The sequence below is a fragment of the Maniola hyperantus genome, chromosome 6 (assembly GCF_902806685.2).
Source record: "Maniola hyperantus chromosome 6, iAphHyp1.2, whole genome shotgun sequence".
Lineage (NCBI taxonomy): Eukaryota > Metazoa > Arthropoda > Insecta > Lepidoptera > Nymphalidae > Maniola > Maniola hyperantus.
The window spans coordinates 11883003-11955091 of NC_048541.1; the positions used below are offsets into that span (position 1 = coordinate 11883003).

At 36.6% G+C, this 72089-nt stretch overlaps 1 protein-coding gene across 1 annotated transcript; it reads left to right on the forward strand.

The window, feature by feature from the left end:
- Positions 1-17662: 17662 nt before the first annotated feature.
- Tsp2A (tetraspanin 2A) lies at positions 17663-35632 on the forward strand. The gene is made up of 5 exons (XM_034969505.2): positions 17663-18014; positions 32419-32616; positions 33328-33504; positions 34485-34670; positions 35055-35632. Exons 1-5 carry the CDS (start codon positions 17907-17909, stop codon positions 35133-35135), a joined length of 750 nt encoding a protein of 249 aa, XP_034825396.1. The 5' UTR covers positions 17663-17906; the 3' UTR covers positions 35136-35632.
- Positions 35633-72089: the final 36457 nt, after the last annotated feature.

A 72089-nucleotide genomic window follows, 5' to 3' on the forward strand; every position in this document is an offset into this window, starting at 1 on the left:
TCACCTAATAAACCTTAAATTTAATAAACCTACTCACGATTATAACGTCATGTTGCATACTTACGTGATTCGTCGCGTTATATACCTACTGTAGATTATTTAGTTAATAGGTATCTTCGTTGCAGCTAGGCACCGAGGACAAACCTCTGTGGTTTTTTCGGTGTTTTTAGTTTAAGCTTTTATTTGTATGTATTTTTATTTGATAATAAATTAAAAAAAAAAAAAAAAAAAACATACAATGCATTATTGCAACAAGAATAGCACAAATTCAGCCGATCACAACAATTGAGATTGTAATACTGATTGATGCAGGTTTTACGCAATCGCCCTACAGATTCTTTTATAGACTGTCACACGCATTCGATGTTTGTAGTTACCTACCTACTTTGTAGTATGATCCTTGTGATAAAAATACCTACCTACTATGATTTGAATTCAAAACCGTCGCATTTCGTGCAGACTTGTTGGGATTTATAAATATGTTTCTGTCCATAATACTCTGAAACCATAAAAATCCGTGCGCGTGCTTGTTAAAATACACGTGTTGAGTGGGTTCATAACAACTGTCACGTTGAGTTGAAGCTCGCTCAATGTTTATTAACACGGTATGACGTAATATAACGCAAATATATTAAGCGTGTCAAGATATTTTGTGGCTACGCACGGCACGGCTGACTATCAATCGATATGATTTTAAATTCATCACCGCCATCTCCATCATGGATCTCCTCTAAGAATAAGAATGGTAAATTAAAACTACTTGACTATTCATAAGTACTTGTAAAAAGTTTACATGAATAAATAAACATTCTATTCTATTCTATTCTATTCTAAGAAGGGATTAGACCATAATCTGCAACGCTGCAGAAGCAGGAAAGGTTTTCATACACCCTTTCGAGGGAAGCCGGGGCCGAGTTTCAAATAAAAAAACCGGCCAAGTGCGAGTTAGACTCGCGCACTGAGGGTTCCGTATTACGATTGTATTTTATCGACCTTTTGGATGATAAATCAAAAACTATTATGCCTAAAAATAAATAAAAATCTGTTTTAGAGTGTACAAATAAAGCTCTTTCATATGATACCCCACTTGGTATAATAATCTTACTTTGAAAGTTGAAAATCGCAATATTTGTTCATGAACACACTTTAATTTTTTTTCTTGTGATGTAACCACAAATTCACAGTTTTCAGATTTTTCTCCTAATGTCTGATATAAGACCTACCTACCTCCCGAATTTCCTGATTCTAAGACAACGGGAAGTACCCTCTAGGTTTCTTGACAGACCGACAGACAGACAGACAACAAAGTGTAATAAGGGTTCCGTTTTTCCTTTTGAGGTACGGAACCCTAAAAAAATATTCTGCTCACAAAATAACCACGAAGTAGGTATATACAACTTATTTATTACCTACCTGAATACTGAATGGTATTCAGGTAGGTAATAAATTCATTCATAATCAATTCATTTAGACGAAACTGTAACAAACGTGAAATGAGCAGTCTTGATAGTGTTGCGCAAGTTTTTCATTAACATTCTATTCATATTCAAATCGGCTACGGCAGGCTTTATCGCAAAATATGTTCCTGGATTCAAATCACGTTCCTCGCACCTCTTTGCAAAGCCACCGTGCGCAATGAGATAGCCAAACTCTTGATTATCTGCATTCTACATAAACTAACTTCGTACGAACTCATCACGCATGTTCTATGTGGATCATTCGTTAGTTATGAAGCAACATATTAATAATATACCCATTCATTGAGATTTGTTTGTTGTTAACTAGCAATCCGCCACCGCATCGCAGGAGTAGCTGATCAATGATCATGCTACAGTCAGATAACTTCTGGTAGATAAACGGGGGTTGGTCATGTGACAAAATTTACACTTCATATGAACCCTTTTTCTATGATTGTCAGTTAAGCTCTAAAGTCAATAGGGACTGGGTTGTACCGTACATTGTTGACCTGTATTATTAGTAGGTAGATTGGCACAGACCTTTGAAAACATTAAGTATGGAAAACTCTGCGGCAGGCATCGATATAAATGACAAGATATGCCCAAACGCACAAAATTTTTCACGGTTTTGGAACCAAATAAATAAGCGCCCCCTCTTAGATACTAATGAACGACCCGTTTGTAATCCAGACGTCACTGAGATTGCATTGGTGCTAAAGCACCAATGAGTCGGTGCCATTTTGTTTGTTCAATCAAATGGCCCTGTCCATACGAAGTAATATAGGTATAAGTCAATGGCGGCAGGTTTCCTCATGATATTTTTCATCACTGATAAAGTGTGTTATTTTAATTGCTAGTACATAACTCCTACATAACAATAGTACATAACAAGGTGGACGGACGACATAAGACGAGGCGCAGGGAGCCGCTGGATCCAGGCGGTGCAAGACCGTGGCGTGTGGAAGTCCCTACAAGACAGTAGCGTGCAGGTCATAGAGGCATAAATGCACTGCTTACCCCAGTTGTAAGCTCAATGCATATTTTTTATTATGACCTGCCAGTAAACAGGTTCCTACCTAACTAATGCCTACCCTGGCTTCAAACCCTGTGCACGCCACTGCTACAAGAGATCTATGTCCAGCAGTGGACGTCTATTGGTTGATGATGATGATGATGACATAACTCTAGTAAGTAATAATATAGTAGGTAATAATAATATTATTACATTTGTAAAACAGCAAAATATATTTGGCACAGAAGATACTGAATTTCAAATGTAGAGAGCACCGTAACCTGTTTTCGTGGAAACTGTTTTGCATGCTGACTTCGCATTGTGACTACACTACGAGTAAGCGGCCAAGTTGCAAGAGAATTATGACTTCTATGTAATTTGTGCCTATTCGATAGAGAAATATACATACCAAGTACCTACACTTGGTACACATAATCGTCGTCGTCACGCCTCGGTCTTGCGCTGCTTAAATCCAGCGGCGTCTGAGATTGTCAAACTAGAGGATGTTCTGCCAACACTGCGCTTTTCAGAGCGAGTTCGCTTTTCCAGCACCTTGGGAATCTAATGTCTATCGGTTGTATGTGCCCTACAGTCCATTGCCACTTCAGCTTCGCAAACCGTTGAGCTATGTCGGCTGCTTTGATTATTCCATAGCTCGATCCTTGTTTGACTACAAAACAGATCTCAGCGGGACTTGTGCCCTTGGCTCTACCTGCGCACATCACCATGTTGCAACTTCAGGTTGGACTACTTGTTTTCACTTGATGATGCTCTCTTCAGATATAAATAAATAAATAAATAAATAAAAATCTTTTTTATTCAAATAAACTTTCACAAGTGCTTTCGAATCGTCGGATACATCTACCACTGGTTCGGAATGCCTTTCCTACCGAGAAGAACCAGCAAGAAACTCGGCGGTTGCTCTTTACAAATATTTGAAATACAAGATTATGGCATGTATAAAAAAGTATTTGGAGTCCTGTGCGTTGCTGGAACGAGCTGCAGGTCAAATCCACTCCAAAACTTTGACTATATCTATGCAAAAACTCACGTCGTTGATCCGTTGCTCCGTTGTGGCGTGATTGAAAGTCAAACAAACACACTTTCACATTTTATAATATTAGTAGTAAGTGCAGTAGAGTAGAACTCTAAAGATTCAGGCTAATACATCTTTTAGGGCATGGACAAACTTAATTAAGCTAATTACCTACCTTTGTGTTCAAATTAACTCAAGTCGCAGTGTTCGGTATCGTTTTTGCCCATCCGTCCCTCTCCTGTCCAAATCCATTACACGAACGCATTTTCTAAGGTACAATAGGGGATCTCAAAAGGGACCCTACGTCGTCTTTTTCCGTTCCGTAGTAAATTAATAAGGAACCTTCACAAAAAAACCAAGTTTAACTTAAACTTTATTAAGCTTCAAAGGTGTCTGGTAAGGGGTTGCCACGATAGTTACTAAGTGTCTTTGTGTTGTTGCTTATTAAATTAATTTACAAGTAAGTACAATGAACTGCCGCCATTCTGAGCGTCACCCGAGAGTCCTTGGTTTCCCTAAAGCAAAGACACTTAGAGAACCATCAGAGAGGGTTAGGACGTGTCTACACTATTAGCAATCCATCTAACACTATAGTAACTATAGTGTTAGATGGATTGCTAATACTCATAATCTACTATAGTATAGTAGATTATGAGTAACTATACTAACGTGTTTCTATTTCGAGCTTTTATTACGTCTTGTCGACCAGAATACACAGGTTCATTCCATTTAGCCAAAAGTTCCGAACAATCTTACAAAAACAATTAAGTAAGAAAAAGACGAAAAAACGGAGGATGGGCCTGGTAGACGCCTATTTCTTCCGCGCGATATTCCCCATTGTCTCTTAGAAAAAGTATTGCAGAAATGGAATTAGATGGACGAAGGGACGGATGGGTTAAACAGATACCGTGCGCGGACTTGAGCAAAGATGAAGATAAAGCTAATTAGCGAAATGAATTATCATTATAATGGGCGGTTCGCTTGTTTAGATTTTCCTGTCAACCATTTTTTTTACTGGGCTCTTCTATCCCATTTACTTTGACAATAGGAATTGGGACGAGATTAACTAAAAACATTTTATTTATTTCTCAATAGTTATGCAGATAAGAGGGCTGCTACAGGGAGAGCTATATGCTTTGTTGAAACAGGATAGATATAACATAATGGGAGATAGAAATAAATGTAGTAGATATGTTAAATTACTGAAAATAAAGCTTAAATAAAATAAAAAATCTTCAGTCAGCTTACAGGTGATATTTGAATTTTCATAAAAAGTAAACTTTAAACTACAACTCAACTTGATTTTTATCCTAAATTAAGGGGGCATTTATTTCACTTTTGTAATTTTACATAATGTTAGTACACATAGGGCGCTGTTCATTGATTTTACATTGATTTTCATAATATGTGTAGTTTCTTTAATATATTTTCAGATAGTAGGTGCATCAGGGCTTTAGAACATACCTACTACTACAACGTTTGTAAGTAAAGGTTGACGTCCTCGTATTTTACAATCATCCATTGTAAGGCAATGCATCCAAGGGAATAATCCCGAAAACACGATGCGGAGATTTCGTTCGGAAATTCGAGCATAGGGAACTTCACCGAGGAGATTTGTGTTCAGGAATTGAGTGAAGGCTATTGTTGCGCACTGACTGGAGGCGGATCGCGTCGATACTTGATATTTTGTGGCTTTATCGGCATTTGCTGGAAAAGCTTTCAACGGTTTAGTTTGTCGGAGCAGACAGCCATTGTACTATTTTGAGTAGATGGGTATCTATGTGAGTAGATAAATGTAGACTTCATTCCTTATATTGTTTTAGTCGCATTCTTTAGTTCTAAACTCTATAGGGTAGGGTCTTAGTTACCTTTGGTACAGCCTTTTTACTTAACCCATTAATTTTATTACATCTTGCATACGTTTCATTCAATGCAATTATTATAATAGCCGTCTTATCTCAGCTTTACACAGGTTAAAATAAACTTTTTGTTTTTTTTATTGCACGTAATTAACAAACGAATGTACATAGACGAAAACAATGCCTAGAGGTATTTCAAAACCTTTTTTATGAGAAACTGTGTGTAAAAGTTTCTACCAATTTCCAATTATTAACATTTTCCTATTTACCATTTAACAAAACAATTACTGAACTATCAAAGAGACAGACCGGGAGAGCTTACTTTATTTTATGAAAGTGATTTATTTTAGCACTTGTAAAGCAACCATCTGCTCATTTTCGTAGCTATCTTATTTTTCTTTTCCAAAATGATCTTGTTTCAGAAAATGTCTGATAGGATAGAATTTAGACGAGGTTCAAACTATTGTAGTACAAGTAGTACGTGTAGGCTTGAGAGAGCAAATCGGTGTTTAGGATATTTCTGAGTATGTAGCGAGGTTTGTGGTCTATAGGACATAGGCGTTTATGTCAGTAGAGAGTCACTAGTTTAAAGTACAATGCGACGCACAGCAGCAGTGCCGATTTCAAACCGTAACTGCCCTTAAAGTTTAAAAGTTCACGGGTAGCCACCCGTGAACTTTTCAGGTTGTCCAGGGGATTGCCACGATACTGTTTTTGGCAATGCATGACGTGATTTCTAATACTATTGCGAAGAAAAAGGTAAAAAATTAGACTTTATACTTGGACATAAGATTTTTTACACCTTTGTTAGGTACGTGTTTCCTCCCAAAGCCATCCATTATTCAAACTTCGTAGTCGCTCATCGTTTCTCCCTGTGTTGAGGACAATTTTACGCAGAGAAACTTTCAGCTAAAACTAAAATAACGAAAGTTTGGCATTCGCTGGCTCTTATAGTCTATTAGTATTGTTGCGTCAGTCGCTTCGGAGACCTACGGAAGTCTACCTTAAGTGTATGACAATTTTTATTCACCAATAATAATTGTTAAGATCATCTATTTATTCAGTCTTTATAAAGACACTAGCTGGTGCCTGCGACTTCGTGCGCGTGGATTGAGATTTTTAAAAATCCTGTGGGAAATTTTTGATTTTTACGGATAAAAAGTAGCCTATGTCACTCTCCAGGCCTTAAACTATATCCATGCAAAAAAAGGTCGATCCTTTGCTCCGTTGCGAAATGATTGAAGGACAAACCAACAAACAAACACACTTTCGCATTTATAATAAGAGCACTGAGGAACTGATAAAAAGGGTACTGATTTTAAGACACTTTCTGAAGAAACAAAAAAACTGTTGCATGAGGCTCCACGCCTACAGCAATGTTAAGCTTGAGTAAAGAAGGTATTTTATTTCGATACATTTAGTATTTACATTGATAAATATTCGAGAACATTTCAGCCAACAGTACTGGGAAACTGAACACAATAGCTCGTTTGTGACAACTGTCTTCCGCCATTCAATTAAAGTAAATGGATTTGCTGAAACACGATTAAAGTTTGCAATCAGCGGCGTAAACAGTACTGTGCCGTTCCTGAGAGCGACAACGACGAATTTATGTGAACTTGATAGGATTAAAGGATTTAAGTAATTGCCTGGCTAAATTTTATGTTTGAACGGGAGAGGTGTAAGTTATTCTTGCACAAATAGACCGAGAAACTGATCATTTTGCTAAAATACGATTAAAGTTTGTGATCAGTGGCATAAACAGTACCTAAGTAGGTTCCTGAGTGCGACAACGACGAATTTATGTGAACTTAATAGGATTAAAGGATTTAAGCCATTGCCTGGCATATATTTTATGTTTAAACAGGAGAGGCGTAAGTTATTCTTGCACAAATAGACAGAGGAACTGATCGTTTTGCTGAAATACGATTAAAGTTTGCGATCAGTGGCGTAAACATTACCTAAGTAGGTAAGTACCTACTGTGCTGTTCCTGAGAGCGGCAACGACGAATTTTATATGTGAACTTGATAGGATTAAACGGTTTAAACCATTGCCTGGCATGGCATTAACTGTTTAAACACGAGAAGTGTAAGTAATTCTAACACAAAATAGACATGTGACATGGATATGTGACAATAAGACATGGACAGATGAACTAATAGTTTTGCTGGACACGATTTAAAATTTACTATCAGCGGAGGCTAGAAAGTTGAACCTACCTACTGATAATTATTGCGCTTTGATATGACACTTACCTTGTTCATATAACATGATCCGCGTACAGTATATTGTGTACTAGATATAGATGATGCCGATAATATTATTCATCTGCGTCAATTTTGTTTTTTAGAAATCCCGGATAAAATGTAGTCAATAGACACTCTCTAGGTCTTTAACTACCTACCTATATCCATAAAAAAAAATTGTCGATTGATCGATGGAACATCGATGTTGAAGGCGTAATTGAAGGACAAACAAACACTATAGCATTATCGCATACGTTTAGAAAACCTCTCCGTAGCTATATAAGAATGTGTATCTAACAGTGCATGTTATTTAAGTATTATTCAAATATCTATTTCTTTTCTTATATTCGTTTCTTAATAATTATAAATTTTAATACTGTCTGAATTTAAACCATCATCATTTTAGCACTATAATTAAAACCGCCTTCGCATTTAATAAACTTAATGGAACCGGGACACAATGTAAAATTCATGGGTGCTAAAACATTCTTTTTATAGCGGACACCTTTCAAGAAAATAACAGCTATTCGAAAACAAAAGCCCCGGCGCTCTCGTCAACAAAACAGCGAATGTTCTCTCCAACCTCTAAGTAGGCGCAGGCCTTTTCAATCTCAACGTGTAGAGGCGAAGAGTAAACAAAAGTCTACGTTCTAGAGGTGCGCTGAGGTTTTTACTCGGTATTCGACATTTTTGTCAGTTTTCATAACATGAAAAAGGCGAGATAGCTATGTGATCCAGTGCAACGTGATTTGACAGATATCTGTAAAGTTAATTGATATCATAGGCACTTCTTCGACATTTTTTGTCTAAATGCATGTAGGCATATGTAATAATGTGTGTGTAATTTTTATTGATTATTTATTTTATTTAGAAATCTTTATTGCACACACATGCAAGAAAAGGGTAAAACATTGCTAAAGCAATCTCTTACAGACAACTTTTACTAAAATCAAAGTCAAATTCAATTAATATTTTATTCAAAATAGGTAATAAATTACACTTTTTGATGGTCGTTTATTGGATTTGTAAAATCATAATAGTGGTGATAATTTTTACGCGAACTTAAAACTAATGCTACGAGGGTTCCAAACGCACCCTGGTCTGAGAAGAGCCCACAACAAATTCAGCCGGATTTTTTTATAATTATTATTAGTTTTTTATTAGTAATGGTTGTTTATCATTGTTTATAATAAAAGAAGTAGGTAATGAGAGAAGAATGTATAACTCCGATAACATTAATTTAATTGACGCTTGTCAATACTATCGTTCGCGCCATCGATAATATTGTGGTTACAAAAATATACCTACCTATCTAAAATATTTTACACAGCGCATCACTATTACCTAGTACCTACTTTCGGAAAAACGAAACTTTTCTTATTATTTAAGAGCCCCGAATGTTTAATGCATGAACAACGATTTATCGAGAGCGAATAATGTGAAGTATAATTTCAGTGATTGCGTTTCTGCACTCAGCATTTTATTTATTTTGTTTCAAAGTGGAATTCTCTTCATGCAAATTGCATAATGCATATAAAAGCAGTACATAATAAATATATTATGTTTTTTATTGAATTATTTAGTGCGTATGCTACTTTCAGAGAACGCTTTTGAATTATAGATGCATTTATTTTATCATTTTTGTTTTTACTTTGTAACCAGTTCATCTATACAAACCTTTTATTTGATAATAATGTTTTGTACCTACAATTCAAGTATTTAAAGTGTTCGTTTAGTGTAAAAAATCGGCCAAGTGCGAGTCAGACACGCGCACTGAGGGTTCCGTAAGTACTCCAGTCGTATTTTTTTGGCATTTTGCTCAATAAATCAGAAACTGTTATGCGTAAAAATAAATAAAAATCTGTCTTAGAATGTACAGGTAAAGCCCTTTCATATAATACCGCATATGGTATAGTTATCTTACTTTAAAAGTTGAAAATACTAAATATTTGTTCATAAACACATTTTAATTTATTTTTTGTGACGAAACGACAAACTTACGGTTTTCAGATTTGCCCTCTTATGTGTGCTATGAGACCTGGCTACCTACCAAATTTCATGATTCTAGGTCGACGGGTTTATAAACCTATAGGTTTCTTGACAGACACGACAGGCAGATAGACAGACATACAACGAAGTGATCCAATAAGGGTTCTTTTTTTTCTTTTGAGGCACGGAACCCTAAACAACAGTCACCACTTCTTTCCACCTAAAGAAGGCTCCAGCGGCTATCGAATTTAAATTGTCATCAAACAAAAATTGGTTGTTTGCGTTAGTAGTTAAGTGGTAGCCCAAGTTTATCAAAGACGAAATAAATTGTGTAAAAAGTAAAAAGTAAAAATACTAGCGCGCCAAAAATTAGTAGTTACCACCACTATTATACCTAACAGCTAACTAACGTCAGGCCATTTCTTAGTTTGTAGGAGAGAATAAAAATCCAACAATGTATTTTCCTCGTAAACTCAGGCATACTTTCACATTTGATACCAAAAACAGACAATTTAGAGTGCTGATATTATAGAAAAATCCAGTAAGCGAAGAATCCTGCTGGCTGCGAGCGAGACGTGCCTTGATTAATGGAATACTTAGATCTCTTGCATCTTCAGGAAAAACAACGTGTTATTTCATTGAAGTGACGCACAGGAATAACTTGGTAGTATATATTTTTACAACATGGTACTATAGTAAAAAGCTTGAGGAAACCTGCATGCCTGAGAGTTCTCCATAACATTCTCAAAGGTGTGTGAATTTTAACAATCTGCACATGGCCAGCGTGGTAGAGGCCAAAACCCTTCTCTCAACAAACGAAGTAAATGCAAGGGTTAAAATAGGATCCTCAGAACTTATCACCCAACAGATAGATATATTTTTAAAACCATCGATCTCTATGTATGCTTCAAGCACTTTCTACTCCGTGGCTTTAAGCCATATTTTTTTTTACTTTGCTCATGGTGAAATAATAAAAGTCTATATTATTATTAATGTGAGTAAACTCCGAAACCATTATCTTGAGTCGCAGACTTTCCCGTAGTCTTTCATTTTCCATGATTTTCCTCAATTTATTTCTTGGGCTCTTAAAATACAAGTGGCTTACAATATAGTTATATCTACCTTATACACAAAAAATATCTTTTGTACACCGAAATTGCGAAATTCTTTCGATATAATAGGTATACGATACCCGCTGTCAAAAGGTTAAAAGGTTACCAGAAAATGTATTCCTTTGATAAAGCCGAAAGCTATAAAGAAAACAGAAATGACCGGATAAATATTGACGATCCCAAAGAACAAACGGTTATCCATAAAAACGTGATTTTTCAGGGGAGCATTTTTATTGTGCTCACTTTTTAATATAACACAGCCACAACACAGCTAAATGTGTTCACAATACTTTATTAATAGGCCAACTACCTAAGAAATGGTTAAGGAAAATTAATTTTTTTCCAAAATACAGCAGGCTTTATCTACTACACAAAAGCTGTATTGATTTATTAAAACTATTACTTGTTATTTAAAATTATAAACAATTAATATAAATACTAAATATGATCTTGAAGCAAGAATATGTAACATAATGAGTTAAATAGTGGTTGTCTTTTGGGTAGTAGCTAGGGGCACATATAAGTTTATTGTGCTAGGGGTAACTTGTGAACTCCGATGTAGGTATATACCTACTGACGACTGCGACATTTATGTATTTTTTTAGAATTAGAATTAGAATTTGTTTTTTAATCACTTGGTACACAATCAATTAATTTACAAAACCACTATAATAATTAATAATCTGTAAAATAATATGTGTAAACAAAAACAACACAATCGATAGAACTGCATTAGTGAAACACTGCGTCGCAATTCTATCGCCCATCCCATTTACTATATTATTATGTCCTTTTGTACTTGGTATTTTTTTTAAAAATGGGTGTAGTTGTTATATGGAGAAAATATCGAAAGATTTTAAAGAAATCTGTAACAGAATAAGAAATTCTAAGTTAATTTATGCCAAAAATTGAATTTCACCAAAATTGTAGTTGCCCGTTTGTTCTTTGAGGCCGTCGATTATTTCGCCGTATCGTTTTCCATCACAGCAGCAAGATAATTGTCTCGAAATAACGTCTGGCTCATTTCAGTATTTCATTTTGTTCAGTGTTTCACCTTATATAAGCTAAGATCCTCCGGAGAGTAGGTATTGATAAACGAGCGCTACGAATATACGACCAGCATACAAATATTGTATTGCGGAGTATTTGTAATATATTTTTAGGGCTAGTACAGACTAAGGAGAATCTAATAGACACTAGATTCTTTGAAAAACTGGAACCATTGATATAATAATATAGTATTGCGATGAAATAAGTCTTACCTTGTACACGTGGATTTAGGTTGTTTAAAAATCCCGTGGGATCTTTTTGTTTTTCCGTCATAAAACCAAGCTATATCCGTCTATCAAGCAGGGAAGCTATCTCTGCACGAAAAAGATGATTCAACTTCCTCGGTTTAAGTCTTCGATTTTCCGGGACAACGAACAGCCTTATGACCTTCCCCGGGTTGCAAATGTGCCCATTAAATCTGTTAATTGCTGTGAAAAGCTAGTAGAGAGACATACCTACACACTTTCATATTCATAGTATGGATTATATAAAGACGGAGATACAGTACGTAATTAAAAAAGGATTAAAACACGGCTTTATGATTGAAAAGCAGCGGCGCGGCGCTTGGATAAACATGAATCATAAATGTTTTATGGATTTCGAATTTAACCAATATTCACATGCGGGTAGCACTGCCGCTGAACATTAACAATGCGTGTTACAGGCCTACGAGTGAGCAATTATAGGATGCGAATGGGACTTACACCAAAAATGGAATATTAACAGAATTAATTAATTTGATTTCAAATATAATTTTAATGACCTCGAGCATTGGAAGCCCGCCCGGTAAAAAGGCTTTATAAAAGAACTGTGTCCAGCAGTGAGTTACCTTAATCGAATAAAACTGGTTTTTCTCCTAATGGTCGTGTAAAACATGCGTATTCTGGGGAAACTTCGCAATTTTTTGGTATCGAGCCAAATTGTGCCAATCGTGTTTTGGCTTTTGTTATTCACTTAAAATATCTTTGATTTTTATAATATTAAAAAATAAATAAACAAACGATTCTTTGAACATCCAAAATGTGCCTAAACACCGCTTTTGGGACGCATATCGCCTTAATTTTCTTATGTACATATTCAATGGTATCTATTTGGAATAAATTACTTTGATTTTGACGTTTTTTGGTTGACTACAACGTAAATGGTATGATGTATTAATTAATATATCAATTATAGATCGAATGGTAATCGCAAACAAAACGCAAGGTAAACACTAGGCACTCTATGTACCAATTTATTGATTACACAAGGATTACGTACACTGTTAACAGGTAAGCGAATGTAGGTATCCAATTAGTCAGAAGACTACCATGTGTTGTCGTTTGGATTAAGGTTTTATTTAATCCTGAAACGCAATTAGTGTAACTACCTACCTACTAGGTATCTGTAACAAAAGTCTTGCTCTAGTTAATTAATGTTTATTCTATCACCTAGGTAGGTTGTGAGCTCAGATTTATGTTAGCCAAAGAAATAAAAATAAGTATAGAAGATTGTAGGAGAACCAGAGTAACCGATATAGTTCAATGGGTTGCGAAGATTCAGTGCCAATGCGCAGGGCGTATTGTTCGAAAAACTGGTAGACGTTGGGGTCCCAAGATGCTGGAAATGGCAACCCCGCATCGGAAAATACAGCTATCGAAGACCCCTCTCTAAGTGGACAGACTTGGAAACAGACAACTTGGAAGAACCTTCGTACAGTTCCTTTTATTACAATGTCTAGGAGCAGTGTTGGATACGTTTTTGTCGATTTCTGAAAAACTTTTGACCGTAGATAGCAAATAGGAACTTATTACAGAATTTTTTGAAAAGAAGTATATATTTTTTTTTTCAGAAAAAACCAGCCGCCAGCTAATTTATAATATTAAAAGAATAGTTCCACGTTGAAGTTCCGTACCTATTAAAAGCTACTCTTCTGCCAACTTCTGATAAAGTGTCTCCCATTGTATTTAAACAGTGCACACTAATAACAATAAAACCAACATTACTCCAATATAAATGAGAGAATATCTATAACGCCGCATACTTTTAGAAGTAAAGTAGGTCATTTGTTGCATTCCAAAATCCAGTCTTTTCCACTTTCTGCAATAAAATTGTAAATACTTTACTTGAGTGTCTCTTTCTCTATACTTATGCATATTTTTTACTGTAGGTATCACTAGGTCTTTAGCGACTCGGTCACTTAGATCTTTAAAAAAAGCTGACAGATGAGAAAATATTAAATCTTGGTCCATCGGATCTAATTTATTTTATTTATTTATTTATACAAGCCTATAACAATTAAATATTAAAATTACCCTAAAACAACTAAGTAGGCAATTTATCCAAGATTAACCCAATTCCATACTTACTAAATATCAACTCGTGCATTTAACAAATTAATAATAAAGAAGTAGACATACTTTAATAAAACGGTATATTACCAAGTTGTTGCCTAATTATACCGACAGTTCTTGAAATCTACAGAATGTTATTGTTGAGAACCGTTTGACGTTTCCAGTGAGATTATTGTGAATTTCCTCGAAGACTTGGTTCGAGAGAGGAAATAATTGTTATTGTGTAAGATCGTTGGTAAATTCTGTATCGAACTCAAACCCAAATTAAACCCAATCTACGCTTGAATACATAACATTTAGACAGAAATATAGCAATGTACCGAAGTTGATTTTCTCTAAAAATCGTTAATAGTGATATTCCAAATTTAAAAAAAGCTAGTCCAACAGTCCAACAGCGATTGTTACGAAACCCTAATTTCATACGTTGTCTTCGTGGTCATCGTTAAATCGTTTCGTTTGATTAAATCTGTCCACCTAGTGGGGGTTCTACATACACTGCGATTTCCGTTGCGAGGTCGCAATTCCAGCGTCTTGTGGGATTCCAATGTTCTTGGAAATATGTACCCCATGATGTGTTGCCACTTCAGTTTCGTAACCCATTTCTGATTTCATCGCGTAGAGAAACTCCGAGCAAAGCTTTATCCGCGGCCCGCTGAGTGCCTCTAAAATTTCCTACGAGGCCCATATTTCCGGATATGCAGTGGCAATACGCACTCTTCGAAGATTTTGGTCTTCAGGCACTAAAGAATTTTGATACAAATTAACCTGTATTAATAAAACAGATCTAAAAGAATTCCAGAATAGAGTTATCCTTGTAGCAATGTTAGGATAATTTAATTGAAAAAATAGGATAATTTAATTTAGTTTAGAGACTTAGGTGTAACTGAAAAGGCAAATTGCTTAAAAAATATGAATTGGTACATTTGGTACATTTGATTTTCTTAATGTTGTCTGATATTGTTTGAATTGACGACATAATTCGCAGAAAAAATTTAAGCAAAATTAATTTCACTTGATGAAAACTCAGTCGGGCAGAAGTTTTCATTATCTACCGTAAAGTTTCATTAAAACAGTACCGCCTTCCGTTGTAATTTCATCCCTGCTCAGATGGGTTCATAATGAATAGTTCATTGGTAACTTTGTGACGAAGGACCAAGGACGCAACGTTGCATACGCTTATTAAATTGCTTTTAACTAGGAAGTGGTCTAGCCCGTGAGATTGAAGTTAATTGTATCCTGTTCAATCGCAAAGTAAAAGAAAAATGTCAGCGACTTTGCATAGCGTAATAACGTATCATCATCATCATCATCATCATGATCAACCCATCACCGGCTTACTGCAGAACATGGGTCTCCTCTCAAAGTGAGAAGGGTTTGGCCATAGTCTACCACGCTGGCCATGTGCGGATTGGTAGACTTCACACACCTTTGAGAACATTATGGATAGCTCTCAGGCATGTAGGTTTTCTCACGATGTTTTCCTTCACCGTTAAAGCAAGTGATATTTAATTAATTAAAACGCACATAACTCCGAAAAGTTAGAGGTACGTGCCCGGGATCGAACCCCCGACTTCCGATTACGTCGCATGCTGCATGTTGCACCATACAGATTCAACCTGTTTCAACGGATTATAGCAAATTAAGCTTTTCGTTCATTGAATATTATGGATTTTCGCAAAGTAACGCCTGCTTCTATACAACGAAAATATTTTGAATAAATAGTAAGGAGCAGTATTTAAACGTAAGTAAACGCTCGGCTGATGAAATAATACGTCAGGTTTAAACGTGCGCTAACATTAACACTTTACAATTGAAGTACTTACTGAATATGTCGAAGATTTTTTGTGATAAAAAATTGTGAAATAAGTATTTTTAAAAGTACCTACCTGAGCACCGTTTCAAAATCAAGCGAACTCTGGTTAAATACCTCGAACATACGTCCATGAAAAGTTTAGCTGCATTTAAAAAAATATCTAATGTTAGTTCATTCGCTGTGTCCAGTGAGTAAATTTTAAATGTAAAATATTCGCGAAATGTAAAATTTATGCTATTCCAAGTAAAGAATTTACGGTGCCGCGTTTCGTGCGTGGGGATTTTCTAAAACGCCATATATCTTCCTTATTTATGTTTACAGCTTATACCAGCCACAGCCGTTGGTGTAGACTCTGGATCCCGTTTATCGGATTTCGTACACGTTTTGATCGGAACCGAAGAGACCTACTAACCGTATACCTATATAGAGCGGACATTGGTAATATCTAAACCCATGATAGAACAGTGGGTTGGAGGATGGGGTCGTTTGTGTGTACGGCCATTATAATTTTCATCAAAACCCTCGTTTCTATTTTTATGCGATTGTTTAGCACTAGATCTTGATGAAGATGAACTTTATAACTTCCAGGCAGGTTCTTAGATATTTTTTTACGGTTGTAAGTGACCAGGGGAAGCTGTAGTCAACTTTTCTTCATAATTTACTTATTGTATCTAAATAATGATCCCATGTTTTAGTATGACATTTTATCTTCTTTTTTCTTAAGATTACTGGTATGTACTTTATTAAAAGACAGCATTTTTTATTGGAGCTGCATTTATTGGTTGGTTTGTAAACTAGAAAATCATGAATGGCTGAGTATGCACTTTTTGTATTCTAAAATCTATCAATCTAACAATCTAAAATCTATAGCTTCCGTTTATCAAGAATAAACGGAAGCTATAGTCTATAGATTTTAGATTGTTGTCTATTAAACTAAAATAAATTGTAGCCAAATGGCCCTTTTCCATACATTAATTATTTTGTAAAATGTTTAAATATCTTTGAGCGGAACCCGTGTCATAGATTTGATATAAACGGTCGACCTTCTTAAATTATAAGGAAAAATTTTACCTCAAACGATCAGATCAGATCACATAACATTGGAAATATACGAATGGAATTATTATGAGGATCTGTCTACTTTTAAGGCTTTGGGATATGATTGCTTTAGACGGAATATGAATATTGTTGACGACATTTTTCGGTAATACTTAAAGATTGGGAGAGATTCCAGATTCGATTCCCATTTTCCAGTAAGCTAAATGATCGATTTATTACTATATGATGCCCGCGACTTCATTCGCGTGCATTTAGATTTTTAAAAATTCCGTGGGAACTCTTTGATTTTCGTGTATAAAAAGTAGCCTATGTCCTTCTCCGGGATGCAAGCTATCGCTGTACCAAATTTCGTCAAAATCGGTTGAACGGATGGGCCGTGAAAGGCTAGTAGACAGACAGAGAGACAGACAGACAGACACACTTTCGCATTTATAATACTAGAATGGAAGTATGGATTAAGTAAATTTAGATTACCAACAAAACATGAATATAAAAGCAAAAATAACAACCTTATCCTTTTGAAAATTAATAGTAAAAAAAATATCTGAGATCTGATAAGAATAATATGTTTATTATTCTTATCTTTGTTATACTTGTTTCATTAAAGTACCTACTTTTTTTAGCTGCATTAGTCACCACATAAATGTTAAGTTGAAACAGGAATGTATCAATAGAATTGAATGACTCTCTTTAACTCGACAGTAGTTTTTAACAACACGAACAAAGTAAAAATAAACAGGTGTGGCAATCGAAGCCCAAACTAAACCTCGTATCTTTTTCAAACCATTATCTCGGCAAATATAGATAACCTAGCTATGTGTAAGACTTTATCTTGCTGATAACGTTCCAGTAACGATCCGATCGTCGAGTGGACAACCCTAAGTTCTACTTTCCAGTAATAGTTTTCCTGTTTGTAGTGAAGTGAAATATTAAAGTGCAATGGCGGGGGTTGGCAGAGGCGACGGGCAAGGGCCGGCGGTTGGAAAACTCGAGTCACAGATTTATTGCATCAAGTATACTCTGTTCTGCTTCAACATTGTATTATGGGTGGGTATATTGGATGTTCCGTCCAGTTCTATTTCTCTTGTTTACTTTGAATTAGCTTTACGTATTTACGGTTCTACACTAGTTTGCTGTCTGTAGAGTGTAACTGTGGAATTGGATGTTGGGATTTGTGGTGTTTGTTTTCTAACTCTATAAAAGGTGCTACATTAAAAAGGATATGGGGAATTTATATGACTCATAGACGGTTTGTTATTTTGGTTTACGGTGCCGTCATTTCCGGTGTATCATGAGTCATGATACTTTAAGAACTACAATATATGTATATAGAAAAAGGCCATACAAGTTAAATGCCTAATGCTGGTTGGTACTTGGCAGCCATCTTTAAATGTACAGCATATAACCATGTTTTACAAGGTCACAATTCATAAAATACTGAATTACAGCATTAATCTAAAAGTACCATTAAAATGTCCAGGACAACTAAATGAAGAGGTCAATCAATTTGTTGTAGACATACAACAGGCGGCCTGGAAAAATACTCCATCACAATATAAAAATATACCTAAAAGTACAGTGTATCCGAAACATATATTAAACCTAATAACTGAAAAGAGAAGGGCAAGAAATAGATGGCATCAGACTAGATCTCCATTAGATAAAAGAATATTGAATAAACTTACAAAAAAAATCAAGCGCGAAATCAAAAAGTATGAACAAATAACTATGGACAATTACCTTCAAAATTTGACAAATGACCGGAGCACCAATTATTCACTCTGGAAAGCGACAAAGAATATGGACAAGTCACTAATGCATATTCCCCCAATTAAAAAAGAAAACAATGAGTGGGCGATAAATAACGACCAAAAGGCTAAACGATTTGCAGAACACTTAGAGAATATATTTCAGCCATACGAAGGAGAAGAAATTGATAAAGACTCTACTAGGGAAATCAAGGAAGATGTAGACATCAAACTAGTGACACCCAATGAAATATGTAGAGAAATAAAGCTCAAATTGGGTCCCAAGAAAGCTCCTGGATATGATTTAATTACGAGAGAAATTTTATTAAACCTTCCAAGGAAAGCCATAGTTAAGCTCACCACAATAATAAACGCTGCATTTAGGCTCAGGTACGTGCCTAATGTGTGGAAAGTGGCCGAGGTCATTATGATAGCTAAGCCAGGAAAACCACCTCATGAAGCAACATCATATAGGCCTATCTCTTTGTTGCCTATTATGTCAAAACTATTTGAAAAGCTCCTACTGAAGAGGATGAAACCAATATTAGAAAACAAAAACCTGATACCAGATCATCAGTTTGGATTCAGAGAGAAACATTCAACTATTGATCAAGTACATAGAATTGTTAACACCATAGAAAAAACAATTGAAGAAAAGAAAGTTTGTTCCACGGTATTTCTTGATATTGAAAAGGCTTTTGATAAAGTTTGGCATGAAGGTCTTATTCATAAAATTAGAAACGAGCTACCCAAATCATTCGCAGATATCCTGGAATCATACATAACAGATAGAGCATTTAGAGTAAGACAAGAAGATGCCTACTCTGAGCTTAAATGTATAAAAGCTGGAGTTCCGCAAGGGAGTGTTTTAGGGCCGGTCCTGTACCTATTATATACCTGCGATATTCCAGACCTTGAAAACAATACTATTGCCACTTTTGCTGATGATACTGCCATTATGGCCGTAGGAGGCACACATGAAGAGGCAGTGGGTAACGTACAAATAGCGCTAAATAAAGTCTATAAATGGACTAAAAAGTGGAGAATAAAGCTAAATGAATCAAAGTCAGTTCATATAGATTTCACAAATAAAACAAAAAAGTATCACGCTGTCTTCATAAACGACCAAAAAATCTCCTACGTGGATACAGCTAAATACCTTGGTATGACACTTGATGTGAAGTTGCGCTGGAAAGCTCATGTCAAGAAAAAAAGGAAAGAACTTGATATAAAGTATAAACAGATGTATTGGCTACTTGGTAGATATTCCTCGCTGTCAATACACAACAAGATTCTTTTGTACAGACAAGTCCTGATGCCCATTTGGACTTATGGCATACAGCTGTGGGGCTGTACCAAAAAAAGTAACATCCAAATCATCCAACGGTTCCAAAACAAAGTACTCAGGAATATTGTAAATGCACCCTGGTACATCAGAAATGATGATATTCATAGGGACCTTCAAATTGAATACGTCCATAAAGTTATCACCAAATCTGCCAAAGCCCACGACTATAGGCTTCACCACCACGTTAACGTTGAAGCAATCCAGCTGCTTGACGTAACGGAGACAGTGAGAAGACTAAAAAGGACCAAACCTTTTGAGTTAGTGTATAGTGATTAGTGATAGTGTACATAGTGTAAGCGCTGAAAGAACACGTGAACAAAGTGTCATATCTCAAATCAAGAAAGACTAAGATGCGTCAGTGGACAATTTCTTAGTATATAAGATAATTTATAAGTTTAGGTTAAAATAAAATTACTTATTAGTCATACATTAGGCTAGATCGTAATATAATTGAGTAGCTAATTGGCACTCAACAATAAGGAAAAAAAAAAAAAAAAAAAACAATTCATAAAAACAGCGAGTCTTGTTAGCTTCTCAAAGAGTATCTGACTATTAAGATTTCATTTCCGGAAGAAATCGTAGTGTCTCGTATTTTTATAAGAGCCTATAACATTAATCTCCAGAAAAAAGTATTATTTCATGAAATTTCTCATTTGCTAATTTTGTCATAAATCTTATACATACCTATAAAGACAAAAAGCAAAAACATTGTTTATTATGTGTTTTACAGTGTAGAATATGTATAGTTGTCGTACACCCGAAGTAATGTCATATCAGATTAGCTGAAATAAAGGGCTACGCATAAAGAATCCGGTTATCAGAACGTTATCATTGCTTGTCCCGTTTTCCAAGTACAAACGTGTCATAGTGTGAATCACATAATCTACCTACTATATTAAAAGTATAATATCTAGAGCATGTATAGAGAATAGAATATAGACTAGATTTTTCATTTAACTACACTTTTATAAGCGTTTCTAACATTAGAAAATGTTTTTCTTTCTAAAACGAATAGGCTCTACTTATATTGTTTAATTTTATAAAAATCCTTCAACATTTAAGATCTAAGGTATCCAAAAACCTATAATGAATTTATTTACATAATAAGCTCGCGATTTTGTGCGCGTGGGTTATACAAATTGCAAACCCCTATTTTATCACCTTAGGGGTAAAATTTTCAAAAATCCATTCTGAGCGGATATCATAATAGCTATCTATTAAATATGGAAAATTTCAGCCTGATCCATCCAGTATTTTGAGCTGTGGGTTAATAGATCAGTCAGCCAGCTTATGAAATAGAGTATCACAGTACCTATTTTAGGAGTAGGTAATCATAAAAAACAATAGTCCCGTTTATTGGTAGAGTTAAAAGTTTCATAATCTCCTCATAAATTCCGTAAAAGCTACTATTTCCCTGAACTTGGGAGACAAAAAAGATATTCAATGTAACTCTTTGTAATAGACTTGTTTTTGTAATAATAAATTTTTATAGGTTTAAGTTGTAACAGTTTCCATCTCTATTTTGCTTTGTTGTTTAAGACAGTCTTAGTACTTGTCTTATTGAGTAGCAATATCTCATCTGTTTAATAAGGCTTATTTCGGTAAAAGGCTTTACTCTCATAGTACATATTCAGTAAGTACTTATATTAGTATTCTCGTCATTCAGTGTGCAAAAAAAAACTTCAGAAAGGATTGATAAATTATTATACAAAATTTGCTGTATTTTTATATTTATGTATTTAAAGTAGATTATAATTTGTTATATCCATTCTAACTAATCTTATAAATGCGAATGTGTGTCTGTCTGTCTGCTAGCTTTTCATGGCCATCTATTTAACCGATTGTGATAAAATTTGAAAATTTGGTAGGTAAGGAAATGTTCAGGTATTCGGACTATTAATTAGTCAGAAATTAGTAACTTTTTTTTTATTCTATTAAGTACATTTTTATATTTTACGTTATGTTATGTTTAGAATATAATATTTTTATATATTTAAATCACTGTAATATATTAATATATTTCATGATTATTTTTATTTAAATATTCATACAAATCCCAGCGTAGAGTTTCAGTGAAAATCCACTATCATGAAAAACACGATCAAATTATTTTATTACAAGCTCCAAGCGCAACTTTTTCAGTTATTAAACTTATTTATAGGTATTTTTCCTCGAGAAACCCAGAGTAAGTATTTTAGTTATCCTAGAAATGTCTGGCTGGAAATATAACCTCTGTAGAGCTGACAAATTGCGGTACATCAACTATCGGGCAAAGTTTTCTACCTTGTTCAAACTTGTAAAATATTTACCAGTTCTTGTCCGCTGTCGGTGTTTCTGTGTAGTAGTATTATTTTGGCTGTCCGTTGGGATAAGACTCAAATTACTATTTGGTTTTAAAATAAGAATATAGTTACCTAGTAATACTATAAATGCGAAAGTGGATCTGTCTGTCTGCTAGCTTTTCACAAACAATTTTGACAAAATTTGCAACAGAGATAGCTTGCATTCCAAGAAAATACATACTTTTGGTCCTTAAATCAAATAATTCCAGCGCGAATGAAAAAAACTTAATTACACGTGGTAAAAAATGAAATCCATTTTAATCTAAGAAATTTCTAATCTAAGAAACGAATATGAGAAAATCCCCCCTAAAGGGGTGAAATGGGGGTTGGAAGGTTATATGTGTTATTCGGTGCTGTTCAGAGTACGCGTCCTGATGTTATAATGTTTGTTTCTGAAAAAAAAATGCCATTTGTTTCCTGTAGGCCACGCGGGCGAAGCCGCGGGCAGAAGCTAGTTCTCAATATATAATTTATAGGAGAGAAAAGTCAAAGAACATTCATATTTATAAACTCGTTCTAGTATCCAACCAATCTCTAGCATCAAAGATGCAAATAATCAAGCTGAAACTAAGAATCAGGTCGTCACACTATGACTAGTAGGTACCAACAGTTCTTTTGCAACGCTACATTATTCCGCAAGCAAAAAAGATCCACATCTCTGCGTCATTATACTTTGTCTGCAAAAACCTTTGTCGAGACAACAACACTGTTCGCAATCCATTAGGGCCTCGGCAAATGACGCGAAAAGTTGACTTGTACGTTTGTACGGTTTGCTGCGGGAAAAATCATACAATACTCTGGGTAGTAACCACTCATCATAAGCAATTTATCAACTCACGACCGTGGTCTGAGGAAAATTGAGAAGAAGCTGCCAATTTGAAATAAAAATAATATAGTATGCGGCGCTATTTAGATCTATACCATTTAGAGCTATGTCTTAATAGATACGTAGATAAAAAGCTATTGCTATTGAGCTAATGCTTTTGTGGTTTTGATTGAAAAGATGATTAAATAAGTTACAATAATACTTATTTGTTATCAGGGGAATAAATTTAAAAAATTCTAGAAAGAAACAAGTCTATGCTAATTAATGCTGATTGTGTTTTCGACAATTTTAGGGCAGAGTTTCTTAGGGATTTGATTTTTAGGACGATTATTGGATTATTTAAGATTTGGACACCTATCACAAAGTATTTATTATTTTTATTATTTTCTTTATTGGGTTTACCAACAGCTTAGTCATTCACAAAAACAGTCACAAAAACAATTTTAACTATTTAAAATACATTCACAAAATGACAAGTTTATTATAGGCAACCACACCATGCATAAACATATCATACATTTCCTAAAGCTAATTAACAAAATTAAATTAGATTACATATTAAATACAGATTAATGATTATTATTTACATACAAATATTTGTTGTATGTGTATACTTATTTATTTAATTATTATTAATCGTCACTTCGCACCTATTGCTTAATACTATATTTAGAAATTTTCGCCTAACTATTAGAGAATATGTCTATTTCACTCTGTTGACGCACGCTGTTGTTATAGAGATTAGAGATTCGAGGAATGGCGGAATGTTTACCTAAGTTAGTTCTGCAATACCTGACATTAACAAATTACAAGGGTGCCGCGGATAATTCATGCGTGGTGCTTTAATCGCAAATCTATAAAGCAGTTCTGAACAATCAACTTTGTTATTAAACAGCTTGAACAAGAATGTCATGGCTATTAGATTTCTTCTATCCCCAAGGCTAAGTCAAGGTTTAATCAAGTATGTATTGCGTACCTATTACGATTAGATGCAAGTTACCTCCAGAAGTTATAGTGCAAAAATCTGATTCATGATTTCATTCGTGCTAGCTTTAAGTTATATTGTAATATTTTCAAAAAATATATATAAGTATAAATTGAATACATTAAAAAAATCTGATTTATCAGTCATGTCTAATTATGTTGTAAAACTGAAAATTTACAGCATGAAAGCGTTTGTTTTTTACATCAATTGCCTACATCATCAGCATACTCATTTATATTCCTGCCGCATAATACGTACTCCATGTTTTGCTCTTCGCAACCTAAAAACAGACTTTTTGTGATGTTAAAAATTTATAGCGTCGTAAAAACACATACCGCGTTCGTCTTCTTGGCCGGGGTGTCTTTGTAAGTGCGGCTATGACACCACAATGTAGCGTACTTGAATATTTAAGATATTTTAAGAACCTTCTTGAAGGTTTCCTGCATCGTATTCCTCATTGCTAAAAGTGGTTACCCCTTTCCATTAATCACATAAGATCACGTAAGAGTTTTCTTGGGATAATAATGCAGTAGACTCCCAGATCCTTCCGTAGGTATACGAAGACTAAGAAAGTTTCTCAACCTAATAGTCTAAAGAAATTTCGACTATTAGGTTGAGAAACTTAATACGACGTAAAAAGACTTTTTTTACTTTCAAAATAACATATTTGTAATTATTTGGATAGTATTTCTTCGATAAGTAGGTAGAAATATTGTCACCACCCATTTTTTTGAAATGTTACGTAGCCACAGAAAAAGTGTCACTTTGGCTTTATTTTTTTACACAACAAAAAATATAAAGGTATTTCTTAAATAAATAGATATGCCAACTTTTATAGCACGTATCTACCTACGTGGTTTAACGTCTAATAAAAGAGAAGGTTACAGCAACACTTATAAATTTAAGATAGAATCACGTAGATACGTATGCCGCAAACAGTGTAACAGAAATGGAACAAAATCCAGAAGTGAGCGACATCTTGGCGTAGCTCCAAAAGTCAATTATTGGGGCAAGCCGCAGCGCGGTCGGGTCGAGCAATTATTTCTCTTCAGTGTAGGAACACCTTAACTAATGTTCAGAATTTGGACAGTATTTTATAGCGTTTTTAACTTAAAAAGTAAGAAGTAAGTATTTTCTCCATTTTCATTTATTAAGAATGTAGGTACCTAATTTTATTTAAAAAACAGCAAAAAAAATCATTACTTTTGTACGCATAATGATACCTATTGTTTTTTTAAAGTTTTTAATATTATATTATATCTAGGTAGGTACCTACTCAATATTTTTATAATGGCAAGCTTTATGATAAAATGTGAATAGCAATTCCACCATGCTTGTGTATAATTTTATTGTAATCTATGTGATTTCGTACAAAGTTAATTTACAATTCAAATTGATACCTACGTTAACTAACGGTTACAAAAACCAGATTTTCGATTTATCAACTAACTATTGTACCTAATTGCATCATTGATTAGGTAGGTATTGTGAGAGTCAATTAATTCTAAATGCAGTTCTAAATAAGCTTTGAAATAGTCAACTACAAGCATGAGTGAAGGATCTGGGATGAAATAAAAAGTCTTATAATCAACCCGGATTTTTTGGCTCGTAAGTTTAATGAGCTGGTTAAAAACTCACGAGCCAAAAAATCCTGGTTGATTAAAACACTTTTTATTTCATCTTATTAAACTTTGGCGTCCCATCTTAGGCCACATCATTACTTCCCATCAGGTATGATCGTGGTCAAGCGTACTCTTATAATGAATTTAAAAAAAACTTTTGAGTAAAAGTGATGTGAGTACTTATAAATCCAAGTGCCAAGCCAATAGGATCCCATTGGCACTCTTTAGGTACGGAACCCTAGAAAGCTATAGCATCCCTTCATTAATAAGCTTTATGGCTTATGTCGGTAGTTTTTTTACGAAGGTGCAATAATTCCACCGCACCGTGGTTCACAACAGCTTATAATATTACTCGGGGCATAAAAAACGAAAAGTTATTCCTTGGATGAAACGAGGATTTACAACATTATGCTTACAACACGGCAGCTGGCTTCCTGAATTACCTTCTTCTCAAAACATAACCTGAATAGGGGATAACACGGAATGAATTTATGACAGAAATTATGTTCGGAAAAATTACGAAAATCTTTATAACTTTATTCGTTTGTTTTAAACTCTTTATCTTCTCTATATATAAAAACTAGCTTCTGCTCGCGGCTTCGCCCGCGTGGCCTACAGGAAACAAATGACATTTTTTTTCAGAAACAAACATTATAACATCAGGACGCGCACTCTGAACAGCACCGAATAACACATATAACCTTCCAACCCCCATTTCACCCCTTTGGGGGGGATTTTCTCATAGTCGTTTCTTAGCTGACACCTAACCTCAAGAAAAAACCTACTTTCCAAATTTCAAGTTAATTATAATATCAATAATTAAAACTTTCCCATACAAACTTTCATCCCCTATTTTACCACCCTAATGGGCAAATTTTCCAAAAATCCTGAAATACGTATTTCTTCATTTGTGACCGAAAACCCAAATACCAATTTTCATGCAAATAACTTGAAAAATGACCGACTTTCATACAAACTTCCATCCCCCATTTAACCCACTTAGGGGTAGAATTTCGAAAAATCCTTTCTTAGTGGATACCTACTCTTTACAAAGAATAGACCCTCCAAATTTCATGTCTTTAGGACCAGCGGTTTAGGCTGTGCGTTGATATATTATATGTCAGTCAGTCAGTCAGGACTTTGAATTTTATATAAATATAGATGAATCGCTGAATGTGTTGCTGATCGCAAATCTCGAGAACAGCTGAACCGATTTCGCTAATTCATTTTTATAATATTCCTTGAAGTAACTATGAGCCCAGTTCTTACGGAGAGAAAAATTTTAAAATTGCAAGTATTAAAAAAAAAGAATTGACTGTTAGGCGGTACGAAGTTCGCCGGGTCAGCTAGTTGCAAAATAGAATGTAGGTAAGTACATAGGCGAACTTAATACCTAGAGATGTTCTCTTAATGGGGACAGGATCCCAAGGAACTGTACCTACGTTGATTTACTACACAACAATCTTGCAATTCATATCAAATTAAGGAATAATTATTGAGATAACGTAAACCCGCTCTAATTAATTTAATTGTAATATGTCGATCTATCTGGTGTAAAATATATTGCAATTTCTAACTTAAATATAAATATTTTATTTTATTAGGTACCTACCTCTTCTCGATTTTAAGGAACTGAACCGTTTTTAACGATATCTGATGCTTAGATATTTTACGACAGGTCAAGATGGCAATTGTGGTATGAGGAGGGCGGACGCCCCCCGCACACCCGCACGTCACTCGCGTTATCCTGCACCGGTTTAGCGCGGGGGCTATGCGGGTGGGTCCCCATCCCGATTTCAATCTCGACCTGTCGCCTACTGTAGATGATCATCCTTATCCTAATTGCATCCTGAAAAATTAAATAGTTCCCACGGGATTCTTAAAGACCTAGGTAAATCCACATGAACGAAGTCGCGAGCATCGTCTAGTCGTAAATAAAACCTTCTGCTAAAACATTAAACAGAGCTTCAATTATTCGTTTTAAGCCTATACATACCTAATATTTTCTAACATTGAATCATTCTAACTATAAAGGTCTAGACGTAGTATTTATGTCACAGTTTCTTTCAGTTAGATCGTCTCAACTGTCGCCAGAGCCTATTCTGAGACACCTGTGATACGAGAAATAAAGAGCTTTACAATGTCCCTGAACGGGCCTTTTTTCCCGCAATCCTACCTCATCGTGTATATATATATATATATACCTGACTACCTACTCAAAGGACATGAATATCTTATATCGCGGATTTTATCTATTCAACGCAACTCCCCAGGACGGGATGCGTCGTAAATTTTAAGTCATAAGCAAACAATGCTGAACCGATTTCGCTAATTCTTTTTTCATAATATTCCTTGAAGTACGAGGATGGTTCCTACGGAGAGAAAAATTTAAAAAAACCCTGAAAAAGAATCGACTGTTAGGCGGTACGAAATTCGCCGGGGCAGCTAGTAATAAATAAATAAATCAGACTCATTATTATATTCTACGTACTCTATTCTACTACGTAGAATGGTCCAAGGACTATCATCCTCACAGTTCTATTATAATATCAGTAACATACATACAGCAAGATAATACGCGTATAAATAACTATGTTATAACTTGTACATAAGTCTCACCCCCAACTATTCTAAACTTGGAAGTACCTATTATCTTCGTCACATCGCCGTACCATTATAATACTAGTGACAATGATACTTATACTACGATAATGTGCTTAACTAAGTATGCCCCATGGATTTGGTGTAGCTAGATACCGCATGCAACTCGTCCAGGCGTGCTCGTTTGAGCCAAAAAGGCAAGCCTATTTTATTTTCATTCCGCTGTCAATACTATCATTCCTCTTCGCAAATACAAAAAGAAGTGCGAGTCAGAATCGCGCACGAAGTCGGTTTTTGTTTGTAAAAAAAAATTTACAATTTTTAGTAGTCCCCTTATATTAAAATATGCTATGTACCTATGGTTAAAAATCTACTACTTACTTAGCTATTTCACAGATCGCGAGCAATTTACTCTTATCTGTTGAGGAGTTACATGATCTGTCTTTGCAGACGTTCATCAGGTCTTCACCAAATTTATATGGGACCACCTTGGAAGACCCTTTCAAAAAAAGGAAAAAATAATATAGGCCCAGGCGTCTTCAACGAATCGCAAAACGAAAAGATTCTGACGAATTGAGAACCATCTTTTTTGAAGTCAGTTAAAAAATAGGAACGGTTGGTTTGCATACTATTATAAGAGCATGCGGCATCTAGCTATTAAAAGTCCGTGATATGTCCTCTATGTAACCTATTCCAATGGTTTCAAGTACCTATTCTAAACTTAGAAGTACCTATTACCTTCGTCACCTCGCTGCACCATTATACAAGTGACAACTATACTCATATCAGTTGTCACGTGTTGTATCTCTTCAGACTTCCGACTCCTTTGAGACCAGCTAAAATAATAATGGCTCTAGCTCGGCATTCCAAAACGGGACATTTTCTCGCGATTCAACCACGCCGCCCACTTAGGGGATTTGAATATATTCCTCTTTCTTCCTTATATCGGATTTTATCTATTTGAGACAATTTCCGGGACAAATACGTAGCGAAAAACAGATTAAGTATATTAGTGTAAAATGTATTTTGTGTCAAAGCGGGATGGATAGAACATTATACTGAACGTGTCGTATATTTAGAAATACAAGGAATTGAATGTAATTATTACCTGGAGTGTTGAGTGTAGCCAAGACGCAGCATCTCATTGGAACAAGTCGTAACTAAAAAAGAAAAAAAAAACCAAGACTGCTAAAAAACGAACATATTTTTTTAAAATTTTAAAATGGTACTAGATACAGCCGCCATGTTAATTTTTTTTTTTTCAAATTTTATAGCTCGTGTAACTTGGATGATGTAAAGATTCTAACGATACCCCTTACATCACAATCTGCTCAGGTATTAAGAATTCGTGGTAGAATAAAGAACCTCACATGTAACTTTAGATAACCCTTAAAAAATCACATTCTTTTTTGGGCAGTCTTGTAAAATATTCAAAAAACCGGTCAAGTGCGAGACGGAATCGCACAGTAAGGATTCCGTATACCATTGTATAATAAACAAAATTTATTTATTTTTATTATAGTGCCGGCAATTTTGAAATTTTTAGTATTTGCTGTTATAGCGGCAATAGAAATATACATTGTAAAAATTTCAACTCTCTACCACGGTTCTACGGTCCCTACGGTTTACAAGATATAGCCCGCTGACAGATAGAGACGAACGGACGGACGTTGGCACCTTTCGGGTACGGAACCATGAAAGGTATCTTTCTAGGATTAAAATCACAACCGTAGCACGATGATGTGTCAGTCCAGGCAATCCACCAGGCCAGGCACAGTGACATTGTTAAAATACAGACGAGTAAAATTGCAAGGTGTCATTTTAATACGAGTGCAATATTGGTTCAGTTCCAAAAGTCAATTATTGTGAGTGACCTCGACGGTGCGAGCAATTATTTCCCATTTGTGCGGGAACACCTTAACGAGTGCACTTTTGAACGACGCTTGACGTACAATAGTTTTGGATTTTTAGCGTTGAGTCGACACTTCAATATAATGTGCTTACCATTTAGCAATAACCATACAAAGCTAAATATATCTATATATAATATAAAAGGAAAAGGTGACTGACTGATCTATCAACGCACAGCTCAAACTACTGGACGGATCGGGCTGAAATTCTTCATGCAGATCCGCTAACTAAGGATTTTCGAAAATTCAACCCCTAAGGGGGTAATATAGGGGTTTGAAATTTGTGTAGTTCACGCGGACGAAGTAGCGAGCATACGCTAGTTTTAGATAAAACTTTTTGCCTTAAGCGCAGGCCACATTGGGAGCGAAACGAAACGGAACTATGTTCGTTTCGCTTCGCTCATGTCGCTACCGTGTCTTTTCATACTTCGGTTCACACCGCGAACTAAAGAGCTAAACTGAACCAGCGATTCGTACCTACTAAGTAAGCGAGCAAAAAGAACTTAGTATCGTTTCGCTTCGCTTCGCTCTCAATGTAGCTTGGGCTTTGAAAATAGAAAATAATTTTGTTGAAATAAACTTTCTAAAAGTGCTTTTCTCGTAGATAGGTACAACGTAAGGTAAGCTCACATACATTAGACGCTTATTAGACGTGTACTCGTATTTTCAACAATGATTAACATAAACAATAACAGTATTATAACAGCAATCTCGCATTTATATTGCACCCTAATAGTTGATGTTTAATTTTGCTAATTAACCCAGCTTAATAACGCTGTATCGGGCAAGTTGTGTAGAGCAAGACGATTTACTGCTGACGCCACGTGCCGCTAATGTTTGCCTTAGATAAAGCGGTAAAGGCTTGTTCGTAATGGACGACACTATTATTGACCGAGCAAAGCGGGGTCTCTGAGTCTCTTGAGTGAAATTGCACTTATCCGTTTGTCCGTCTGTCACAGCTACAGGATATAATATTGCGATCACACGTGAAAAAGGTGAACATACACATGCTCACCTTTATGAAATACAACCTTCTATTTTTTATGATACAAATAGATTTTTACGATTTACTATGAATCGTTAAAGTTGCAAACGAAATAATATGAGCCACGTGTTGATTCAATGGTATGACTTTATGAGCATTACTTTTTAAGTGAACTTTGAAGCTAAACAAGATTTACTGTTAACACAATGTGACTTTAATTTTTATTTGCGAATGCATTCTTTCAAATGGTTTTTTTATTGGCTTGCGTTTAATAAGCTTAATAAAAAGCAATGATCACGATAGCTTAAAGTGCGTTTGCCTAAAAGAAGTTTATTTACTCTTGCCTTGAAAGTATTTAGGTTATTCGTGGCAGGAAACACGGACGCCGATATAGGGCATTTATACCTACTACCTTATGAGGCATTATGACAATCGGAACATTACAACATAATTCATTGCAACATAGATATTCGTGTTATGCAAAACGTGTACTTAGTTGGATTGTCATCATCCTCTGACCAAGTCATCCATAGCTCGAGGCAGTGTGGAACAAAGCATAGTCTCGCAAATTTTCCAAGCATAATGAAGACCCTGCTTTTAACACCAGTTCACAATTTTGTACGATCACGTAATCACGTTCTATTAGGACGTCATTACGGAGAATTATATCTAACAATTATTTATTAATAAATAACTAGTGCCAGTTAATTTTCTTTATGGACATAGCTTTAGGAGAGGGGTAACTCTACAAAATTACCGACCCGAGGCCATAATTCGTCTGTCCATCTAAAATTATGTGGAGCATCTGCCTTTTTATACAAGTTTCTTGCGCTTAATTTTGCTCTGAAAGGAAGCTGCTCACGAAGTTTTATATATAAAGCTGAAATTTTTCTAATTTGCTACTACGATATTTAAAATAAAAAGTGGCTTCGTGGGCATAAGTTTTATAAAAACCAATGAACTAAATGGAGCCAAGTACACTTTTAAATAAGGCAGTAATATGGAATACCAGTTAATAACATTAATGCAGCTGTTGCCTAATTATACCAAGTCTCCCATAAAATTATTTCTTACCTTTTTTCAGTTGTTCGGCGCATCAGTCTTTGCTCTATGTCTCTGGATATGCATCGAGCCTGGATTCAACGAGTGGATGAACATTCTCCAGCTGCAGAAGTACTTCATCGGCATCTACATCATACTCATTGGCTCACTGGGCGTCATGGTCGTTTCCTTCCTCGGGTGTGGTTCAGCACTTATGGAAAATGTTAAGCTTCTATATGCGGTAAGTTGACTGAAGAGTCACTTTTTTATAAGGTTCAAATGACACAACCACCAACTGAGAGGTGAAGCCAAACATTCGTCCGCGTGGATTTAAAAATACCGAATAAAAAGTATTTCCGGGATAACATAGACATGTTCATTTTCGGGATGCAAGCTGAATTGTCGGTTAAACAAATTGGCCGTAAAAAGGTAACACATAGACACGTTCGCATTCATAATATTAGTACGGGTTGTAATATTTAAGAACATTCTTGGCCATAATCACAGCCGATTGAAAATAATAATGTGACTTAAATGAGAAGTGACGCTTTGTAAAGGAAAAGCCTTAGTACACTGTTGTTTTAAAGGTACCCGGATTCTGAATTACAAAACAATACTAATCTCAAAAAGAATTCCAGACCAATCAAAAAAAATTATAACTTTGAAGTGTCCCTGCAATTCAACCACCCAAGTCATAATAATTAATGCCCACATATTATTATGGGAAACCATATGCTCAAAGCATTCTAATGCTTACACATTGGTCACCCAATGTACAGGAGATTTCAAGAATAAGGATTTAAACTGACTAATTTTTCTACTCACTTTCCCGCTCGCGGAATATATGCAGATATGCTATATATATTGACCGAGTTATTGAACAAAGAAAGTGAGCCATAATAATAAGATTATGACTATAATCACTTTGTATACAAGTTTTTTTCTATTCCAGTATATAATATCGCAAATAGCGTCCTTTGTGTTCGGACTGGTCGGCGCCTGTGTTGTGCTGGACTTCTCTACGTATGACTCTAGCATTCAACCTCTCATCAAAGACGTAATTTTAAGGCTAATGAATAACCCTCAGCATGAAGGCAGTCGAGAAATCCTTAGGATGGTACAAGAAGGGGTAAGTTGACATTTAGTAACAAAATTCATTCGTTCTTCCTCTAGTCGTCATTAAATTCACATTCCCTTAGTTTTTTATTAAATTACCTAATCTACCATTTCTATCATCATCATCATCATCATCATCGTCAACAACAACCGATAGACGTCCATATGCACATAGATCTCTTGTAGGGGCTTCCACATGCAACAGCGTTGCGCTGCCTGAATCCAGCGGCTCTATGCGACTCGCCTGATGTCGTCCGTCCACCTATTGGACAATTTCTATACATTCCGAAAAAAGAGCTGATAATAATCCTTAAATGGCTGTAAAAAGGATAAAAGAAGTGAAGCTGTGTCAAAAGAATGTCCGAAATGATCGGTTGTACGGCAAAGTATCGGATGAAAATCAGAACCAGACCCAAAAAACAAACAGTTGACGAATGGACAGCCGCCGATGGAACGGCAGCGGAGCGTAGGGAGCAGTCACGCTGCCCGTGACGGCCGTACTAATCAAATGACCGAAGCGCTTCGTTGATCAATCGGACACTGCGACCGAAATCCAGATACGTATGTACATCTGTAAAAAAGAAAAAGCCAGAAACAATCCAGACCAACCCAATTTTTTTAAAGGTTCCAATAATAGAACGGATTTTTATACCACTGAGAGGAATTCCAACTATTTATTTGTTGGTTTAGGCTTTCGTTTGACGACAATCATACCTTATAAGCAATCCTCGAGTGCTAGTTGGACTCGCACACGATGGATTCCTTACATCGTAGTTACAAGATAAAACAGTATTTTTTGTGAACGGAAAAAAAGACGGGCCGAATTGAGAACCACCGCCTTTTTGGAAGTCGGTTAAAAAGTAGGTACATAATCTTGTATGATGATATGGAACCGGTGTATGGAACCATTCATGTGCGAGTCCGACTCGTATTTGACCGGTTTTATTCTTCCTATAAAAAACCAAATAACACTCAATTTTCATTTCTGTCTAGATCGGCTGCTGCGGAGCTGATGGCCCAATGGACTACCTCCACCTGAACAAGCCGTTGCCATCAGAATGCCGCGACTCCGTCACCGGCAACGCCCATTTCCACGGCTGCGTGGACGAGCTCACCTGGTTCCTGGAATCCAAAACTGGATGGTTGGCGGGCATCGTTCTTGCGTCTTGTATGATTTGTGTAAGTTCGTTTTCCTCATAACCTACTAAAATATATTAGACACTAGATGATGCCCGCGACTTCATTCGCGTTGAATTAGGTTTTTAAAAATCCCGTGGGAACTCTTTAATTTTCCGGGATAAAAAGTAGCTTATGTCCTTTCCCGGGATGTAAGCTAACTCTGTACCTACCAAATTTCATTGGGTCGTGAACAGATAGCAGACATACAGACAGATAGACAGACACACTTTCGCATTTATAATATTAGTATGGATATAAGTATGGACTAACGGATATATCCGGCGTGTGCTATTAGATCATAACTTTAACATTTGAAAAATATACTTAGTATCTAAGTAACTAGGTACTTAACATTTTCAACAACTAAAAATATTTTTTTTCCAGGTGATAAACGCGGTCATGTCTATGGTCCTCATCCAAGCAGTCAAGAAGGAAGAAGAAGAATCAGTGACATACAAAAACTGAATCACTTTAACTTTAAGATACTTAATCTTAATTTTTAGGCTTACAAAGTTATAGAAATAGATTTATATTTTGTTTTTATATACCTAAAGAGTTAAACGACTTATTATATTACAACGATATTAAGAATACAAAACAGAAAATATATCTTCCATTTAGGAAAAACTAATTACTGCACATGATTGTCTGTTCTTGTAGGTGATAGTAATGAAATACAGTAGCCAGCATTAAATATTGTTTGTCGATTTTTGGAAAGAGATAGCAGTTTCGTAGAGCGTTGTCTCTGTCGTTGAGACCGACAAAACGTCACATAGGTATGAGTGACAGAGACTATGCTATACGAAGCCGAACTCCCTTTCTAAAGATCGATGTACAATATGTTCTGCCGGCTACTATACATGCTTACTTTATGTAAAAAATTTACCACCGTCTTATATAGAAACCAAAGTAATTTAATATGACATCTACAATACTTTTTTATAATAAATCTGGAAAAACCACATTTTTTTTATTTCATGCAAATCATTGTAGGTACTTAGTTACTACATCACTGTAACACAGTATAAGGAGAGACACAGTAGTCCTACGTCTTTCATCTCATGGTAAATGACACCACGACGACCGACCCTTCAACATAGGTCCCGGAATTACTGGAGCCGTCTCGGGTATGAGCCTTATAAGAAAGCTCAGAGTCACTCATCAGCGGGCGATGGAGAGAGCTTTGCTTGGAGTTTCTCTACGTGATCAAATCAGACATGAGAAGATCCGTAGGAGAACTAGAGTAACCGACATAGCTCAACGGGTTGCGAAGCTGAAGTGGCAATGGGCAGGGCACATACTTCGTAAAACCGATAGACGTTGGAGTCCCAAGGTGCTGGAATGGCGAGCTTGCACCGGAAAACGCAGTGTTGGAAGACCTCCCACTAGGTGGACGGACGACATCAGACGAGTCGCAGGGAGCCGCTGGATTTAGGCGGCGCAAGACCGTGGCGTGTGGAAGTCCCTACAAGAGACCTATGTCCAGCAGTGAACCTCTATCGGTTGATGATGATGATGATTAATGAATATAAACAGGCAACACTTTAGGATTATTACATTTAATAACAATTACGCGATGCAAAGTTACTAAATCTGAAACTCAAAGCTTTGGCTAATGCATCCACAGCTGTATTACGGCGAATAGTTTGTTTCTGCTACAACTACAACTAAAACCATAGAACGCAACCACAAAGGCATAAATTCATGTTAAGCTATTTGAATTGTTTTCCGTTACTGGTTGTTTAACTCATTTTAACGTTTTATGCATTATGCAACCATAATATTTTGTATGATTATGCAAGTTAAGTTTATTAAAACTTCGTCCACGATACATTATAATTTATAGAAGGCATACCACTCGAGGATAATGTGGCTTTCTATTAATGAAAGAATTTTTGAAATCGGATAAATAGTTTAGAAGATTTTCTACTTCTTCTATATCCAAACTTACAAACTTTATACTTCTTTATAATATCAGTATTGAAAATGTACAACAGATTATGCGCTTAATAATAATGTCAGTTAAACAAACTATCAGGCTTCTTACTGATTTACTGGCTGACAGATCTATCAAGGCATAACTAAAAGTACTGGATGGATCAAGTTGAAGTTTGGCATGCAGATACCTAGCTGCTATGACGTAGACATCATTTAAGAAAGGATTTTTGAAAATTAACCCCTAAGAGGGTAAAATAGGGGTTCACGCGGATAAAGTCGCGGGCATAAGCTAGAGTCTGATAAATATTAACCTTAAGTACAGATACTGGCTCATGGAGCCGACTTTGACTTTTTAGTACGCACTCATCCGATCCGAATCTGTGAAAATACGTTCCGTTAAACTATTTGTATGGTATCTTATGACATAATATGACGTAGATATTTTTATATCCGCATTTTTACGGATTCGGATCGGATGAGTGCGTGATCGCTTAAAGTATTTAACGGTAATCTTATTTATCCGCTTGCTTGATATGCAACTGAGCCTTGCAAGACGAAAACACACCTCTATGCTATAGAGTTATTTATTCATTATTATCTTTTTATGATTACTTATAATATTATAGGTAATATACCTACGTATTTGTGGAAACTACATAAAATTGTACAGTATTAGGCACGCTACAGAAAATAGAGTTCGCCTTCTGTAATTTGCTTCATGTGCGATTGGAATTATAGGAAATATACAAACAAGGAACGCCCTGTCAATCACCCCGAGTATGAAGCACGAGGTTCCCCCTAGCAAATACATTAACATTTTTTTATTACACAGTGCAAACAAAATGATGAAACTGGGGAATAGAAAATGCACCGTCACTTATTTCAAATACAACAATCTGTTTATTTATACCTACTTTAATATCTCTTTATTTATAGCAACTGTACCTACCTACTACCTGTACCTGTACACTAGCGATCATTTAATCCTTTGTGGATCCTAAATTAGAACTGTCCATTCCATACCTACCAATATTTTGCAAAGATTGTAGTCCTGTAAATAGAGAGTCCTGTTAATGAACCAGTTTTTCCAATATTTTAAAAATTATCGGCCGAAACAGAAAAACCGGTTCATTCAATCGGCCATAAATCGTAAACGATAAGTTTTACAAAAAAGTTTACGGAAAACAAAAGATGCCAAATTTTATTTTCTACAATAATAGTTTTTATAACTTTTGCCCTAAAGTGGATAGTTTTCGAGATATCAGCTAAAAACTTTCCTTCAAGATTGCGATCGAAGCTCCACCTGGATCTATTAGCATTTTGTGATTTTATGGTCAGTAAGTGACTCTTAACCTAAAAATAAAATAAAATTAGATCGGAAATTTAGTGCGCGGTAGACCAAAAAAAACGGCTTTATTTACTGGACTATTGACAATTATGAGTTTAGGAATACGACCTGCGTGCTACTGATTCTGCAAACATGAGTGTGACAACTGACAAAGCTTTCTCTTGGATTTGTCGCGTCTTTTTTATCGATAAAAGCCGCTTGAAGAATGTGTCCCACTTATAATGTGCTGGACCTATTTAGAACATAATAATATGGCGTCCATTATACTTATTCTACCCACGATATTATGTTTGTCAAATAACGAGTAAGTATTATGAAACAGACAAATACGCACTAAAAGAAGAAAAGGTCTTATTAAAAAAGTTTTAATGTGCTTCACGTAAATAAATAAAACGAGATAAGTATTTATCTATGCGACCCCTAAAGTTTGCCTCAGACAATGAAGTCACCCACTTTCTAATAAAGATCGCCGCGGCAAAAGAAAGAGATGTTCAAGAACAAATTAAAAAAGGATAAGTGAGGGCTGGAATACACATGCATCCGGACCAGGTCTAATATCCGGTGGAGAATGTTTATTGCCAACAAACAACTAGTCGGCGCAAACAAATCCGTTGAGCCCCGATCCTAACTTGCTTCCTCTAATTGTTTGCCGGCAACTTTGCTACAACCGCCGCTAATATACCTACCACTTGGGGAATAATCGACGTGTCTAAACACTCGATGGATTGGATCGATATCAATGATAATAAGTCCTAACATAAATTATACAGCCAAGCAATTTTATAGTCATTTATACCTTAGATTAAAGAACTGTCTGGGAAGTCCCGCAAATTGCTAATGCGCGTGGTTGACATTTTAGTGACGTCAAAATGACGTCATTTTGATGTTAATGAGACATGATTCCAGCTTGATAGCAATTTGCGGGAGCTAGACACTGTAGTAGGTACTGTTTAATAGTTGACCATAAAGTTTATTTACCATTTTTTGACAACTTCCAGTAGATCAAACTAGGGTCTAAGCGAAAAAAAACCTTGTAATTAAATGACATGCAACCGATCCCAGATAGAATCTACATAATTTTAAACATACTTACCTAAAGAAAATGAAACTATTTTTATATCATTCTATACTTGCGAACTAATTGCACCATAACCTAAATTTACTTAGTTTTCTTTTAGCGATCTTTGCTACATAAAGCACCCGATAAATCTTCTTCGTAATAGGAAAACCATGAGACACAAGTCGAAATTAGAGGAAAACTATCTCAAATATAATATGCGAGATACATTGTGTACAAGGGAATAGTAAATAAATTACTATTTATCGTATTAAAAGTGTCAAATGAAAGTAATTCCACTCGAATAATTAAGCTGTAGAGTATTATTCGAAAGTTAATAATAATAAATAATCATCATTGCGAAATAAATTGAAGTGTCGAATCGACGCCAAAAAATGCTGAAAGTCAAGTGTCGTTCAAATCTGAACGCCCATTGAGGTGTTCGTGCACAGATAAGAAATAATTGCTCGCGTCCCGTCTAGGTCACTCCCTATAATTGACTTTTGGCACTACGCCAGGATCACTCCCCTGTAAACCGTCACTTTTGACTTCGTTGTGTTTTCATGACATACTCGCAGCCAACTCGTAGGATTCGAATAACATTATTTTTGCAATTTTTTATCTATCTACGTACTATAAGTATGTACAAGTATAGTTGATAGGAGACAATGAAGCAGTGATAGCCTAGTGACTAAGACGTCAATCTCCTTTTCGGGATGTCAGGAATTCGATCCCGGGCACCTCAACAACTTTTCAACATATTCAACAATTGTAATATCTTTTTCTAACTTGTTTAATCGATGAAGAAAAACATCGCGAGGAAGTCTGCACTCCATAATGTTCTCAAAGGTGTTCGAAATCTGCTAATCCACACTAGGCAAGCATGGCAGACAGGCATAAACCCTTCTCATTCTGATGATGATGATGAATAATGTTCTGCTGACGAAACTTCGACTATTGCAGCCAATCTCAGCAAAGACAGTCGAGACTGACTATGTAAAAGCTATTTTTAACCGACTTCAAAAAAAGGAGGAGGTTCTCAATTCGTCGGTTTTTTTTTATAGTAACTAAATAATATAGTGCACAAGTAGGTATACGCGCAAGCACGTGCTCTCTCTGTTCCCTTCCTCTAATGGACTCGATCAATCTGGTCTCCAATCGTGTTGGTAATCTGACATACGCAATAGGTTTGAACCTTCAGACCTTTGATTTCAGTCCGCCTCCGCCGTTGTGCTATTGAGGCTTATTTTATCTCTATTTACGCTCGTTGAAATTCAATCACTAATAAAATTCACTGAACTCGAAATCATAACACCCCTTACGCAAAGTGAAAGCCGATTAACCAAAAGTGACATCAAAAGCTGCCGCCTTTGTCAAGTGTTTGTTTAAAAACTTAAAATTCGTCACGGATTCGTCCCCGGTAAGTTGCGTAGAATAAATAAAATCCGCCATAAGATATTCAAATCCCTTAAGTGCACGTTGCGGTTGAATCGCGAGAAAAGTCCCATTTTGGCGCGTTGTAAAACTCTTTATTATTCCAGCTTCACAGGTCTCGGTGGGAGGCATCGTGAAAAGGGAGTGACAGTAAGTTTCTCTATGGACCAGAACCGCGTGATACGAAATCTAGATCTCTTTTGACACTGAAAATAGTGTGAGTAATGCTAATGTGAGAAGAACTCTTTGGAGAGAGCAAAAAGTAACTTTAAAACATATCTCAACCTAGAAACATCCACACATCAGATTGAAAATGACTTAGTGAAGATTTCTTCCCAGAATATTGAGTGCCTCCTTTTTGGCATGCCAAAGCAATTCGAGCCGTTATTCATAAGTCAAACACCCTCTTTGTTTTAATAGGCTGGTAGCCTGTAGCATTTACAACTTGATTTTTCGGTAATACAATCAATCAACTTATCGAAAACATTTGACCTAGCTTACTTTACATTTGCACCTGTGTCCAGGAATGGGTAAACCTTTCCATACAACGGTAGATACAGAAAACATAACTTTAGTTCACGTTGTTTTACTTTAAAATATCACATTCAAAGAAAGGAAGAAAGAAAAGACGTTTATTTACATAACTGTACCACACATCACATCTTAAAACTAAGAGCTAGTTCCGGCGCTTCTTCCACCTGAGAACAAGCCAAAGAAGCGCCGGAACAAACTGTCATGTATGGCACAACCCGAAAATGGGTCCCAGCTCAGCATTATGCTGTATGCCTTGTTGCACAAGAACATACAGCGCTGATTTTCAGCTGGTACCCTGAACCGGTATTTTCTCAAAGCTCTTAATTTCATCAAATTCAAATTCAATCCTAGTTATTGATAAGCTGAGCTATCTGTGTAAAATATATCTACTTACGACTGTTTATCAATATGGTGTTATCGAGTTACTTTTGTGCGCCTTACTTAGCCATCTAAGATCCGCTATAAAATTTAACGCTCACAATATTCATGAATCTACATTGTAATGTCATACTTGTGCTTAGAAAATGCCTCTGGCTGAATAAAAGCGGTACGAGTTTTTACGGCGTCGTAAATTTTTAACATCACAGAAAGTCTGTCTTTGGTGGTGGAAAATCGAGTGAGTTCATAACATGCGTAAGAATATAAATTGCATTTTTTAACGTTATGGGAAGGTTTTGCTGTCGTAAAGCCCATACAGTCAACAGAGCAGTTGACAGAGAGCTGTGGCCAAAGTAGTTAGTAGTCTATAGTAGAGACTACGAAAAGAACGAAACTGAAATGTTCTCTCTATATTCAGTGTTACAATATTTTTGTTTCAATCAATATGAATATTCAGAGATTCCCATAGATATATTGTGCTAATAAATTATCCAAGTAATCAGAAAGACGTGTCTCATATATTATAACAAACAAAGTTGAAGGAACTGCCTCAACTTTTATCTATAATAATTTAGGAGGCACAACAAAGCTATTAGATAGAATCTCCCGATTACTGGATGTCTTATTTCTCTTTTCGTATTTCAGTTGATGGTTTTCACGGAATTAATGGCACTATACAACTTTCGCTATAAACAACAAAGCAAAATAAGCAGGTAATAATTTAATAGAACATTGACCTTTTATTGACCAAGTTGATGTGAAAATAGCTAACGTGATTGAGCATTGCCATAGTTTACGAGGTAAATCTGTTATTTAATATGGACAGACCACAGGTATACACCTACAGATATGCAACTAGCGTGGCCCCCTCAGTCCTTCTCGCTCAAGCAGAGGTACTAGTGAAATGTTATTCCTTCTATTAGTAAACTGCAACACACCATTGCACAATAACTTTAAAAACAAAAACAACAAAACGAATCAATTAGTTCTTTAAAATACTTGAGTCAACATAACCTCGCTTCACGTTGTTTGTCAAGATCTTACGTACAAATACATCTTGACAAACAAAAAAGTGAACACGGTGATAAGGACAGAAAATAATCATTTTGTCACGTTCTAATAATTGCCTAAATGCATTTAACTATCTCCCTCGACATCTCCATAGTGACAGATTAACGTTACTCGAATGTTACGTCTCAAAACAACTGCCCAAAAAAGGAGTCTAAATGTTTTCAGGGTTCATGTATGAATGTGAGTTTATTTGTTCCACCATACCTTCTAAATGCCTGAACTGATTCATATCGCTACAATCCTCTCATCATTTCAAGTGATACTGGCAATACATTTTTTTTAAAAAACCTCAATATAGCAGAGCAGCACGTTGGTGTCGTGACCTTAAAATTTTTATCTATCCCGAAATCATAATCATCATGAGCTTAAAGATGTTTTCATTTTAAAAAGAAGATATTATTTACGAGGAACTAATTAAAACAAAATTATCAAAACACAAATTCAAACAATTAGTTCAGAATGTGTTAAGCAAATCGCTTGTAGGTACATAAGGTACGGAATACACGAGCGAAGCTAAACGTCGCTGAGCAACCGTTGTAATTACTCAGGAACTAGAGTGTCTAGCGTCAAGGAACTATAAGCGCTACAATAAATCCAGATAACTGATGTTATCGTAGTGATATTAGAGGCGCATGCCCAGGATCGACCCCCAACCCCCCAAATAGGAGGCGGACGTGTTAACCACTAGGCTATCACGGCTTGAAAAAAATTAACGAAGAATTTATTAAAACACAAATTCAAACAATTAGTTCAGAATGTGTTAGCAAATCGCTTGTAGGTATATAAGGTACGGAATACACGAGCGAAGCTAAACGTTGCTGAGCACACGTTGTAATTACACAGGAACTAGATTGTCTAGCATCAAGGAACTAAGCGCTACAGTAAATCTACTTGATGTGATCGTCGCCTGCGGTTACACGATTACACGGTTACACGATTTTAACAGCGACTTATTTCTGTGTTTTATATCTTGCTTTTGGATTTTGTTTTACACCATCGCTGACCCACTACTGAGCACGGCTTCTCAAAATTAGAAAAAATAGGCCAAAGACCACCAAGCTACTAAGTGTGCATCAGCAGATCTACTTTTGGGAACATTATGGAGAACTCTCAGGCATGCAGGTATCCTTCCATTTAGTTCAGCCCACTTTAAAGGGACTGCTTGGATTTTATAAAATTGTAAACATGATACCTATATCTAAGAGAAACCGACTTTACTCAGGTATTTAGTCGATGTTAGTCACGTAGTTAGTCGGATGGGTTCGAAACTAGTCGGGCTAACGTCGACTAAATTCGTGATTAAAGCCGGTTTCTCCTGCATGTATAATGGAAATAACTCGATACGTTTAAACGCTAAAATATAAACATAATATTCATAGAAATAGAAAGACGTTTTATTCAAATTAACTTTTAAGTGCTTTTGAATCGTTAAGTAAATCTTTTTTATCTCAACCACATGGTTAATCACCTCGATTTCATATTTATAATTACTGTATTACTACAGAAAACCATTCGATTCTAATCATGTTCACTTCAGTAACCATTGAGTTATTGAGAGAAGTGTATTCAATTAAAACCGCATTTCCCGTGTTCATAGTACAAGAATACAAGCCGGGCTAATCATCGCCCAGCACACAATAAAGTTGTAATTACTCAGGAACTAGGACGAGTAGCATCGAGGAACGAAGGCGGCATAATAAATCTATTCTAGTCGCCTGCGGTTGGTAGATTGTAACGACTTGTTGTTGTGTAACTAGCTTTAATAACATAATAATATCACAACGTCAACGATCTTGTTGCGAAAAGCTTCGATGTCTAGTGCATGGGCAATTTTTTAAGCATTTGTTGCTCGGCAACACGTATAAATCAATCTGGAGGAATTAGCTTAATTTTCACTCGCTATCTGTTTAATGGTCCATCTCTAGTCTCTATTTTCCAGTAGGTAGGTATCAAAAAAGGCCAAAGTAGAAAATTAACTTCCTTTTATAAAGTCTGATTGCGTACCTACCTGAATTTTCTAGATCATTTTAATGGAAATAATATTGAATTTTCCAATACTAAAAACTCAATCAAAAATATTTTTGATTGAGTTTGTAACAGAAAAGTTGCTAAGAGGGATGACCTAGTAGGTACTCTCTGCTGGTCTACACTTAGGCTTTTGAACTCGTTATCGGGTATAAAAATATTTTCACCACAGGACTGCGAATTGGATATCTTTATTTATAGCACAGAAACCTAAAAAATTCCAATACCTACCCAGTAAAATGAAAATCTCGACTGTGATTGGAATATTCGATTACTTTATTGCCAAAGTTGTTATGTCAGGGATTAAAAAATCCAATTCAGGCCAAAGTAGAAAATTAACTTAATCAGTTCCTCTTTTCAGGATTCGATGTAAGGCGAAATGGGATTAAAGTTGTACACGGGTGCTCTCTAAGATGCATACATATTCTAAATGTTAATAAAACTGCATGAAAAGTAAGGAAATCCAAAAAGTTATTTGGAAGCTATAAGCAAATATCTAGACAAACGCTGATTGTAACTTCAGAGATTTCCGAAAGACTTTTATAACTTTTTCAATAAATAAAACAATACTCCAGTAGGTAACCGGAAAATGAATAAAATAAGTCTAAGCAAAGTATTAATTTCAATAAAAACGGTGATCTTGAATTTATTTCATCTGAATTTGCAAATTCGTTCGCAACGCCAATTGATCCGATTATGGTCGGAATAGAATAAAATCCGGCGATAGGATTTCGGTGTAGAGTTTGATACATTAATTTATTCGAAAGTAAATGAGGCTTTAAATTAAAAGTTAGAAAGGTTCTGTATATAATATTATATCTAAATATATAAAAGAGAACTACCACTCACTCACTGACTGACTGACTGACTGACTAATCACGAAATCTCAGAAACTATAAAGACTACAAACTTGAAATTTGGAAGATAGGTTCCTTCTAAGACAAAGGTGTCAGCTAAGAAACGGTTTTGAAAAATTTCCCTAAGGGTGCGAAAGGGGGGTCGAAGGTTGTATGAAAGTTCTATGTTTTTGGAGTTAGAGACGTGAAAATCGACATTTAGGTTATTAGCTTTAGAGAATAAAAGTCTGTATAATTTAATTTGGGAAATTCCCCCCTTAAGGGTGGTAAAATAGGGGGGCAATGTTTTTATAGAAAAGTTTTAACAATTGTTATTTTTACTAGAAATTTGAAATGTAGGCTATTTCTAGGGGGTAGGTATCAGATAATAAAAGGATCTAACGAAATTCCCCCCCCCCCCCCTAAGGGGGTAAATGGGGGTGGAAGGGTTATATGAAAATCCTATGTTTTTGAAGTTAGAGATATGAAAATTGGTATTTAGGTATTCTGGGTTCCGTGTCTTAAGGTGAGACTGAGTGAGTAGGTAAGTGAGGCCTTTTGCAGCGGGAAATTTTCAGATCTCATGAGAAACCAGTTCGCGGGCGAAGTCGCGGGCATCTGCTAGTATAGATATAAACTAGCTGATGCCAGTGATCTCTCTCGTGTGAATTTAGGTTTTTAAAAATCCCATGGAAACTCCTCAATGTTTCGGGATAAAAAGTAGCCTATGTCATTTTTTACGACTGTAACTACCTACCTATCTATATTCATGCAAATAAATCAAGGTGCACCGTTTCGGCGTGATTGAATGACCTAACTACCTAGTCACCATGAGTACGTTTGAGTCAATGACTAAACAAAAGTAAGTAAGTAGGTTTTATTCCAATCCTAAATCAATTGAATATGTTGATCATTCCCCAAGCGTTACATTAGTAGCGGTCTCTAACAAAGTTATAGCCAAACGGTTAGAGGAAAGTTAGGCTCGGACTAAATGGATTTGTTTGAGCGGGCTTGTTGTTTGTTGCCAATAAACATCCTTTAACGGGTATTAGCCCTTCTGGAGAATGCGTTGTGTGTGTCTTAGAACCAATTGTTTTGTCTGGTCAATTCACCCTCAAACATTTCTTTTAATTGTAATCTACGATCGTTATTAACTGAAGTTTACTGATTTATAAGAAAACTCATTTAAATTTAAGTAGTGCAAGAATAGACTAGATAAGTTTTTTTGTTAAATTGAATAAAAATATTACTTATAGGTGATAATAATATAAAAGGAGAACTAAACGGAACGGAACGGGAAAGGAGAACTGACAAATAAGTAAATCAACGTACTGCTTGAAGCTAGCTCGAAGTATCTGGATACTTGAGGCACAAAATACTAATTATTACTACTTATAAAGATAAACCCAGGCTATACCACATTATTAATATACCTTTAATTAACTTTACCGTATTCTATCGCCATTTTTTGCTTCATCAGAGAAAATGACAAAAGCAAAGACTCCTAGGAAACGGTAGAGAGCGTTAGGCCGTGTATATTGAAAATTCCATGTAACATTATGTACTTGAGGTTGTACTTTTATTTACGACGTACGTAGCTACGCTAGCCTTTAAAAAGAATTTCAAAAAAATCAATGGAATCTTCAAAAATTAACGAAAAGGCAGTAGGCATATTAGAGTCCCTTCATTACTTTGTTATAATGGCAAACACACATTATTATATTTTTCAATCCCAAATAAGACGAAAGATAACATTCCAAGAAAAACATAAAAGGAAATTGTTTCCGAATGAAAACGTGGCGTAAGTGTGCGAATGTTATTCCACGATAATAAGAAAAATAGGACACGTCTCCATGACAAATAAATGTCTGCGTTTCCTTCAATAGAAACCTATCAAACGTTGGTGTATCACAACTTATTACTGAAGCAAATGAACCGATAACAGAGTTACATGTTTCTTCGACGGCGTAGCAATTCTGATGAGATCTCAGCGAGCGTAGGAAGATATCGTTCGATCCTTTGACTGTATAAGTAATGTCGATTGTATTACAGGTCTCGTTATGCTGGTCGTTGCTACTCTGTGCTATAGCAGAAATTCATACAAGCTAGGGGCGCCTTCCGCCGCGACGCTAGCTGTTTCGGCGAGGAAATAGAGTCCTAGTACTGAACGGAAGGCTCTGCGTCTCTCATTATCGTCGTTGTTATCATTATAGTGGGTGTGTTAACAAAAAAAATACACACTGTCGCACTGTTTAGAAAACACTTTGGTGATATCTCTTTTCTCTAGTGGTTTATAGCACCTTCAATACAAATTGAAGCGCGTGATATAAGCTTTCATTGCCTATGCAAGCGGTTTTTATTGGATATGCCCGCCAACTTGTCCCATCGTCCTTTATCTCTTTGTGGCGGGCTGTAAGTTAGTTGCTGAACAAACTATTTGGTCGTATACCACGGGGAACGCATTAGCCAAAGCTTTGTGCTTCTGATTTATTTACTCCGCGTTCGCCTTTGGCAACAGACCGATTGTACATTTCTATTTTCACAGTGTCATCATTCCAAATCCGCTTAGAAAATTAAACTATTTGCTTGGAAAAGTCCGTGTTAACCGGTTTTGTATAAATAATACTCTTGAGACCGAAAACAGTGTTCGTCTGACCAAAAACTGACTACTTATCATTAAAATTTAGTGTACCCAGCTTTTGTATACTGTTTACTAAGACTAGCTAGGTAACTAACAACAGGACTATGCTACTCCAATAAATAATAATCCATAGTAGGTATAGGACAGGTTGAAATAGCAATCGGGGAGGGAACGCCTCGCACACTTGCACAGCCCCTGCGCTAACCTGGTGCGGGTGAGCGCGGGTGACGTGCGGGTGTGCGGGGCGTCTTTCCACCTCATACCCCAATTGAAATCTCAACCTGCCAAGTAATCAATTCCGAATAATTACACTTTCGTATCGATATCCCTTGGAAAATAGAATACTTTTAACCTTCAAACAACAAAAATTACACTTTCGTATCGATAGAGCCTCAATAGCTCAACCGGTAAAGGAGTGGACTAAAAACCGAAAGGTCGACGGTTCAAATCCCGCCCGTTGCACTATTGCCGTATCTACTCCTAGCACAAGCCTGCCGCTTAGTTGGAGAGGAAAGAGGAATATTAGTCATTTAAAATGGCTAATATTCTTAAAAAAAAAAAAAGATATCCCTAGGAAACCAGAATACTAAAAAGAGAGTAAAAGAGATAAACTTCACCCACTATATTAGAGTCATCGAGTACACCACTGCAGTACGCGACAGGTCGAGAGGGTACTCGGGGAGGGAACGCCCCGCACACTCGCACAGCCTCCGCGTTAACCCGGTGCGGGCGAGCGCGGGTATCATGCCGGGGTGCAGGGCGTCCCCCCGCCTCATACCCCGATTGCCTTCTCAACCTGTCGCGTACTATACTTATACGTCGAATTTATACCTACTTACGACAATTATAATATTATATACCACTTACCAGCTGTCCAAGCACAAGCAGTGAGACTACGCTTTGCATATAAGCTGCAAGAGAGCTTTGTCTTACTGGTTGTACTTGGGCTGCTAGAATACGTAAGTTTACACTTTACTTTAACTTTATCCTGTTCGATAAGTAAACAAAATTCAACCGCTATTTTATAAATGGCCACTTTATCTTTGCTTGAGCTGTATCTGTTTAGGACGTACTTACTTAATAAGTTGTGAGCGTTGTTGTTCAGTATGCCAAGTACAATCTTCTAAGTTTACTGTTATTGCAAACTCTTAAGATGGGTCCACACCTGATATTTTCAGCGATCACTATCATATCGTTGAACCAAAATGTCGACGCTTACTAGTCTAGTCACAAAAGGATGTTGTCAATGATCGGTGTGCTAGATCGGGATGCTAGAAACTTTTTACGAAACACGTTCATATACTTAATGACCACTTTACGCGTGATAAAATGAAATGAATAATTTATTTCATGTAAGCGCTTATGCCAAGTCAAGACTACCACTGGTTTGAAAAGCAAATTTACTGAGTAGAGCCGGTAAAACATTTTTGATCCTGCTGCCATAGTAGGCCATTATATCAGTTCAGCAATCACATCGATCTATTTTTCTCCAATCTGGGGGGCCTGCTTCTGTAGTGTACTCGGCTGGTTGGAGTGACCAACGGGAAGCTGCACCAGTGGTCTCACGTATAGGTCTAAGTGAGAAAAATAAACCCAGGACGAAGAGGACGATATCACAAGATTTTAAGTTTACGTAGGTAATTAATTATCACCACTATATCTGTATTATATAAAAGGAAAAGTTGACTGACTGACTGACTATCAATACACAGCTAAAACTACTGGACGGATCAGGCTGAAATTTGGCACGTAAACATTATGACGTAGACATCTGCTAAGAAAGTGATTTTTGAAAATTCAATCCCTACAGGGGTAAAACAGGGGTTTGAAATTTCTGTAGTCCACGCGCGTCGCGGGCATAGGCTAGTCATCTTACAAATCCAACAACTGACAATCAAAAAGTGTAAATATTACCTATCCATATCCATACTAATATTATAAATGTAGTGTGTCTGTCTATCTGCTAGCTTTTCATGGCCAACAGTTTAATCAATTTTGATAAAATTTAGTTCAGAGTGGCTTACATCTCGGGAAAGGACACAGGCTACTTTTTATCACGAAAAATCAAAGAGTTCCCACGGGATCTTAAAAATCAAAGTCCGCGCGGACGCAGTCGCGGGCATCATCTAGTTCTGAATTAATTATTTGACTTTGACTTTGATTTGCTTTTAAACTACTTACTGAGCATGACTTTAGCGATGCCACGTGATAGGGATTGTGATCGGCGAAAAGAGCAGGTGTAGACCCACCCTTATTCAGCTATAGCGAGTAGCTGAAGTTTATTGGTACAAAGTATATCTGTTTATGTTGTACCAATTTCATAGCTTCAATATATATGTTTATACTAAAACAATAATGTACCCCCCTTACTCTGGAATCTAGATATTTTGATCGGTTGCCAAGTATAACATTTTCCGATTTCATGTCTCATATACTTAGCAAAGAAAATATCCTAAGATAAGTAAAGTAAAGTATTCTTTATTGCACACCATATATAACAAAGATCGCTAATATAGCAATCCCTTCCAGGCAACTTTAGGGTAGAGGATATAATAAAAATTAAAGAAAGTGGAAGGAGTGTACTAAATAAAGTAAATACACATAATATACCTACTTATGTATAATATGTATAATAATAAAAATACAACAGTAAACAAGAGAGGAATAGACAACAGATAAGCAGAATAAAAACCGGCCAAGTGCGAGTTAGGCTCGCACAACGAGGGTTCCGTAATACAATCGTATTTTTTCGACATTTTGCACGATAATTCAAAAACTATGATGCAAACAAATAATTAAAAATCTGTTTTAGAATGCACAGGTGAACCTTTCATATTATGATACCCCACTTGATATAGTTATCTTACTTCGAAAATTGAAAATACGAATTATTAGTTCATGACCACAATTTAATTTTTGTAGTGTTATGTAACCACAAGTTCATGTTTTTCAGATTTTTTCCCGAATGTCTGCTATAAGACCTACCTACCTGCCAAATTTCATGATTCTAGGTCAACGGGAAGTACCCTGTAGGTTTCTTGACAGACAGACAGACAACAAAGTGGGTTCCGTTTTTCCTTTTGAGGTACGGAACCCTAAAAAGTAAAAATAAATAAATAAACACATCAAATTGAGCCCATCATACATCATCCCTAACACGTGTATACCTAATTGGGTATTTGACTACATCAAAAATAAATTATTTCTCAGTGATTTTTAAATAGAGGGTCTTCCAAAATACGTAAAATCCACATCCTTTGTTAATTTTAAGTGTAATAAACATTTTAAATTATCGATTAAACTAAAAAGTACGTCATTATGATGTGACGTCACATTATATTATTTCATAGAATATCGTATACTAAGTGCGCGTTTTGACGTTTAATAAAAAGTTACTGATTTGACTAGCTGTTGTCAAATACCGTATTATACGTAGTGCATTATCCAATGCAATTACACCGCGATCTCCAACGCGCCTCTATCATGGCGGGTAATGATTTCCTGCACTGCAGGATATAATGTGTGCAGGCCTGACTGCCAACCAACTAACTAAACACTATTAGCAAGGTGTATTGCGCTATATGTATTGTACTAGCTGATGCCCGCGACTTCGTCCGCGTGGATTTAGGTTTATAAAAATTCCGTTGAACTCTTTGATTTTCCGGTATAAAAGTATGTTACTACCTATGTTACTTTTTGTCCTGTCAACTATAGTCCACGACAGTTCGAGATGGCAATCAGGGTATGAGGCGGGGGGGATGCCCAGCACACGTCACCCGCGCTCGTCCGCACCGGGTTAGCAAGGGGGTTGTGTGCGGGCGTCCCCTCCCCGATTACCATTTCAACCTGTCGCGTACTATATCTCTAATCTCTATGCCGAAAAGCAAGACGATTGATGGCTTAGTTAGGGTGTGAAGATAGGACTAACAAACAAACAAACACACTTTCGCATTTAAAATATTTCTTTAAAGATTATATTCAAGAATAGACACCTGAGACTTTATTACGATTTTCATAAAAATATATAGCCTACTTATCTCGCTGGCCTAATATTTCCTTTTTCTTCTCAGAATCTTTTAAAAAGAAATACCTATAATGATTTGTGTGGTGTGAGTGTGTGTGTGTGTTTGTATAATCCCCACGGACTCAAAATATAATGATATTTATAATATGATTCCTCAAAAGTTAAGGATCTTGCAATACCTAATTGGCGATAAGACTTTCCGTTTTAGTGAAATAAATAGACATGGAAATATTTTCATATTTTATTCATTTTACCATTCAACGAGTTCCAGAATATAGTGAGGTTAAGAGCACTTCATATGAACTGAAATTCCATTTGCTTTCAATCAGAATATGAAATGTGTAATATTTTGAAAATGTTTGGCAGTAGCGTATTCCTAGGATACCTACATAGACAGTGTAGTAAAGTAGGTACTTGAACAGTGAACTGTGGCAATATTTTCGGAATGAAAGAAATACAAATAGATTGACTGTTATTTTATAGAGAACACTTTCGCTGTCGGGTCGTGACACTAGGGCTCTGCCTGAAAATCAGCGCTGCAGTAGTCAAATACTGCAGCATCATGCTGAGGCAATAGCCCTTTCAGCTCAAACAAGACATATCATATAATCATTTTTGTTCTTAGTACTGTCGAGCTCGTAGTTTTAAGTTTACCTAATTTTAAATAATATCTGTCGCGGCTTTACTCACGTGTTTAGTCGACGTAAGCCCGACTAGTTTCGAACCCATACGGGGTCCTTTTTCAAGGGAGTCCGTTCGCGCACGTGCCGCGGCTTTGACTGCGGGTTTTATTATTTCGAATGGAAATCACTCATGGTAGTTTAAACGCTAAAAAAGCTTACCTAGTTTTAATTTTTAATTTTTAAGAGTTGGTTTATATGTTTTGCTTTTTGTCTTTTCTTGTTTTGTGAGCCGAATAAACTTTTATTTGTTTGTTTATTTATTTATTTATTGATGAAAAAACTAAAACATTTAAAAAAAAATATATACGTTATAGATGATCGTAATCTATAACACTAACGATTGCAACCTTAGATGAATGATTGCAACAATGATAATTCGTGTAGTAGGTGTGTCAACTTTCAGATGGCTTGGCAAACATGGTCTTCACCATACCAAGTGGCGATGAATCTCACCTCTACAATACCGTAGGCGTAATAGGTTTAGCCGTTCCGAAGATTAGAGCGTTCAAACAGACAGACCAAAATTTTAAAAACGTTTGATTCAGTTATGATACAGTTCAAATCACCATAATATGAGCTTAATATTAGGTAGTTATTTCGAAATTACAGACAGACACTTCAATTTATTAGTATAGAAGATAAGATATAATAGATAGGTACTAACTAATTTAGTTCAAAGACAGCCCTATACACAGAATCGGAACAAATATTATTAAAGCTAGTTACACACCAGACAATCAACGTCACAATCTGCCGCGGGCCACGATCGAATCGCATCAACTAGATTTATTGCGTCGCTTTGTTCGCAGGCGTTAGACGACTTACATCCTGAGTAATTACAACCTTATTGTGTGTTCGCGACGCTTACCTTTACAGGTGTGATTTAATATAATAAATAATCCGTTGTTCTATTAATATTCTCCTCGATAGCTCAACGGTTGAAGGAGCGGACTGAAATCTGTAAAGGTCAGAGAGACTATTGTCGCACTTACTCCTAGCTGGAGTCTGGAGATGGTAAGAGGAATGTTAGACATGGCTAATATTCTTTTATTTTTAATTGTTGTAATCCATACTAATATTATAAATGCGAAAGTGTGTCTGTCTGTCTGTCCGTCTGTCTGTCTGTCTGCTAGCTTTTCACGGCCCATCCGTTAAACCGATTTTGATGAAAATTGATATAGAGATAGCTTGCATCCCGGGGAAGGACATAGTTTGATCCCGGAAAATTAATGAGTTCCCACGGGATTTTTAAAAACCTAAATCCACGCGGACGAAGTCGCGGGCATCATCTAGTAATGAATAATTTAATTAAAATTTATCTAAACTATATAAAAGTGTATTTCATCATCATCATTATCAACCGATAGACGTCCGCTGCTGGACATAGGTCTCTAATCTCTTGTAGAGACTTTCACATGCCTCGGTCTTGCGCCGCCTGAATCCTGCGACTCCCTGCGACTCGTCTGATGTCGTCCGTCCACCTAGTGGGGGGTCTTCCAACGCTGCGTCTTCCGGTGCGAGGTCGCCATTCCAGCACCTTGAGACCCCAACGTCTGTCGGTTTTTCGAATTATGTGCCCTGCCCATTGCCGCTTCAGCTTCGCAACCCCGCAACGAAAGGGAATTTCATTATAAATTAAATTAAATTAAATTAAATTAAATTAGTTTGTCAAATACATCACATGGGTAAGTAGTAAAAGACATACGTGTACCTGTCTTAGGTGTAAAACTATTTAGTTCCTGAGTAATTACAACTTTAATGTGTGTTCAGCGAGGCTTAGCGCCGCTCGTGTGTTCTGTACTTTATTTTACACCTACGAACTCACAAGATTGTCTTTGGAATGTAGGTGTAATTAAAATTCAAGCTTCGCATTCAACTTGCTTTAAATCGAGAAGTTTCGTTAATTATCGTCATTTTAGCAATTATCGCTTCGAAGCATTTGGCTTCACATATGCAAAGGCACCGCTTATCCTGAAGCTATTAGCTATTAGCATTGTAAGTGAACAAAAGCATTGACGTTCTTAATGGAAAATAAAAATGTTCATCTGTACATATAAAATTCAAAGTCCTGACTGACTGACTGACTAACTATCAACGCACAGCCTAAACTGCTGAACCTAGAGACATGAAATTTGAAGGTCGTGTTCCTTGTAAAGCGTAGATGTAACCAGTGAGAAAAGATTTTTCGAAATTCAACTCCTAAGTGGGTTAAATAGGGGTTTGAAAATTATGTAGTCCACGCCAACGAAGTCGCGAGCAAAAGCTAGTGATCTATTAAAAGCTTTTTCATTCTAAGAGGAGAGCCGTACTCGGTAGTCGGCCGGCGATGGGTTTCTAACATTTGAACACAAAAAAAATCAGTATAAGTACCTACGCTTATAACGAGGTGATATTTTACTACAAGCAAAGGATGATGAGAAAAGGTGAGCTCGCTATCGCAAATCGATCTAAGTCAGTCCCATAATAATATCAGAGCATACATTATATCCGATATTCAATTTTACCACTACGTTCGCCGCAAATTCCGTTTCTATTCCGAAAATGGAAAATTAAAGCTTGCAGTGGAGCTTAGTTAATATTTAATTGGGAAATTATGATTTCAGCTAAAGCTTTCAAAGCTTTTAATCATTTACAAGGCGGATTGAAATCCATAGTCGTAGTCGCTGGTTCAAATTGTACCCGTTGCACAATTTTTGTCTTGCAACTATTAGGTGTCACGTTATGGCAAGTATGTTGAAGGGGAAAGGAAAATTTAATAATCAATCTACTTATCTGTAATCTGTCTATAAGTTACAGCATTGCTACTTTTCAAAAAAGACCTCACATATTTTGACAAGTTCTTAACTAACAACGTTGCTAAGTACATAACTTATCGATGCTTAGCTGATGCCCGCGACTTCGTTTGCGTGGAATTAGGTTTTTTAAAAATCCCGTGGGGACTCTTTGATTTTCCGGGATATAACGTAGTTTATGTCATTCTACAGGTCTTTATTTATACCTACCCATGCAAAAAATCACGTCAATCAGTTGCACCGTTGATTGAAGGACAAACCAACAAACAAGCACACTTTGGCATTTATAATAAGAGTATACTGATAGGATTGGTTTTTAATTTAGGCACACTCCTGACAATCCATACAATTAACTGTTTTTATTAGCTATTACTACTACCGGAACACCAGCCTTGTCTGCACATGATTTGTGTGTGGGTCGTTCAGACCTCAGCTAGGGCAATGCCAGCCCATCGTCAGTGCGTCTCATATGCGTGATAACAAAGTAAGACCAAGTGACACTGGCACGGCAGTGCCAGTAGCCGTGCCGTGCCGCGGGCGACGATAATTCAGAGCTTACAGCTCTGAACAGTTGCGCAGTTGGTTTGGGCAATTCTTTGAGCAGTTGACAATGACTGCTCGAGCGGTTCTTATAAGTTGTTAAACGACCAATTGCTCAAACTGTACATATTACCTTTACCTATTATGACCAAACTACCTACAACAAATTTAAGTACACTAACTTTAGAGAACTACGTTGCTGCAAATAAAAAGAACGTGTAAGAAATGAGGTAAAAAACTAACTTCAAGTTTTGCGTTGTTGAAACAAATGATTTAATCATTAATCGAAACGGTAGAAGTGCGAACTGAGCAAGATTTACATTTGAGCAAATGGACGTGCATTAACGAAACATTGAACCGGGTTCGTTATTTATTGTGAACATTACGCTCCAGAAATGCAATACAACTTCATTAAGTCGAAAGGAAAAGGTTATAAATTCCAATCAACTCGGCACTTTCAATATAGCGTTAGATTCAGGATCGGTGTTTATTCGTGCCAGTACATTTATATTAGATTGTCTGAGACGAATTGCTGTGGGTATTGTTCGAAACAAGGTGGCCAAGGTGCTGTAATGGAACTAGAAAATAGGTCTGGCTTACCTAGTGTTGGAAGTGGTTATAAAATATTTTATTAAGCTGAGGTTTAGGTAATATAAAATGTATATATTACCTAAAAAATTGTATTTGAGTCCGGCATAATATGAACTAAATAGCTCATAAAATGCCATAGTAATACTCTTATTTGACGAAGATTTTTCTTAGTAACACCCTGATTTTTTTCTTAAGATAAATCCACCCTCATGCTGGTGTTTTTGTTGAGATATTGTGCCAAAGAGTATATTTTATCAATTAATAGATTGCAATATCAAATCACCAATTCCGTGTTTCCAGTTTTTTACATCAAGGATATCTTACTATATACTTACGTTTGAAATATGTAGACTACAAAAAGCGTCTATTATTTAGAAGTAGATCAATATTACGTCTCATTTAGGGCTGAGAATCAAAACAGTAACATTAGATAAACTTCAGCAGCACGCCTGCCCCATTCCATTTGTGGTAATTGATCTTCAATTAAGGAACTACGCAAGTGATTCCCGAAGGATTGCCCAATCAACGCCTTGTGGTGCGATTGAATTGCTTCCTGCAAACGAATCAATTTAAATCTATCGGTAAGAATAAGTAAAAGGTGAACCATGGCTTATTCATGTTCCACATCTAAACAAAGCTTACAATAAAGCAGATTTTTTATGTTGAATATGCATAAGTATGACTGACTAGATGCAGCATCTATTTAAGTTTTTAAATCCTGCGGGAACTTTTTAATTTGCTAGAGCAATAAGTGCCTATGTCACTCTCCAGGTCTTTGCAAAAATTACTTCGGTCTATTGTTCCGTTGCAGATTGATTTAAGGTCAAACCAACAAACAAACACTTTCGTATTTACCTATAATATAAATTAGTAGGTATGATATTCGCTAGACGCCAATATTTTATAACTCGCCAAAATAATCATAAAAGCAATTTTGTTTTTCTTTGGACAGATACAAGTTTGCCCTTGACTGCAATCTCACTTGGTGGTAAGTGATGAATGATTATGCACTCTAAGATGGAAGCGGGCTAACCTGGAAGGGATATGGCAGTTTTTTATTGAACCCATACAAATTTGGTTTCTACACGGCATCGCACCGGAACGCTAAATCGCTTGGTGGAATGGCTTTTCCGGTATAGGCAGTAACTAGCCAGAAAAAACTTAGAAATTCTTCTTATTCTTTATTAGCTCTTATTCATCCATTGTGGGACCTAGGCCTCCTCACGTGCACGCCATTCTCCTCAGAGTTGAGCGAGCATCCTCCAAGTTTTCCCCGCAAGCTGTCATCACACCAACATGGAAATTATAACATTCCAAAGACCTGCTGGGAAGTGAACCCGAAACCTCCCACTAATAAGGCCTCAGCGCTCACCACTGCGCCAGGGAGTTCGTCAAGGAGACATTGAAAGCATACGAATCAAACGGCTGTGCTGAATTCATTGACGCTTGTTGAAAATATACGCTGACTTAAAGCGACTGCGTCCGGTTTTATTTAAATTTGAGCATCCTCGCTAAGACAAACAATCGGAGCAATTTCACAGAAAGACAAACAATTACTCGGAGACAAGGCTGATTCTTAAATAAACATGGATGTCCGTGAAATCGCTGCTGGGACATTTGCGTTGAGAACTCTTCAACTTTCCCCGGGGAAATAAAAGCCATTGTGTGACAGGAGGAAAAATAAAGGGAAGGGATGAAAACATTCTTCTGTTATTATTAAAAATTCAATACCTAATTTTATTTCGGTTTTCTAACCCGATTAAACTTTTCCTCCTTCGAAAATTAAAAGAAACAGCCGGCTAAAAGTTTTATGCGCTCAAAAATATCTAGACTTAGCAGTCAGTATTCTTCAACGTTGTAGATAGATAGATAGACACTTTATTGTATACAAAACATGAAATAACTAAGTAAGACAAAACAAAGAAACTAAAAACAATAATTGTATGCAAAGGCGGCCTTATTGCTCAGAGTCATCTCCACCAGGATCGTTTTCGATCAGCTCGCTGTAGACACATCAATCTATTATTTACACTACAAATAAAAAATATACGTCATCTCTCTAGCAAACACAGTCTAAATTGGGAAATTTTTAACTCTAGAACAGGACACACGACTCGTCGATGTTTTTGGCCAAAATATTTGAATTTTATCTCGAAAAAACCCTCATGTAATGGGTAACAGGGACTGAACTCATTATTGCAAAAATATGAACGTTGAATATCCTAAAAATTTACACATTTTTATGTACCTAGGTAGGTAGAATATGTACCTATACTTGTATTTAAGTATCGTAAAATTAGCGTTTAAACTATCGTGGATGAATATCATATTCGTTATCAATATAGGAACGTACGTATATATGTATGATGGCTTAACTTGTTTGTCGGAGTATGCCCGACTAGACTAGTCTCTTGGGTTCGTTGAATAAGACCCTCGGACGGGTTTGAAATTATTCGGACATACTCCGACAAACATGAGAGTTAATCCATCATGCATAATAATAATATGTACTTTTAGAGAGTTCAATTTAATTTCAATAGTTGTAACTATATAAACATAGCAATAGTATTCATTTTATTCGTTCTGTGTTTTCAACGTATTATTACAATGTACGAGTGTGTGAGGCTTTAGGGGTTTTTACAGCCGACTGCAGTTCCCACGAATATTATTTTTGGTTTTATGTTTTATTTTGATGGGATCAATTCATTTATATGCGGTTTTATTAATATCATTGGACATTGACGCGGCGGGCGTAGACATTGCAGAACAGAATACCATTTTCTTGTTTCGATAATTTCTGGTTTAGGCTAGTGAGAAATCTAGCTTTAAAACGCGCGCAAATGTGGTGTTCGGCTAAAGGCTCACGCACATTAACTGTCGCGTAGTGGCATTCATTTAAGAGCACATGATTATAATTACAGGATCTATGAAGGAGCATAGAAGAAGAGGAAGCAAACAATATAGCACTATATGTATAAATAACTCGATACATAGGAATAAGTATTGAGTTATCGCACGTAACGAAAACTCGATACTTTGTTCAGTTTTTAAAATCTTACAAAAGATGTTGAAAAATAGTGCAAAGCCTACCTATATAAAAAGATCGCGACAGGTTGAAATGGCAATTGGGGAGGGTACACCCGCACAGCCACACAGCTCCCGCGCTAACTCGGTGCGGGCGAGCGCGGGTGACGTGTGGGGTGTATGGGGCGTCCCCCCGCCTCATACCCCGATTGCCATCTCAACCTGTCGCGTCGCGGACTATATACTCGCCGAGTAGCACAAACGAAACGAGGGAATACACGCAAAAAATATACCGATCTGAATCCGTGCTATCTGTTTATTCGTCGTGTTTTTTGGGAGTTTGTAAAGGACAGGGCATCCAAGGTTCCTGGGGGAACGATAACCTAAAAAACGGGGGTCTTCCGTGATTGATGAGGAACTGGGCTTAAGTGCCGGATAAACAGACCCTCACGTACTGAAACGGCCTCAGGTGCTTATATTTTTAAATTTGCTGTGAAATACGACTTGTTTTTCGAACTCTTGATTTTTGTAGATATCTACGTTTCAGCGCGCTTGCCTACATTTTGCTTATTCACTCATGCCTTGAAGGTACTCAAGTTATACATGGCAGGAAGCACATTGCACACCACACGTAAATGGCATTCCACACCTTAGTGGTTCGTGTCAGAAACGTTGAACAAAAAGCTTTCGTGCGAGTTGATTGGATGTCAACCACGGACTCCAACTCTCCTTCGTGATGCTTACCTCACCATACTTAATAGCATCTACTTAGAAAAGTACAGACCGATATTATTATTTCTCAGTAACAGGTTTACCTACTTACCGCTTTGTGATAAGTGACGATGCGTGCGAACTGTGAAGGTGGCAAGGGAATGTACCGACTTAAATGGAATTTAAGTTGTAACAGTTCAGTTATTGTGACGTGACGTGTGAACTTGCAAGTAAAAACAAATTTTAACGAAAGATGCTTTAAAAATTAAATCAAAATGATCAGACATGGCTGTCGTTTGACAAATAGCTATAGCATTAAGATATAAATCACGATTAATTTCAGAATACTCGTAAACACTCATGAAACAAATGTCTAAAACTGCTTCAAGTTTGATGTATTTGCACTGACTCTAGAGATATATTTGTTTGAAAACTTTGTGAATATGAAAAGTTTGAAGCTGACTTCAATCCATTAGGTACGCGAGTGAATGTTACTTTGTTTTCCATGTTTCGTGACGTCATTGTACGCGATCTTTCTCACTCACAGACCACCACCTAGATAGAGGTTGAATTCTCTGTGGTCGCACTAGATCGGTTCTTTTGTTATAAAGTTTCAGGCGTCAGTTATTATTTATTACGTAGGTTGATGCCTTCGACGTCATCCGCGTGAATTTAGGTTCTTAAAATTATGTAGGATTTTCTAGAATAAACGTACCTACTTAGTCTGTGTCCGTCTCCGTCTTGCAAGCTGTCTATGTAACCGTCAAAATCGGTTAAGCAGTAAAAACTGCAGCAGGAAAATTTTATTTTCATGAAAACTTAGACCTGCTTCTAAGCATGCAAGGTTGCTTGCAATCGCTAGTTTATATATAAAAACAGGTAGTTTCATTCGTCTGTGAAGTTCGAGCCCGCGCAAGGCGCAAGTTTTAACGAGGTAGCACTGACTTGCATTAGTCGCTTCAACAACTTGTTAATCTTTCTATCCGATCCAAGTTTCAGAAACGCGAGCTATTTAGTGGAAACACTACCAATTAGGAAGTACTATTCGGTAAACAGTGAGATATTTCTGAAAACTCTTGACAAGTTAAATAGAGAGGACGTGAAAGGAGCGTGCTACAAAAAGAGCTTACTTGGATCGTCATAGTATAAACATACCAGAAGTGAAATTAAATAAAGAAATAAGTACAAACAAATATAGCCCTTGTAAACCAAAATTAATTAAGTGCAGTGTACCAAATTGATATAACACGTCTACACGCTCCGAGCATCTGAGTCAAAGTGCAAAACTCTCGCGGCCCGGGCCATTCAAAAGATTGTCTTCGGTCGCATTCGTAAATACTTTTCCGACAGTTGTCACGTGACGTTCGTTCAAAAAGGCGGCAATATATATAGCTTTTTTCATTCTGTTACAAATGAGCCCATGACTGCGATCTCATCTGATGGTATGTGATGATGCAGTGTAAGAGGGAAGCGGGCTAACTTGAAAGGCCACTTTCATTAAGCCAATACCCCTGATTGGTTTCTACACGGCCGTACCGGAAGACTACGTCACTTGGTGGCATGGCTTTGCTAGTCGGGTGGTAACTAGCCGTGGCCTTACACCAGACAAAAAGAAACTAGCTGAAGGGACGAACCGTACGCATACTTGGAAGTCTGTAAAGATTAACATGAAGTGGCGCAGGAAAAATTTGAGTGGCATCTTCCAATGTCGGAAGCCAATATGAGGATATTGGCTCTTAGTCACTAAGCAGCGAAGAAGGTAAGTAAATACGTTAAAAAATAACATTAACTACTTATATCGTCGATTTTTCTTCCACTGATATCAATTAAGCCAAAAGTTAACGTGATCTGCGCAACACTGAAGTCATGAGTGAATTACTGCTTCATAAGAGCTCAATAATTTTGAATATTTACAAGTAAGTTTTTAAGTTCTAATGCGGAAGGTTTTGAGAACATTATTACTCCAAGTCCACTTATTTTTGATTAATTGAAAAGGTATACAATCCTCTTCAATAAGCAATATAACAAAACTACGCAAAAAGAAAGACATGGGAAGAGTACTTCTTTCTTAAAGATCTTTAAAATAGACATGAATTTCACAGATAAAACAAAAATATCATTCATCAGGTATTTGATTCTTTTCTTACAGCTCCAAATATCTATTGATCTGGTTCTTTTCACTCCACTCGCTTCTGATCCTCTATCGCTGATATAATGCGCCCAACACTCCTTTTATGTTCGCCGTGTTTTTGTTTCCTCCATCATTAAAATCATTGCAGCCTGTTCGCGCTTCGGAAACGTACAAAGAAATTCACAACGCAAAGTTATCAAAAGAAAAAGCTTCTGCGTTATTCATTCGGTAGAAGTCAAAAACAAACCCGTCAAATATTAAAAATGCGTAGCTTTGTGTATTGTTGAATACTAAATTATTACGTTTTAAAACCAGAAAATCTTGTAATATTAACATAATATTTTTGTTCTATTATAGTTGTATAATGCCCTACCCAAGAAGTTTTTGCTGTGAGTGAACCCATACTGCCCCACTAAACTTCATAGATAGGCATTTCATAATAAGTTTGTTTTCATTTACTTTATAGTATTATATTTTCATAGTTTTAACTGTTTTGGAGCTGGTGTGCAAAATTATGTGAATATTCTTTTTGCAAATAAAGATTGTTATTATTATTTATTAGTTAGACATAATATGCTACTTTTTGTCTCGGAAAATCAAAGAGTCCTCACGAGATTTTAAAGTCCACGCGGACGAAATTATGGTCATCAATTATTGTCATATAAAACAGTGCGGTGCGCTGCGGTGCGGTGCGGTACAGCGCGGTGCGATGCAGTGCGCTGCGGTGCAGTGAGGTGCGGTTCGGTGTCCGTCCGTACGTCCCGAGAACCCTGTTGTCTACATAAGTAGGTTATCAAAATCTTACAACATAACATGTAGTTATAGCTCCCTTTACTAGAGTTGCCGATAATAACATGTTATTTTACTTTGAATATTATGTTTTAACAATTCCCATTGAATAATTTATCACTTCGTCTAGTGTTTCAAATTTATAAATGTAATGAAAAGTATAATGAAAACCTTACGTATCTTAACACTAACTTACGTTACTTTCCTCAGTATGTTATGGATTAAATACAGTGTAGGTACATAAACTGTAGAAGCCTTTGCTTGAAACTACTTCAACTTTGATATATTTGCACTCGCTCATAATATAGAGATTTCGTTACAAAACTTAGGTAGATGTGAAAAGTTTGAGACTTCAATCCATTATAATATTATGAAATTAAATGTCTCTTTACTTAGTATGAGAGGGTGTAATGTTACAAATTACAAGTTTGTCATTATTTTGATTCGAAGATATCTGATACTTGTTCTATCACGAACGATTTACCAAATTGGCCAGTGTTTAACGAAATCTCAATGTGAATAAACCTTTAAGAAGCTCAGATTTAAAATTGTCATAACTATTCATAGTTAGACACTAAAATAGGTAAGTAAGTACCAATTACAAAATTTAAATTTGGCTAAAAATGACTTAACTTCTCGAGATATCTCAAGGTATCGTATTTTAGCTCGATTCCTCTCAGTCCGCGCCTTACAAATCACAACATTAGCAAGACTGGCATTTGTGAGGGTCGTTACGCAGATTTGCCGAATTCTCCACTAAGAATAAAGCATTTTCATTAATATTGTCGTTATTCAAATTACCTACAGAGAGTTTCTGATGAGATGTATTAAGCTTTCCAAGAATAAAATCGAAGCGTTTTATCTCAACACGAATTCGTCAGGCTCAACCGCTTTGGAGAAAATAAAGTGTAAACCCTAGTACCTTTTTCAGGGTTCCATACCCGAAGGGTGCCAATCACGTTGCAACAAAGCAACGGATCGACGTGGTTTTATGGCACGGGTACAGATAAACACCTGGAGATTGACAGCCAACAGGATTTTAAAAAACCTAAACCCACGCGTACGAAGTCAATGATCAAAGGAGGGTGCAGGAATCTGGGACCCAGATGATGGCAGGGGGTGTTTATCCCTTCTTCTTCGTCGTATCACTCTTGGCAGAGTGGTCGTGGTCATCACGAAGCAACGTCTTTGAGGGCAGATGTTATATGCCTCACAAGCATTCGCCACTTCTCTCTGCTGGCTGACAGCCTGGTACACTCGTGCAAAGGACCGCCCACAGCAGACTTAATTTGGTCGGTCCATCGCATGGGTGACCTTCCTCACCCTCTATCCTAGGGATCCTAGGGATCCTAGGGATCCTAGGGATATTCCATCCCTAAGAACGGCTAAAGTCTCGGATGAGTCTTGAGGAAGTTGTTTATATTATGATATTCGTGACAATAATGTGTAGTTTTTTTTCCTTTTTTTAAATTAAATCTTTATTACTCAAAAATCAAATATGTAATCAAATAAATATCATACAAAGGAACTGAGAGCTTTTCCGGAATGTTAGGAACGAATAGGAGGATAGAGTAGTGAACAGTTGTGATCGATACTCTATCTCTCAGTTTTTATAGGGCTCTTTCTTCTTTCCCCAGCTGCTCTCTTTCTTTTTGCTGATTGATTTTTTTTTTCTCTTTCAACAGTTTGTCAAGCTGTTTACGACTCTGTTGCTCCTTTCTCTGTTACAAAGTCAAAAGGCTTAACCATTATTTGAATTGGTTGAAGGGTTTCTTATTTAATACACAATTTTCTTTGTTTTCTGATAAGGTGGAAGGCTTACTGCCCCCCTTTTCTGGGCTTGCACCCCTTTCTGGTGCAGGGGGTGGCTTGTTAATAACTTCTGTCAATTCTGTCAATGGCTTGGGCACTGTAAGTGGTTTTTTTTGAATCCCGGGTAATTTTTTGGGCACTTTGATTTTAATTTTGCTGAAATCTTCTTTCTCCTTTTGGGACAAAATGTTAGGTGAACGGGCCCGATCCTTAGTTCTGAGTTTGGGTGATTGCGGGCAAGTGAGGCCACGAGGGACAAATTGTGCTTGTCGCTTATAAGTATTGTTAGTCAATCGGCCAGGCGTATTCCCCTGAAATCGGCTAGTTAATTCAATTATGGACAAAACTCAGTTTTTTTATTGTAGATAAGTCACCCTAAAACAACGACTTTTTCATATGACAGTTAACTTTATCAAAGCTTTGTTCACTCAGCTCCAGAAACCCCACGACTTTCACCTTCAATCCGTTTAGTGGCATATCCTCGAAATCAACTCGAAAATCGGTAATATGGTTCCTGGACATTATTCGATTACAAGCAATATGTATATTGCACTTTACAATCACAGAACCACGAGAACGAAAGTCGCGGGCATCATCTAATTCCATTCAGAGGGTTTCTATATCCATGGTAATATTAAAGGCCTCTTTTCCGAAGCCAGGGATAGTCAGCTAGTTAATTAATAAGAGTCAGTTGAATTGTACTTGCCGTACACAATGCCATTCAGTAATTACCGGCTGAGGGGCTCCGTATGTTCGTGACATTTATTAATAGACTGCTTGTCAATTGCAGGGTATCATTTATTCCTTAGCTAATCATTGTAATAAAGCCATTGAATTCTTTTGTTATTGCTTTTTGTATACGACTAGAATTGTGGTTCAGTCTAAGTCCAGTTGCATGACAGATGGGTAGTTATGTTACGGTAACCGCAACTTTGACTGTCAATAAAAGGAAAAGTAGGTTACACGAGTTAGTATGCATACCTCCATAGAGTCATCAGCTTCTCCAAATTTCCGTATATAGGTAAAAATTCACAAAATACGTTTTAGGTTTAGTCGCCTTTTAGCTAAATGAAGACAGAACGTTAGCTCTTAACTGTATTCTCATTTACTTAGTAATAAAATGTAAGCCAAAATGGAAGCGCCCTAACGTGAAAGAAGTTAAGCAATACCATACTTACGTCATGCATAAAATTGATTTCTACAAGGCATATTTTGTCGGAAGCCGGAACGCTTAATTGCTTTTTTCCCGATATAATCGTTACTGACCACGACCAAGGCCATAGCTGAAGCCTCAACAGATCAGAACCAATATGAAAATCATAAATTTCCAATTGCTCCTGCTAAGAATCTAACCTAGAACCTTCCACTTAGAACAACCGTGCTCATACTGCACCAAGCAGGCCGTTAAATTATGTTACACTTCTTTATATCACAGCATATATACATGTGAAATCACCAACAATGTACTACACTCCCTCATCACAACGTTTGATCAGAAATTGTAATTATTCCTGTCACAAAACATGTGCGGGCTCCCTTATCATTCTCCATGATGTTGACATAGATTTTTCCCTTTATGCAACGTCCCCGTTCATTCCCGATCCTCGACATAATGTACCAGCGCTCCCTTTATGCTCCCTTTTTGTATCCTACATCATTAAAATCATCGCAGCCTGTCCGCGCTTTGGGGAGATACAAAGAAACCGCCAACTTGTCAAAAGCATCCCCAGTTCCCCCTTTATGCAACGTAAAAGGTTTTTTTTGTATTAAGTTATTGAAGTTTACTTGGATATACGCTTATTGGATTTCTATTAAATGCCTCAGGCTGCCTTTCCGCTAGAGATGTGCTACGTTGCTAAGTTACGGATGTATGTCAAACCCACCATTTTCATAGCATAGCTTAGCTTAGCTCTGGTATAGAAGGAGTTCAACGACGTTAAGTTTTTTACATAGTAGGTAGTTGAAGCGGGAATGCAAGCTAAGGATGCGTCATGCGGGTGCTTAACATAAGCTAAAGATGTGAGCTAAGCTCCCGTTTCCCACACCTAGCTACTGTACTAGCAAATAGCAATACATCGCTTGGCTCGCGGCGTGCATCTTCCTCGTATAGCTACATCGCGCAAAGCGTATCTTCGTTATGCCAAAGTAAATAAAGCTTAGTTTGAGTTGTTATGAAGAAAAATGTGACGCCTTGTTTCTACCCGTGTGCCTTGTGCCTAAGCCCAAGGACATCTACGCACGCGGGGTCTACGGCGTATCTACAGACACTAGTTTCGGCATTTTGTCCGCAGAGCTTTGGTGCTCTTCCAACATTTTCATACAACACATTCGCGCAAAATTCCACGTAGGTACCTACGTTTTTCCGCAAGCAATTTTTCGCTAGATTTGTGCCCGCCATTTAGCTAAATATTTTACACTAGATAGTGCCCGCAACTTCGTCCACGTGAACACAGGTTCAGGTCCGGGGCAACCCTGATTTTCCAGGATAAAAAGTACCTTATGTGTTAATTCACGGTATAAGTTACCTAAATTCCAAACAGCCAAATCGGTTGTCACTTGTTATTGTGGCAGGTCACAAACTTTCTCAATTGTTAGGATTAGGATTTCGATAGTAGATAAATATTATCTACCAAGATTATTCTCGCGAACATTGGCTGTGTCACAGATTCGAATCTACCAGTATATTTGTATGACAGCAGCGAATTGGACGTCTATTTTCTGCAACAAAATAGTGGCTGACTGTAATTGGAAACGCCAAATCAAAACTATACGGGGCTGCAAAAATAGATTTGAAAACTTCTGCTCTGCTCTGTGAAACTGAGAGATTTTTAGTTATCGTTAAATTGAATCAGTACAAAGTCTGGCTGGCTAAACTTAAAAATTGTGTTTGTTTTGCCATTATATAACCATATTATTGAACGTAAAATATATACATAACGAACTTATAGAGACGGCTAGATAATATATAAAGCTTTGATAAATTTTATTAAAGTTCAGTTTTAGCGGGATTCGATCCCATGGCGAAATCTTTATGAACACCTTTTATCGAGAGAGCTACGTCCACCTTTTTGAAGCTCTTTGTAAGAACATTTTTTTGTTTTTTAGGGTTCCGTACCTCAAAAGGAAAAAGAAACCTTTATAGGATCACTTCATTGTCTGTCTGTCTGTCTGTCTCTCTGTCCGTCTGCCGTGTAGGTAGGTCTTATAGCACAAGTAAAGGAAAAAATTCGAAAACCGTGAATTTGTGTTTACGTCATTAAAAAAATTAAAATGTGTTCATGAACAAATACTTAATTAGTATTTTCAATTTTCAAAATAAGATGACTATACTAAGTGGGGTATCATACGAAAGGGATTGGAAACCTGTGCATTCTAAAACACTGTAGACTCGCACTTGATCGGTTTTTTGAATAACAGATACCTACGCTCTGGAGGAAGACAGCAATGGACAAGAAAAGAAAGTTGAAAAATGAGTAACAATAACCAGCAGTAAAAGTTGTAAGCATTTAAGTAGGTAGCCATTAAGCAAGAGTGAGCTTCTTGCACTGGCGCCATTGGAGCTAATAAATCAAAAGTTTTTGAGCACAAAAAGCACTCTGTCCGATGGATTGAATCGAGCAACTTTGCAAATTTATTTTTTATTCGACTGATTAGTTTTCATTCGATGGTAGTGACTGGTAAGGAAGTACTTCAATTTTATATTCAAGTGGTATTATGGGCGGTAGGTATAGTAATAATAATATGAAAAATAATATAGCCTTTATTTACTGAAAAAATCTAGCAAAACTTACATCTTTAGAGCCTCAATAGCTCAACGGCTAAAGGTGCGGACTGAAATTTGAAAGGTCACCGGTTCAAACTCCACCCGTTGCACTATTGTCGTACCTACTCTACATCTTTCATAATAATTATTTAACAATTAAAAAAACTTATCCTAATAGTTCCAATGTTAGTATCCAATGTTAATTTAGTCTAGGTTTAGTACGTAAAATAATGCCTTGTTAAGCTATACAAAGTCTCCGATAACCATGTCGGAGAATTGCCAGCGTTTACATAAGTTAAAATAAAAAAACCTTTAGTAAATACGTGTAGGTAAGTGTAAAGCTTTGAAAGCTGAAAACTAACTTATCTCCATTCTAACTGATTTATTATGTGAATGATCCTTTCTATAATACACTAACGACCAATGTAAGTCATTTACCTGATTATTCAACTACTACCGTACTATAATAGTACCATAATGAATGTGAATCTATGGTGTAATAGCATTACAACCATTAGCTTGAACGTGTATTATGAATGGGTAAATGAAAACTAGCTATTGAATGTAGCTTAATCAAAACTAATGACTGTTTATTTGCTAACGTAGCATGATATATTGAAAAATAATGGGATTGCAAAATGGCACGTTTTTAACTGATTAACAGTCCCATTCATTTATTCATTCATTCCCAACAGAAAAATGTGTTTATTTGTTGGTTTGTTCTCCAATCAAATAGCAACGGAACAACGGATCGACGTGATTTTGTGGATAAGTATAGTTAAAGACCTGGAGAGTGACATAGGACCAAGCTGTCTCTTGTGCATCCTTGATAAAGTCGAGTCGCTAGTAAAATGAAATTTTTGCGTTAAATTAATGAATTATGTGTACCTATACCTCTAGAATTTCAATTGTTTCGAATTTTGTATAAGAATTCTCTTTTTATTATTTAGAGGTTGTTTAGTAAGCTAACGTTTGATTTACGACGACTTTTTAATTTCTGCTCCCATAGTGTATCTAGGTTATTTATTGCTTATTAATTCTTCTCGCGTGGGGCATAACTTTATTAAACAGTTTATACTCGTACCTATTATTATTTTAAGGGGTGTTCCAAGGATTAACCGGTAGGTCGATTTCGTAAAACCTGCATCAATCATTATTACAATCTCAATTGTTGTGATTGGCTAAATTTGTGCGATTCTTGTTGCAACAATACATTGTAGCCTATAGTGAGCGAGCGTCAACCAATCAGAGGTGATTGCGATCGTGACATTGTAGGTGTCATTCTACCGCAATCGAGCAGCGGATTCTTCTTTTGATAACGGAGTGGGTACTTACCTCATAAACACACATAGCCGCATAATATGAATATGGAGTTGGTAATGCTCACTCCTCTGGATCGGATCTCTTCGGATTCAACAGCGGCCAGTTCAACTTGTGGACAATCTTTAACTAATCAGAAGATTAGAAAGATGAAAGCCAGCGGCAAGACATAGCCTCTCTGTATGTTCTATCGTCCTTAAAATGAAGAGTGCTGTGAAGAGTTTTTATCTATTTGGCATTCCCAGGTTGCCTATAGTAATCTTTAACCACCCGTTATAAGAGTCCTCGTAATTTGTGGAACCGTCTCCGTTCAACCGAAGTAACCAATTAAACTTTGATTTCAGGGGACGGATAAACAGATTCCTAAAAAGCCAGCATAGTATTGGCGGTTCAACTTCAAATGTAGACTACCTACTTAAACAGTCAGTACAAATACCGAATAAATCAACTAGCTGTAGACTCTGTAGACTACATTGACTAGTTGGATTGCTTGGTATTTGTTTACTGACTACCCTTCCCGATTTTGCTGTAGTGGAATTTTTGAAAATCGGTGAGAGGGTGGAACAGTATCATTATTATAAAAGTGAAAGTGTGTTTGTTTGTTGGTTTGGCCTTCAATCACGTCGCAACGGTGCAACGGATTGACATGATTTTTTTGCATGGATATAAATAATATAGACCTGGAGAGTGACATAGGCTATTTTATATCCCGGAAAATCAAAGAGTTCCCACAGGATTTTTAAAAACCTAATTACCTAAAACGGATGAAGTCTGGGGCATCAGCTAGTTTACAATAATTCTGAAACTAGTGAGTACTTTTTTCGAAAGCCCAAATACTAACATAGATATACCAAACTTGGAAAATGACGGACATCATACCCTTTTAACGCACTTAATTTCCAAAAAAAACCTTTCTTAGTGCCTAGTGCCTACGTTATAAATAGTACGCGACAGGTTGGAATGGCAATCGGGGAGGAATCACCCCGCATACCCGCATAGTCCCCGCGCTAACCCGGTGCGGGTGAGCGCGGGTTGACGTGCAGGTGTGCGGGGCGTCCCCCCGCCTCATACTCCGATTGCCATATCAATCTGACACGGACTATATCTACTGTCAAAATTTCTTACCCCCGCAGTAAGTAAGTTCATTTAGGACGTCTTTTTAAATAAAAACACCAAAAGTTATGATCTCCCAGTGAAAAAATATAGCAATAACGAAATTCTACTTTTGTGAATTTCTTAAAGACTAGCTTATGCTCGCGACTTCGTCCGCGTGGACTACACAAATTTCAAACCCCTATTTCACCCCCTTAGGGGTTGAATTTTCAAAAATCCTTTCTTAGCGGATGTCTACGTCGTAATAGCTATCTGCATTCCAAATTTCAGCCCGATCCGTCCAATAGTTTGAGCTGTGCGTTGATAGATCAGTCAGTCAGTCAGTCAGTCAGTCAGTCAGTCAGTCAGTCAGTCAGTCAGTCAGTCAGTCAGTCAGTCAGTCAGTCCGTCAGTCAGTCACCTTTTCCTTTTATATATTTAGATTAAGCCCCAAAAAAGCTAAACAACTGAAAAGCTACCATCTCATCCCGAAACTTGAGTCGCAGGTGCGCATTTGTCACCGAGATTCAATAAGTGACAGCGAGATAGAAGAGGAAGGGAAACGGGAAAGTGACGTGACGTGAATAGCGTGGATGTCCAATTTGTTTCAACTCAAATAAATGATGTTAAAGAGATACAGTTCAGTTTCGTTGATCTAAATCTAAGTATAACCAAATAATTATTTACTACAGCTGATGCCCGCGACTTCGTACGCGTGGATTTATGTTTTTAAAAATCCAGTGGGAACTCTTTCATTTTCCGGAATAAAAAGTAACTTATGTCACTCTCCAGATCTTGTACTATACAAAAAATCACGTCGATCCGTTGCTCCGTTGCGACGTGATTGTAGGATAACCCAAAAAACAAACATACTTTCGCATTTAT

Excerpts from the sequence above, each read along its gene's own strand:
- Tsp2A (XM_034969505.2), top strand. The coding sequence starts at position 17,907 with ATGGCGGGGGTTGGCAGAGGCGACGGGCAAGGGCCGGCGGTTGGAAAA. Across the intron at positions 32,617-33,327 it reads ATGTTAAGCTTCTATATGCG|TATATAATATCGCAAATAGC; the intron begins GTAAGTTGACTG and ends TTTCTATTCCAG. Across the intron at positions 33,505-34,484 it reads TTAGGATGGTACAAGAAGGG|ATCGGCTGCTGCGGAGCTGA; the intron begins GTAAGTTGACAT and ends ATTTCTGTCTAG.